General features: G+C 40.8%; 4 protein-coding genes and 1 pseudogene across 4 annotated transcripts in view; 2 read left to right on the forward strand and 3 right to left on the reverse strand.

Moving 5' to 3' along the window:
* Positions 1–2,249, reverse strand: part of LOC105046408 (magnesium transporter MRS2-11, chloroplastic) — an 11,102-nt gene extending 8,853 nt beyond the window's left edge. Inside the window, 2 exon segments of the mRNA XM_073259918.1 lie at positions 378–450; positions 1,563–2,249. Of these exon segments, the coding sequence (XP_073116019.1) occupies positions 378–450; positions 1,563–1,991 (502 nt within the window). The 5' untranslated portion in view covers positions 1,992–2,249.
* A 7,368-nt stretch (positions 2,250–9,617) lies between these two features.
* LOC105046407 (probable glycosyltransferase At5g03795) lies at positions 9,618–15,098 on the reverse strand. Its single transcript, XM_010924983.4, is given in 5 exon segments — positions 9,618–10,572; positions 10,976–11,040; positions 11,043–11,323; positions 11,488–11,687; positions 14,698–15,098. Coding segments are annotated over 5 exon segments (1,566 nt in total). The 5' UTR covers positions 15,055–15,098; the 3' UTR covers positions 9,618–9,909.
* A 15,398-nt stretch (positions 15,099–30,496) lies between these two features.
* Positions 30,497–34,463, reverse strand: LOC105046406 (probable glycosyltransferase At5g03795; annotated as a pseudogene).
* A 3,653-nt stretch (positions 34,464–38,116) lies between these two features.
* LOC105046405 (GATA transcription factor 18) lies at positions 38,117–45,030 on the forward strand. Its single transcript, XM_010924982.3, has 8 exons — positions 38,117–38,549; positions 40,544–40,630; positions 40,713–40,849; positions 43,026–43,145; positions 43,286–43,391; positions 44,414–44,479; positions 44,569–44,660; positions 44,745–45,030. Exons 1-8 carry the CDS (start codon positions 38,292–38,294, stop codon positions 44,809–44,811), a joined length of 933 nt encoding a protein of 310 aa, XP_010923284.1. The 5' UTR covers positions 38,117–38,291; the 3' UTR covers positions 44,812–45,030.
* Positions 45,031–46,292: 1,262 nt separating this feature from the next.
* LOC105046403 (protein RDM16) lies at positions 46,293–55,492 on the forward strand. The gene is given in 8 exon segments (XM_010924980.4): positions 46,293–46,795; positions 46,798–47,345; positions 52,786–53,070; positions 53,164–53,631; positions 53,713–53,788; positions 53,791–53,906; positions 53,993–54,150; positions 54,236–55,492. Coding segments are annotated over 8 exon segments (2,988 nt in total). The 5' UTR covers positions 46,293–46,317; the 3' UTR covers positions 55,095–55,492.
* The last annotated feature ends 5,456 nt before the right edge of the window (positions 55,493–60,948 follow it).

Raw genomic sequence — 60,948 nt, forward strand, 5'->3', positions numbered from 1 at the left:
ATTTTTGTAAAAGACCATATTAACATATAGCTTCCCATGAGACAATCATAAAGTAAAAATACCAAGCAAGTTCTTGCTTACAGATTGAGATAATAAAGTTGAATCAGCAAACAACTGGCAAAACTTTTTTTTTTTTAAATTTTCATAAAAAAGCATTATTCTTAAGCTCCCCTGGAAGAAGTGAAGTACGACCAAAAGTAGAAAAAGTCACAGATTAGAAGGGAATGCAATTGGATTGCTGTTTATATAGTGATGACTTGTTAACAAACTACACCATAAAGAAAGCATGTGTCATCTTCGGCCAAAAAAAAAAAAAAAAAAAAGGAAAACACAAAAAAAGTTGCTTAGGAAAGTCCTGGAATTCACTTGGTACATACCACTTGACTTCAACAATTGTCGCCTGTTAATCTTTTTTGTAGAGATTCTTCCATCAGATTTTACTTCTATCACCTGAAACATACCAGTCTCTTTAAATAAAAACTTAACTCTACATATGCAGGTTCGGAATAAAAGCAGCCTAAAAAGTTGCATCACCTATCGTGCAACCAACTTATGAGCTACACACAATGTCATGACCCAGTAAGATGGAATAAAGATTAAACGAAATTGCCACAACAATCTCACCTGTTAAGCGAACACAAAGAATCTAGACATATTCATTATCAACTTGGAGAAAGCATATGATATAGTATAATGAGCAATGCTTTTAAGGCCTATTAGAGGTTCATGCAGTCTAGTAAGAAGAGCTCAAATAATTGATAAAGGGTAAGAGAAGAAGACATAAGCTAAAATGGACAGATGTTGCAAGAGGATATAAAAGCTTGCAGTACCACCAGAGGCAGCCCTTAGGTTTGATGACTATGGTTATGGTTTATGATAGATACTGGCAAGCTACGATAGATAGAGATACCACTGGCATGAGTCTAAAAATTTCCAAACTTAATTAGAAAATGGTTCAAAATTGGTTATTTTCATTAAAAACAATCTGGATCATCTCTATAAGTGTTTTACAACATCCAGATTCCGCAGACCAGATCTTTAAAACATAATTTATTGTGGATTTTGATATTCAGAAAATATTAGAAACATGAAGAAAAGGATTAGTGCTTTCTTATTCTATGACTTGTAACTTGTGGGGATAAAAGATTTTTCCGTCAAAATACACAGAGACATGATAATCTACAGTTTAACAAAGAATCATAATTTTGTCTAATTAAAACATATATATCATCCAAGTGATTGAGAATTTGAGTTTAGTGTATAAAACATTTCTTCTATTTCGTCAGATGTTATCATTGACTGAAGGAGTAGAAATTCTAAGCTCATTAGTGAAAAGCACAACAAAAGCACTAATGAAAAATTACATATGGTACTTTATGGGATACTCTGTCCAGTATTCACGTCCTAGATCAATTGAATTTCATGTAGCCTCCCAAATATGAACTCATGTACACAGAATTCATAATATAAAAATGAAAATTTGGAAGCATACAAGTCATTTCGGCCAGAAATAGAGGAAAAGGAAAAAGAATGGTCCAAGTTGTCAGCTTTGAGTAGATCACCTCATAAACAGGTTCTCTGATGCCAAGAGAAATTGTCTCCGTAGAGACTGCGCTCCTCTGCTGCCAAGATCGGGCAGGAGAACTGTGAGTGGCTGCATCACTCGCACCATTCTCGAGGCCATCGGAGTGAAACCCCGTCTGCTCGGGTTCAACAAATTCCTCTTGGACAATAGCCTCTCCGTCACCCCCCTTCCCCTCCGCCAACGATCTCGACCTCGACCGCCCCGGGACGACAGCTATAGGGACGGGGATTGTTGTCTTCCTTCTTGATCTTTTGTTGCATTGGAAGGACGAAAACCGAGAGGAGTGAACAGCGTTTAAAGCGGGGAGGGAGAAGAAAGGAGGGCGGTGGTGGTGGACGATTGGAGGCAAATGAAGGAAGAGGAGGAGGAAAGAAGAAGAGGAGGAAGAAGCAGCAGCAGCCATCATCGCCAACAGGTGGCCAACGATTCAACGATCGAAGCATGTGATGATGAGGGAGGTAGAAGAGGCACTAAACCACCTGCTTCTTCGTTTCATCTCATGATAATCTTCTTCTCCTCTCATCTCCCTCTACCACCATTTATGATAGCAGCTGTTGTTGCTGCTGATCAAAGCAACTCACTCATCCTGATAGCTTCGTCCGGTGGGGGAGAGATTGGCCGGGGGTGGAGGTTGTTGGGAGAGATTGGGGGTGGGGTGGATTATTTTCGCCTCTTTCTTGGGTTCGTATGTGTTTGGTGGGAGTTTAATTAGTTTGTGGTGGATGGAGCCTTGGGCGACGATATCCACTTGTTTCGTTGTTTGGAGGCTCGGGTTGGCCGTTGGTGACGGGCCGCCAGCTGTGCGGATGCGGGTCGGACTATTGGTTTATTAATACAATATTTAATTTTAAATTTTAAGATTTTACAAATTTTATATTAAATATTTATTTAAACATAAATCTATTTAAATATATAATTTTATCTTAGCTTCTCAAATAATTTTATTTTCTAAATAAAAAAATAATATTTTAATCTTTATTTCTCTCTTCTCTCTTAAAATTCTATGGATACATTTTACTCTTTGAAAGACTTCCATAAATAAAGAGATATATTTTTTAATTTATTTATAAAATATTTAATTTAAAATTTTGAAATTTTGAAATTTTATATTAAATATTTATCTATATATAAATCTATTTATAATATAAAATTTTTTCTTAGACTTCCAAATAACTTATTTTCTAAATAAATAAAATTTAATATTTTTATCTTCATTTCTCTCATCTCCTTCTACTACAGTGATTGTTTCTAAACGGTATCTTAAAGAAGAAACAAAAAAAAAAAGATCTAGACACATTCTTCCTTCTCACAAGGCATCCTAAATAGATGCATCACAAGCTAACTCTTGGAAAACTTTAATAAATGAAGACATGCATTCTTATGAAGAGATGTACATTTCAATCTAATTGTGATTCTAAGGGATACAACCCGTTGCAATCCTTGATGGATGACTTATGTAAAAGAATGTATTGGGAGGATACCTAAACATCCAATCCTATTAATCCTTTCATATTTATAAATAGAAAAGAGATTATACTTTCCATCTATAAAACAACATCCTCTTGCATTTGAATAACACCAAATTAAAGAAGAGAATCAAGGGTGAGTGCACCAAAGTGCACATGCCAAGCATTTGAAAAAAAAATGATTATGTTCATATAAAAAAAATTGAGAGAAATTACTTTAATTAAATTAATCAATTTTCAACATATTTGAATTTAACTAGTTCGAATTCGACCTTTATCCTTTTGCACTTTGTTGGGTGGATGTCTGACCAGGACACCACCTCCCAAGATACTTTCAGTACCACGCGATGCAGCAGGAAGAAAGAAGAATCAAAACAAAAGGAAAAACAATCAAAATACATGGATCAGCCACAAAAAGGCTCGCCTCCACGGGGCATGCAAACTTCACTATGAAAAGAAAATTTTACAAGAGGAGACCTCATCCTCAACCATTGTACACCCAATTCTCTCTCACATGAAGTTCCCCTCACAAAAGCTCTCTCTCTCTTGGAGACCCCCTGAACCTCTGAAGAGCCTGGCGACCGCTGTCCAGGAGCCTCCTGCTCCTTCCCTCACAGCGCCCTCGCCCCACTCTCTCTCCTCTGGTTCGTACGACGACGAGAAACCGAACCCCACCCTCTTCTGTTCGTTCTCAGGGCCTTTTAAAGGCTTAAACATAGGTTAAAACACGATTAGAGACGGATTAGGAGTCCTAAACAAAGCCAAAAAACCCTCCAGACCGTCGGATCAAGACCGGGAGCCTCCTGGGCCGTCGGATCGCGCTCCGGTCCACGGAATAGTGCCGTGGACCGTGAGAAACGTGTGGGAAACGCCCACGCGGTCCACAGACCGCACCGTGGACCACCCGATCCACGGTGGACCGGGGCAAGGGGCCAGCAGGCCCGCTGGCCTGGGCCGCGCCTGCGCGCTGGCCTGTGCGCGCCTGGGCCGCGCGCCCGCCTGGGCCCCGGGCCCCCACCGCGCCGGCCTGGGTCGCGCGTCCCGCGCGCCACCGCCTGCGGCCGCGCCGCTGCCGCCCGCTGCCGGTCGCCGACGGTCCTCCGTCGCCTCGATTCTCGTGCCGACTTCATAAGCTCATATCTCCTCCATCCGAGCTCCGTTTCAGGTGATCTTGGTCTCGTTGGACTCCATTTTTCATCGCGAACCTCGCTGTGGGCTCAATGTGGGCTGAATCTCGAGGCATCAAATCCTAACAATCTCCACCTCGACTCGATATTCGGCCTCTCCAAACTCCGAGAGCTTCTGGATCTCCTCGCTCCCATGCCCTGGGGCAATCGCCTGCTGATCATGGATGGGCAAACATGGGAGTCGAGCCAGGCTGCTCGATCCCATCTCCGTCGTATGCTGTGCTCTTCCTGACCTGAGACCTGCTCGGGGCATCATCCTGCGGCAATAGGAATCTTACCTTGCAACGTCGCCTCTCGTCCTCCCGAGTCTCTTGTCTCGTGCCCGATCCGCCTCCTGGAGCTCCACCTCGCTCTGGGCTCCACCTGACTCCCGATGCTCCACCTCGCACTGGGCTCCCTGCCAGGTAATAATGTCCTCCGCTCTCCTTCTTCCCTCCAGCACAATCCTATCGCCGCGTAGCACCCTCAGGATTCCTCCACCAGCTACCGTCCTGTAGCCTCTCGAATCCAGTCTGCTAAGTGAGATAAGATTCTGCCTGAAATCGGGTATGTATCGGACCTCCCCCAATCTCCTCACTGCACCGTCATGTGTCCTCCAGCTGACCGTCCCAATGCCTCTGATCGCACAGCTCGATCCATCCGGCAGATATACAGTGCTCTCACTGTTTTTCAGGGAGTCAAACTGTTCCTCTCTGCAACACACATGATAGGGGCATGCAGAATCTAATATCCACTGCTGGGAAGAAGTAGATACCTTGTCAGATATCTCCAGGACATCTCCATCTGAATCGCTGCCGGCCGTCGCTACAGCAGCCACCGTCCGATTTTTCAGTTGAGGGCAATCTCTGGCTAGATGCCCCAACTCCTCACACCGGTAACACTTGGTTTTGCTCAAGTCCCTCCTGGACTTAGACCGCCCTCGTTGCGATCTCCTGTCGCTCCGTCTACCGCCTCCTGCACCTCCAGAAGCCACCAAAGCTGAGCTATCGACATCTGAGCTCGAAGCTGGGTTCTCCCTCCTGAGAACCTCGTTCTGGAGTATCGCCGCGGTGACCTCGTCCATCTTGATAGTGCTCTTCCCCACTAGAAGAGCAGTCACCAAGGACTCGTACGAAGAAGGAAGCGACGCCAGCAAAACCAGCGCCCTGGTCTTCTCCTCAACGTTCTCGCCAACGTTGAGAAGGTCGGTGAGGATCTTCTGGAAGTGGCTCAGATGCTCCTGCACGCTCTGTCCCTCAGTCATCCGCAGTTGGTAAAACTGCCTCCAGAGGAAAAGAGTGTTGGTGAGAGACTTCGCCATGTACAACTCCTCGAGCTTCGACCACAGCACCATCGGGGAAGTCTCGCTCAGCACATGGATCACCACCTCATCCGTCAGGTACATGCGGATGGTACTCACCGCCTGCATCTGTAGCCGTTTTCAATCCCGCACCTCCATGGTGGTCGGCTTCTCATCGCACAAGAGAGCTTCGATCAACCCCTGTTGGATGAGTACGTCCTTCACCCTTGCTTGCCACAAGGAGAAATTGCTCTTACCATCGAACTTGTTGATCTCCATCTTGATTGTTCTTGTTTTCTCCATCTTCAGTCTTGCTCACCACCACTGCAGTCTGCGTCCTTATACCGCCTTGCTCTGATACCACTTGTTGGGTGGATGTCTGGCCAGGACACCACCTCCCAAGATCCTTTCAGTACCACGCGATGCAGCAGGAAGAAAGAAGAACAAAAACAAAAGGAAAAACAATCAAAATACGTGGATCAGCCACAAAAGGGCTCGCCTCCATGGGGCATGCAAACTTCACTATGAAAAGAAAAATTTACAAGAGGAGACCTCACCCTCAACCCTTGTACACCCAATTCTCTCTCACATGAAGTTCCCCTCACAAAAGCTCTCTCTCTCTTGAAGACCCCCTGAACTCCTGAAGAGCCTGGCGACCGCTGTCCAGGAGCCTCCTGCTCCTTCCCTCACAGCGCCCTCGCCCCACTCTCTCTCCTCTGATTCATACGGCGGCGAGAAACCGAACCCCACCCTCTTCTGTTCGTTCTCAGGGCCTTTTAAAGGCTTAAACATAGGTTAAAACACGATTAGAGACGGATTAGGAGTCCTAAACAAAGCCAAAAAACCCTCCAGACCGTCGGATCAAGACCGGGAGTCTCCTGGGCCGTCGGATCGCGCTCCGGTCCACGGAATAGTGCCGTGGACCGTGAGAAACGCGTGGGAAACGCCCACGCGGTCCACAGACCGCGTTGTGGACCACCCGGTCCACGGTGGACCGGGGCAAGGGGCCAGCAGGCCCGCTGGCCTGGGCCGGCCCGCGCGCGTGGGTTTGGGCCGCGCCTGCGCGCGGGCCCGCGCGCGCCTGGGCCGCACGCCCCGCTGGGCCGCGCGCCCGCTTGGGCCGTGCGCCCGCCTGGGCCCCGGGCCCCCACTGCGCGGGCCTGGGGCGCGCGTCCTGCGCGCCACCGCCTGCGGCCGCGCCGCTGCCGCCCGCAGCCGGTCGCCGGCGGTCCTCCGCCGCCTCGATTCTCGTGCCGACTTCATAAGTTCGTATCTCTCCATCCGAGCTCCGTTTCAGGTGATCTTGGTCTCGTTGGACTCCGTTTTTCACCGCGAACCTCGCTGTGGGCTCAATATGGGCTGAATCTCGAGGCGTCAAATCCTAACACACTTTAAAGAAGATACAAATTTGTACATTGTATTTTAAGAATAAACTTAAAATCGGATAATATCAAAACTTAATTATTTACTTAATATATAAAGATTATTAATTAAAAAATTAAGAATTTTATGAAAAATTTTGGAAAAAAAACTATTCGTTACGGACACATGCAGTACCTCCAACCCATGCCGTCGGAAAGCGCTTATTATTTTAAAAAAATAAATTAAATTGTTGTAACCAAAAAAGAAAAAAAAATGATAAGAAAAAAATAATTTATTAGAGAATGGCAAGGAAGTCGGTTTGATAAAGTTATTGTGTTGGACTGAAATTCTATCTTTATTTTTATTCCTCCTATTGCAGTCAAAGATTTATGGTTGGGAAGGATAGTCCCTTTCTATATAAATTCGGGATCTGCATGGGCCACTAATATTATAGTCAAGGGTCTATGACTCGGCATATGAGGTATTGTTTGCTTTAGTCCATGAGCTTTCTAATTTTGTCCCTTTAGATTTCAATCCAAAAGTTACATCATATAGAAAAGATAATTTTTTTCTATATAAATTAAAATTTCTTTTGATTTATAACTATAGTAGAACTAATGGTGCCCTTCTTCCTTATCATTACTATCTCCTATCTTATTTCTTGAGATTTTTTTAAAAAAAAAAAAAAAAATTGTGGCAGTTCTTATCTTCAATAAGCTCATTGACGAAGTGCATAACCGTCTACTTTCCTATCTTCTTACAACTATTACTCCCTTTAGACCCGGACCATCTAGATCTGATATGCTTCTTCTACTTACCAGTGGACCTTTCTGGATAATGTAGTCCTTGCTTTGCAAAACTCACTTTTGACATCAGAAATAGTAGGCAAAGGCGATGACCAGATAACCATCATTCCTGCTCAGAACCTAAATTTTGACTTTTCGCGTATAAAGAGGGATATCAAGAAATACCGTGACCTCATACTCATCAAATTAAAGGTTTTTGGTACCATCAGAAAGAAATGAAGTATATACAACTCTTTTTTCAAAATTCTTAATGAGTAATATTCAGTTTCCCTATCCATTTTTGATATGCTAATACCTTCTATTTTTTGGCAGTTCATGGAGAAGTGAGACTCTTCCCCCAGTTTTATTGGGTGGTAGAACTTAATAAATACAAGCATGATGACGGTTCAAAAGGTGTAGATAGAGGACAAGGAAGGTCTGAAATAGGCTGCAATAAAGCCATTGAGGACCTATCAGCAGCAAAGGAGACAAAGGAACTCGGCAAGATTCCATGCTTGTCCAACACTTTGATAGAGCATAAATTTTCCCATGCTGTAACATTTGCGGAGTTTTGTGAAGAACTGTGGTGGTTGAAGATTTTTTCCGAAGGAAAATTCACGAATTCAGTTCGTGCGGCACCTGCCAGCGAAATACTATTCGGAGTTGATCCCAAGCTTTCTGAGAGACGGTAGGATTCTTGCGTCTCCATTGTCCAAAGGACCTGAAGATTAGGGGGCCAACCTATCAACTTCAGACATGATTTTGAAAGGGTTCAAATACTCCTTGTAAATGGGCACTTAATGAAAAGATGGGTTTCAGGAACTAAAAGCAAGAACAAGCACCACATAACTAGAATGTAGTACAAGTGTCTTGAGTGGATATGCTTGGCACAGACCTAATTCAATTTTATTGATATCTCTATATATTTATTTTTATGAGATATATTATGTTTGAGGTGTGAATATTTTTTTAAAATTTTTTGTCTTATATTCTGCAATCTCCAATATTGAAGATAGTATAAAAAATTTTTAATTATCTTAGCTCGTGATTTTTTTCTTTAGTTCAGAGGATTTTTTACATAAATCCTAAGTTTGCACTTTGTTTTTTTTAATTTCTCTTTTATTTGGCATCTTGCTACAACCAAGAATCCAATAGTGTATAGAGTTGAGCACGGGTCGGGTTCAATCGGATTGAAAGAAAAATTTCATCCGACCGAATCCAATCGAGTTGAAAAAAATTCAACCCGCTGCCGACCATTTATCATGTATAAAATGTTTGAAATCGAAGTGAATAGTTTGTAATTAGTTTGAGTGGGTTGTATTAGTTTGAACTTCAATGTTGACTCAATATTGATTTTAAGTCCAATGTTGGCTCATTTAAGTTTATTTATTTTTTTTTATCAATTTAATGTAAAAAGACCTAAACTTTATAAGTTATAAATTTTAGACTTATTTTTAAACTAGTACAAAATAAAATAAAAAAAAAAAAGATTTACTTATCTAAAAGCAACTACATCTGAAAACTTTTATTTCAGAATTGTCTCAAATTAATGTGCTACCATCAACAATTTAACATTAATATTTTCATGAATCCAAATGGGTGATGCGGTATTTTTTAGAATGAAGTATTGAAGTCTAAACGACGTTGTCTTAAAATGAAAGTGAGTTTGTAAAATACTGTATATATCGGTTGGGATTGGTTTCATAAGGTTTAAAAACGTAGAAATCGAATTCGACCGTAAATAATTTATTTTTTATAAATCCTAATCCAATTCTATCCGATTTATGTTTTTCAACCGATCAAAATCGATATTTATTGGATCGGATTAGATGGGTTTCTTCGGATTAGATGTCCAAGAACTTGAATTAGTGACCCAACGAGAAGAATAAATTGTTAACCTGCAGCCTTGAAGTTAGATTAGAGTAACAGACTGATAACTTAGAATTCAAATCATTGACAATCATCTGCAAAGAATGACACTGAAGTTTGTTCCAACATTTATACCTCAGATACCTATTGAACACTCATCCGTTGCAAAGAATAGCATTCATTGAACCACGATTAAATTTTTTTTTTTTAAAAAAAAATCTACAAAATAATACAACAAAAAAATCAGTAAATATGAGAGACTATAGTACATTTAACAAAATAGCAATAAGTTTATTTTCTTTTGAATTTGCATCTATCTACCTTTTCCAATGCCACCGATATTCCAAATTATTAGAAGCTTGGGCTTTCGCATGGATCAATCCTGGGGATGAATGTGAACATTTAGTCTCCTCAGCCACACCGAGTGCAGGAGCATATGATACAGGTCGAACCTCTTTGGAGGGCTATTCAACATGAAATGCCTCTGCACTATCTTCACTCTCCTCTGCATTCGTATATACTGCCTCGGTGATATGCTCATCAGAATGTTCTTAAGGTTGGGGATGTCCTCGACGGAGACCTGGACCGAAAAGGCCTTCCAATTAAGAACATCACTAAGTGGCAGCACATAATGGTCGTTAATCGTGACGGGCACGCACTCGAGATAGATTGCCTCCATGATTCTTGGGCTCGCCACTTCATATCCACTCGGGCAGAGGCAGAACTTGCTCTTCTTCATCAAGTCAATGTAGGAAACCCCTTGGGGGAGATACTCATGGACTTGTATATCCTTGTCTTTGTCCTTCCAGTGCTTTATTAGCACAGGCCGAACAGGCCCATGATTTCCTCCGGCGAAGAATGCAAGGATCGGACGACCTGAAGCAGATGGTCCACCAACATTAACGACAGCAGATCTCATGTTCATCTCCGGAAGAGAAACATCTTTCAAAGGGTTGAACCCCTCCGACGTGTTTGCATTGCACAAGACGCGAATGGAGTTGAAAAATAGATGAGAATGGCCACCAGAAGCATAAGGCCCCTGCCGGAGTCCAAAATGCAGTGATTATTAAGAATTCGAAAGCTCCATCAGATTGATATATAGTGGAGTTGAACAATCTCCTACGACATTAGTTGAGATCAAGAGCATGGATGAAAGATGCACATGCTTGCATGCATGCAGAACAGATTAATTACATACCGACATAATGACCAAATTATCACGGATGTTTTAAAGCCCAATTACTTTTTTATTTGGATATATTTATCCAGTAGAACGCACCTAATCATGCACAAGAAAGAGGAAAAAGTGCATTACCACCTTGAGGCAATAACCTTAGCTTGGTTGAGAATTTCTCTGACTAATAAATGTGCTGGGAAGTAACAGAAGATTGACATGAAATAATTACTGGATATTAACCCAAGGAATGAGATGTTTATCTTACCCAGTCATGGCAGGAAAGCATGAAATGATCTGCACCAAGACTTCTATTCCAGTATGGGTATTTCTAGAAATGACATCAATATAATCTCGGACTGTTCGTCTCAAGGGACTCATATCACGGCGATCGCGCTGGTAAATGTGTTGAACCATCCTTACGACACTGAATGGAAGGAAGAACACATGAGCTCGGTCAGGATCTCTGGTTCTCAGCCTGTTTTCCATATCCATGCTATTTATGAACAATCCCTCTGTAGAATATATGCTCAAGCAGGGGCCATCATGGAATATTGGTGGCTCACCTTCTCCATAAACATACACCTTGAGCAACTTCTCCATTTCCAAATAACTCCTGCAATTCCTCCAAGGATAAGGAATTGTTAGGGAAAAAAAAATAAATTATGAAGGCCAGTTTATAAGGATTGCATTATTTTATTATTGTATTCCTTCAGCTAGAAAGCAAGCAATCTGTTTAATGAAAGTTGTGAAGATTCACCAAAGATCATCTATTATTACCTATGAAATGCATACGCATTCCTGTATGCTGGGCCTATCGGAACATAATCTTTGTCCGCTAATGCTGGACGGTTTGAATTTTGAACATCTTCTCTGATCGCAGCGCGAGCTCTTGCGAGACCAAGTTCGAGCCTCTCCAGCTTTATATCTTTTCTCCTTTCTCTTCTAGTATTGCTTATATTATGGAGGACTACTGCTGCCTATCAGATCAACAGCATTAACTCAATGTGGTCAACTACTCATTAATTCCATCTAAACATTCTAACTGTATAAACATTTTACATATAAACAACTTGCAACAGTAAATAAATGATTACAAGAAGAAAGATTTTTTTTTGAGTTTTTTTTTTTTTTTTTTCGGAGGATAAGGAGAAGAAAGAAGAAAGATGAAGCAATGAACCAGAACCAAATTTTTTATGCCAGCTAGAATATAAAGCTGAAAGCAAAGCAAACGGATATAGAGGGCCACAAAGCTTTAGTCCTTTAAAATATGTTTCCTGCTCTCTGTTGTCCGTCAGGACCTTGCAAGATTGCCTTATCTAAGAGCAGTAGAAGAAAACACGAGTTGGACCACGTTGTCATTGGTTGTCCGCGGGCTGAGACATTTAATGCATACCGAAACATGACTTGTGGTTAGGATATAACTTTGTTCCGTCCAGACTCGTGTGCATCTTTAAGCTAAAATATTTATACTTACATGACAGTTCCCAAACTTTGCGGCCAATCAACTCATGAAGGATACAAACAAGAAAATTTCTCCACCGGATCTGAAATCTATGTAATGTCCCGAATGCAAATTCCTATACATTGAAACGAGCCACATTCAGGTGTCCCCATTACTACAATAGAGTGGCTCCACGAGCAAAAATGAAAAAGATCAATTGCATGTAATAAGTTCCTATTGATGTACACTTGGGTTACCACATCAAGACTTGTAACACGTGTTGTTTTGATAGCCTTGTCCTTAGGGCAGCACATATGACATTTTAACCATGGAAAGCACAAGCAACAACCACATTAACGGTGACTTTTTTAAAATGACACATCAATTGCACGGATAACTGCATGAATGTATTCGATCAAGTAGGAATCTTGCAGTAAAATTTTAATATTAACTTAATATAACATGTCCTCATCGTTATAGCGTTGCTGTTGGACCCAAATTGGAATAATGTAGGATGCACCAGGCATCAGTCCATTTCAAGGCCTTATTGATTGGATGAGATGGTTTTGGCGACAAAGAGACCAATGTAGCAAATAAGCTAGACGCAGAAGAGCTAGCTTTGCCGGACGGTAACTTTCCCACACTTCGCCTGTGTATCCTAAATCATACAAGGGGCCCTAAACAGCGGGCACTTGCTCATCTGACGTGGTAAACAAACATCAGGTGATAGCATCCATCCAGTTACAACTGCAATTATCGAGAAACTCTTTAGAACTACATGCATATCAGTCTTCAACCTGTCGCATTGTAGTGCGTTGTGGGACCAAATGATCAATTAATATTAACCATGCATCATTATATATGGTTCTATTTAACAAAATAAGTTAAGACCCGATTGGATCCAACAAGTCTTTATTGTACAGTGTGTCTAGATGGTACCATGCTTGAGAGGTTGGTATCATGCATGGGGCGGATAAAGACAAAAAGAGAACAACTGTAATTCTACTTCACACTCCGAGTTTGATCCTTCAGTCTCTTATTTGTATCGTTTTCTTTTTGTCTTTGGCCCGTTGGCCCATTGTACCTTATAAAAAAATAAAGAAACGAAAAAGGAAAAATACGACAACTGTAATTCTCATTAGCACGTCCCTCCTCGACCATGTGTAACATTGCGTACCAGCATGTATTCTATTTGCGCAATGCTGGTACTCCCAAGTCCCCATTGCACAATAATGGATGCATAGAGTTTGGTACCCATTTAATGCACCGCTAGATCCTTTGTCATTCTCCTTCTTACTTCTGCGTTCATCCATGCCAAAAGTAAAACACGCATGCGAAACATGCGTGGTCGACCCTATTCCCTACCTTGGGGGCATGCTAATGAATCTAACTCTAGTTATCTATTACTGAAAGATCACACAAACTAAACATGAACCAGTGGATGGAAAAAGGGATTTGGTTGGATTCGACATTACACACGACCCAAACCAGACATAGATGGTTCCAAGCACAAGACAAAGTTTCAGATTAAACTCAGACAGGACTTAACTAATCTAATTGAGTGAGCAAGATGTCAGGCAGCCGTTGGCGTAAAGTCTTTTCAAGCTTCTACCAGAGACCTAGATTAATAAAATACTGTCTTCATCAAAATTATGGGGTCTGGAAACTTTATGGTATTAGTTGAATGGCGCCACTTCATGTTGTGGCAAAAAGATCTAAGCCAGTGACCCACCAAAGGAAGATCACCACACTAGCTTCCAAACTTCCAATTTCACCTCACTCCGCCGTTGCATAGAACACCAAATTTGGTCACCGATCTTGTAAGCAGTGGTCCCTTCTCCATGAATGACGATGAAATCAAAATCATCATAGACATCTTCAGCCATTCATATCATTCACTCGGACCACGCAGGCAAAAGAGATTCCATTTTTGTTTTCGGTAAAGATGCATCCAAAAGGGTTCGATTGATGGTCACAGAAAGGCACCATAATAATCTACTTGGTCTCCATATGGGATCCTTTGCCCAAAGGGAGGACACAAAAGAATAGGGATGAGATATTGCACTAGTTCTCCAGGTAATCTCGAGTATCCCAAACCCTTAATGTCTCGATCCAAGGGTTCAGAAATCGTCATATCTTTGCTTAAAAAATTGAAGGTAACTACAGATACATGAGTGTACGTACATGTACCTACATCTCTAAATGCATGCCTCACATCAATTCGCAAAAAAAATAAAAAAAATAAAAAAAATCCTATAAATAGAACCATAAAAAATAAAATCAGATTCACAGTAAATGGATTCCACTCAGGGCTTTGCCGTTCATCAGAGAACATGTCAATCTTTTTTGAAAAAATCGTTGAAGAGATGGTTCACACACAGATGCCATGCAAAGAAAAATAAGAACAAAGGGGAGAAGAAAAGGAGAGACATCGTGGAGTAGCAAAGAAGGACCCAGAGGGGGAACATAAATCAAAAATCATGAAGAAAAGGGATAAAGAGAGACAGAAAGAAAGAAGAGGCTGAGAAAGGATGAAAAAGACCTACCGGCTCCGGCGCTGGGCTCAGAGCTCCCATGGGCGGAAGAGAAGAGTAAAAACCGTGCTCAGAAGTATTAACTTCCTCCTGGAATTCGACGAGCTCCTCATCACTTCCATTAGAACCACCTCCGAAAGAGGTAGACGAAGAAGCCAAGAGAACACCACCACTTCCCCTTGCTTCCACAGTCGAGGAAGGAGGATAAGAGGAGAACCAAGAGGCATAATCCCTAGAATCCAAGGCAAAAAGCCCCAGAGAAACCAACACCAAAGGAACTAATATACACAATACCACAGACTTTGTGCTATACCCATGGAAACATGATGGGGGAGGAGGAGGAGGAGGATGAGAAGAAAGGTTTCTCATACCGACAACCGATATTTTGCAGACCAGCCTAGACTCTTCTTGTACATAGTAGAGTACTTAATACATATATCCTCAATGTTCTGCGCGAATATCGGATAGTTAATTATCTTGAATAACTTTTATCTTTGTTATTTACTCTCCCGTGAATAATTTTATTCACCGTCCCATAAAATTATGGAATAAACGAAAAAAAAAAAAAAAACAGACAGAGAAAGAAAGAGCTTAATTGGGATGGTTAAAATTATTTCATTCTACTCTAAAAACAAATTAATTTGACCGAATATCTTTTTCATTCTTGACTAAACTTATTTATCGATTTTTAAATGATCTCTGACTGGTTGATTGGATAATTTTATATCAGCCATCCTTTAACCATGATCCTAATACAATCTAAAAGATACATTAAAGATAGAATTTCTCCCCTAAATTAATACATCGAGAGATATTTTATGCCATGAATGTGACATAGATAACAAGAACAGTTATTTTCTTTCATACACCAATTAATCTCATCACACAAGGTACATCTAAATTGGTATTGCACGATAGAAATTATATAATACGTGTTGTCGTATCAATAATCTTTAGGTGGTTTTATATAATTTTTTTTGCTTGATGTTGACCAACAACAGCACCTCCATTATCGGACGGTATATTCCTCTTATTTTTTTTTAAAAATAAAAAAAATATGTGCGTATTAATATGAATAAGAAAAGCTTCTTATCCTTGCAAACAAACATTGGATGCTCCAGTAAGGCGAGAATTGCAATAATTAAATAACTTTAAAATTAAATTTTAATTTTACAATAAGTATTTTTTTTTTTAATATCATGACAATCTACATGAATTATAAATATTAAAATTATATAAACCGTAGATTTAGCGGTGACTCCACATTGGCGCTCTTCTCAACTTGGAGGAGGTCACTGGGGTTTGCATGGTGATTGGTTGGAACGCAGGGTGGTGGGTGTGGTCCTACTTTCTCCATCAACATCGTCTTGTCCCATAATTTTTAAAAATTTATAAAGAGATAAGGTACAATGTTATTCCTGGGTCCCATCATTGTAATCCCTTCGATTAGTCTGACAAATTCTTTTTTATATAAAATTAGTCGCTAAATTCGCTACGCCATTCCTTTTTATCTAACCACCTGTTCATCACCTCAGGGGTTTTGACTACAACCACACGTGTCTCCATGCCATCGGCAGAAAGACATGTAGGTACGGACAATCATGAAATTCCCAAACTCTACACCCAGTGGCGCAATTTATTAGTTCCACACGCTGCTCTTGAGCTTCTGTGACGAACGCTTCGACAGGACGACACGTGCGAACCCTCGGACGAAAGCTAGCATTGCTTCCTTCCAATTCGTGGTTGGAGGTTGGCTTCAAGTAGCTATCATCAGCCACATAAACTTCGCATGATATGCTGCCGTCTTATTCATCAACAAATATTAATATTATTATTAAAACAAAGCAGCATCTTGTGTTCGGCCTGAATTTTAGTTCGATAGATGCTTGTTTAGATAGAACAACATCTTTTTTTTTTTTTGGTATACAGAAAAAGAAAAAAAAAAAGGCCTATTACCGAACATCCATGTTCAATACTTGGATTGGCTTGAGTTGTTTCTGGAAGTGGTCCTGTGCTCCTATGGCATCTGTCAGTCCATTGGTATCATTATCCATTTTAATTTGTTGAGAGAAGTAATACTTTTGGAGGGTTTAGTATTTCTCGCTACAAACCTAAGCTCCAATACCTTAATTCCTTATCAACCAAACCCAGTACTCTCAACTAAAACCTTGCTTGCTATCCCCATGTCCATGAAACAAAGTTCTTCCAAGGCATCGATCATTTTATAGCAAATATAGTGGAGTTGCCTCCACTACTAATATTTGAATCGTGGACCCCTTTTAATAAGACAGGATGCTAGTCGATCAAGCTAAAATTAGTTGGCAAGATCTTGATAAGATATTAGAAGCAAATGCTCAATGCTGATACTGGACAGGATTATAAAGACAAAAACTCTAATAATTTGATCTTTTAAGGAAGTTATCTCATATACAATGTTGCTAAATATTGTACATTATTAATTAATAGGATGGTAGGTCAAAATGATCATTTCATTGATTTCAAAAATGTTGCGGTATGGATTTAGAGCATTTGTTTTTCAAGGTTTTTAGCATGAAATTTTATTTTTAATATATTTGTTGACAAACAGAAGTATAAACAGAAGAAGAATAGAAAAGAGGGTGAAGACGAAGATTTCAGAGGAAGAAGGGATACTTCTCTAGGACCAAACGGACCTTTTTATTAATTTTCATGGGCTCAATTTAGGAATTATACAAATATATTTTCCTCTAATTAGACGATTGCATTCCTAATCAGAGGGATTCAATTAGAAATTATACAAACATATTTTCCTCTAATTAGAGGATTGCATTCCTAATCAGAGGGATCTACAGCTCATTTCAACACTCCCCCTCAAGATGGGTTATAGATATCATAAAGACCCATCTTGTCACGAATAAATGAAAAAGAAGGCATACTAAGATCTTTGGTCAAAATGTCTGCTAGTTGACTAGCAGATCGCACATAAGGCATACAAATGATTCTGGCATCAAGCTTTTCTTTGATAAAATATCGATCGATCTCGATGTGCTTCGTCCGATCATGCTGTACTGGATTATTAGCAATATTGATTGCTGACTTGTTGTCACAATATAGCATAAGGGGCGATGACTGATAAAGGCCTAGATCCAATAACAAGATCCGCAACCATAAAATTTCGCACACGCCATGTGCCATAGCTCGATACTCTGCTTCAGCAGTAGATCGAGCAACTACATTCTGTTTCTTGCTTCGCCAAGTGACTAGATTACCTCCAACAAAAGTACAGTAACCTGAGGTAGAGCGACGGTCATCAAGTGATCCAGTCCAATCAGCATCTGTATAACACTCCACCCGTAGGTTGCCATGATTAGAATAAAGTAAACCACGACCAGGACAGCTTTTAAGGTAACGAAGTATCCGTGTCACAGCATCCATATGAACTGAACGTGGATCATGCATAAACTGACTTACCACACTAACGGCGAATGTAATATCACGCCGTGTATGAGATAGATAAATCAAACGTCCTACCAATCGTTGATAACGTTCTCGATCAATAGGGACACCGGTATCAGCTACTAGTCGATGATTTTGTTCAATAGGAGTAGCAATAGGTTAACATCCCAACATACCGACTTCTGTAAGAAGATCTAGAATATATTTTCTTTGGGAGAGAAAATTTTTTTTGAAGAACGAGCAACTTCTATCCCAAGAAAATATCGAAGATGTCCAAGATCCTTCACCTCAAATGCCTGTGCCAGTTGAGCCTTCAAATGAGCTATCTCCTCAGAATCATCTCCTGTGACCACAATATCATCAACATAGACAATCAAAACAGCAATCTTACCCTTATTGTGCCGAAAGAAGAGTGTGTGATCTGCATTGCTCTATTTATACCCCATCTGAATGATTGCTTGCCGGAAGCGATCGAACCAAGCACGAGGTGACTGCTTTAAACCATAAAGAGATCGTCGTAACTGTCATACTTTGCCCACTGTTTGAGCAGTAGCAAATCCTGGAGGAATATCCATATATACTTCCTCCTGAAGTTCTCCATGAAGAAAAGCGTTCTTTACATCGAGCTGGAACAAATCCCATCCGAAATTAGCAGCACATGATATAAGGGTTCTAACAGAGTTCATTTTTGCAACAGGTGCAAAAGTTTCATCATAGTCGATGCAATAAGTCTGTGTATATCCTTTTGCTACCAAGCGAGCTTTGTACCGTTCAACAGTACCCTCAGGTGTCTGTTTAACTGTAAAAATCTATTTACATCCCATAGTTTATTTACCGGCTGGCAAAGGTACAAGTTTTCATGTATTATTTTTTTCTAGTGCTTGCATTTCTTCAAGCATGGCGGCTTTCCACTTGGGATTTTCCTTAGCAACCTTCCAGTTCTCGGGTATAGAGACAGAGGACAAAGAAGCTATAAAACTCTGATAAGATGGAGAGAGAGACTCATAGGATACAAAGTTAGTGATGTCATGTTTGTACCCTACTCCATCCTTAAGTCGAGTAGGAATACCAGCATGACGAGTAGGTTTCCGTAAAGCAATAGGAACATTTAGATCATCATTATCTAATGTAAAATGGATGGGAGGTATAGGAGAATTATCATTGATCGTAGAAGATGAAACCGTTGGGACAGGAGAGGAAGACCTGGAGACTGGAGAATGCGTAATAGACTCTGAGAGAGGAGATGAATCAGATAAAACAAGCTGTGGGAGAGTCTCAGATGCAGTTTCAGATGCTTCTCCTTGAGTGTCAGATGCATCATTTGTACCAACATCCACAGTAATAGGACTCCTTCCAGAGGACTCCCCCTCTCGACCAGTTCCAGAGATAACGGGAGAGGAAGAGGACACAGAAGATATATAGAATGGTTCAGACTCCTGAAATATTACATCAATGCTGATAAACATCTTCCGCTCAGTCGGACACCAACATTTGTATCCTTTTTGAGTAGCTGAATATCCTACAAAAATGCACTTGAGGCACGAGCGTCAAGCTTGCCAACCGAAGGTCGATGATCCTGAATAAAACAAACACAACCAAATACCTTGGGGGGAATTATAAAAGAATTAGTTCCTTGCAGGCATTCAAGAGGAGTCTTGTAGTCCAAAGTTCGAAGTGGCATTCGGTTAATCAGATATGCTGCAGTTAACACTGCTTCTCCCCATAAGAACTTAGGAACATTCATAGAAAACATCAAACATCTTGTCACTTCAAGAAGGTGTCTATTTTTTCTTTCAGCAACTCCATTTTGAGCCGGTGTGTCAACACACGTCATTTGATGTATAATTCCATTATTATGTATATACTCCTCAAATTCTTTATTAAGATATTCTATCCCATTGTCAGAGCGAAAAATTTTAAGAGTTGCTCCATATTGAGTACCAATCATTTTATGAAAATCTTTAAATGACTGAAATACTTCATTCTTATTTTTCAATAGATAAACCCAAGTGCAACGACTAAAACAATCAATAAAAGTGACAAACCACCAATGACCAGAAATAGCGGTGGTCCCACAGGGTCCCCATACATCATAATGAACTACCTCAAACATTGCTTTACTACGTCGGCCTGAGTTTGGATAAGTACTTCTAGTGTGTTTAGCTAGTTCACAGGCATCACATACAAGCTTCTCTTTATATGTTTCAAAAATAGTTGGAAATATACGAGCTAAGAGAGTAAATGAAAGATGACCAAGCCTGCAGTGTTGGAGCAACAGATCTTCCTTTTGTAAAGATGAAACAGTCAAACTGGTTTTTGAGTAGCCTTCAGACACTCCTCTCTCCAAATAGTAGAGCCCATTATGCATTATGCCAGTCCCAATTTTCTCCCTGTCTTTGGTTCCTGAAAGACACAATGTGTTTTGAAAAAAGTTACGGCACAATAAAGATCATTTGTAATAGCACTAATGGATAGGAGATTTATAGGAAATCTTGGGACATGTAGAACAGATGATAAGGGTAATTCGAAGTGTATTTGATAGATCTTTTCCAGAAATAGGGTAAAGGAGCCATCAGCAAGACGAACTTTATCACGACCAGAACAGGAAATATAAGACACAAAATCTCTAAAGGATCCAGTCATATGATTGGATGCTCCAGAATCAACAACCCATGGAGAAAAATTACTACAGTTAAGAGCATGAATTTGATCACTGATACCTATTTGGGCAAAATTACCCTGAGAACTGGCTGGTTGATTTGAAGAATCTTCTGTGAAAGTGCTGCTTTCAGAAATATTTACACCAGATCTGAATTTTTCCAAAAGTTGCATTTCTTCAACTGATAAATCTCCCATAGAAAAAAATGAGTCTGATTATACTAACCTCGGCCTCTACCAAAACGACCACCTCCACGACCACGGCCTCTATTTGGATGACCATGTAGCTCATAGCAGTAAGCTTTGATGTGGCTCGGCTTATGACAGTGGTCACAAATTTTAACCCCACGAGGTCGAGGCTGAGTTTCTTGAGCAGAATTAGGAGAAGAGCTTCCAAGAGTATTAGACTGTACCATAATGCAGATCGTATAGCTGTGTTCGTAGAAGAAGACATAGTGGTTAATCGAGTTTCTTCACTAAAAACCAAAGAAATAGTTTCATCAAGAGTTGGCCACTTCTGTGTACTAAGAATAGAAGAGCGTCGATACTCAAACTCTGGGTTTAGTCCATCCAAAAAATCCACAAGTCGCTGTCGCTCTATCCATTTGCGAAACACATCAACATCACCAGAATGAGTAGGGGTAAATGGACTATAAAAATCAAAATCATTCCACAACCTTTTTAATTCTCCAACATACTCTGTTACAGATTGGGAACCCTGATTAAGTCCTCGAAGCTCTCGCTGGATCTTATGGGCATGCATATTATTGCCTTTATAAGAATAAGTTGTGGCTACAGCCTGCCATAACTCATAAGCATTCGTTAGTGCCTCAACCGTATGAGCAACACTTGGTACCATAGAGGCAAGGAGCCATCTACCACCCGAGAGTTATTAGAATTCCACTGTCTAACAGCTATCCCATCTCCTTCTAGCTTTTTTGCAGTACCACTTATAAACCCCTCAAGATTGTGAGAATCCAAAATTAGACGAACATATCCGTCCAACTTAAGTAGGTACCGGCCCATCCAATTTGACCGGGTTAGTTTCTAGGGTGATCTTTGAAAACTCACTATCCGAGATACGAGATTCCATCATCCTAACCATTAACTTTTCTAAATCCTCCATGGTTAAAGGAGTTTTATCACCATAAGAAAAAAAACTTAAATGATCAAGTAAACAAGAACAATCTTGAGTGAGGAAATTGAAGTTTTCTCACCAGATAAAACTCAGATGACGAAAAAATATCGAATCTCTGCTTCTATGAAAGGTGCCTTGATAATATTCAGAAACTCCAAAACAGGATGCTCCATTGTTGCTCCAGAAAAAACAGCATCTAATAAGGGATGAGAACCGTTTTCAACCCCATGGTTCTTGGGTGGAAATGGTGGTGGCGTCGATGGCAGCGGCGGTAGCAACGACAGCGGTGGCGATTACAGTGGCGATGACAGAAGCAGCGACAGCAGTGGCGGCGGCGACGATGGCCACGGCAGCGGAGGCGGCGATCATAGTGGAGAAGGCTCAGGCAACGGCGGCGGCGACGATGGCCGCAGCAGCGGAGGCGGCGACGATGGCCGCAGCAGCAGAGGCGGTGATGAAGATGACGGTTCCGGGGAAGAGGCGCCGATGATTTGAAGGGATGCGAGAGAGAGAGGAGAGATTTAATGAAAATGGAGAATGGCTTTCAAGGTTTGCAGGGATCCACAGAGAGAGCAGCGGCGATGGTTTGAAGGGGGAACAGATCCCACTCTGTTTGAGAGGAGAGATTTGAGTTGTGGACGATCGACGGTTGAAGAGGCGGAACAGAGCACTCTGTTCCCTAAATAGGCTCTGATACCATGTTGACAAACAGAAGTATAAACAGAAGAAGAATAGAAAAGAGGGTGAAGACGAAGATTTCAGAGGAAGAAGGGATACTTCTCTAGGACCAAACGGGCCATTTTTATTAATTTTTATGGGCTCAATTTAGGAATTATACAAATATATTTCTCTCTAATTAGATGATTGCATTCCTAATCAGAGGATTTAATTTAGGAATTATACAAATATATTTCCCTCTAATTAGACGATTGTATTCCTAATCAGAGGGATTCAATTTAGGAATTATACAAACATATTTTCCTCTAATTAGATGATTGTATTCCTAATCAGAGAGATCTACAGCTCATTTCAACAATATTTATCATCTTTGAAGTTGATAATTGAGATTCTAAAATAAATATTTGGTCAAAAAGGTCCATATTTTTTATTTTCCAAGAAGAAGACACCATAAAACAAGAGCAACATTAATTTGCTAAATCTTACTAGAAATAAAATTTTAATCAGAAGTTTTATAAAATTTTGTTATCCAATTAAACATTTGGTGTGACAAACTATATATTCTATTTTTAAAAACAAGTAAAATAAAATATATAAATTCATATAAGAGATTATGTTTTTTGCTTATGTCCTGACACAACTTATAAAGAGGGTCATTTTGTATGATAGGTCATGGCCTTACCATCAAAGGTCTATACTGTTACCAAAAAAAAGAAAAAGGTCTATACAAAATTTCTTACCAGAAAAAAAATGTCTATACAAAATTATCCATCTCTCTTTTATTATATTTTAGTACCTTCTCAATTTTTTTTACAATATCTTACTCTTGATAATTTTTTATTTTATCAACCTTCTTGGTTAATCTAAAATTTATCTCCTTTAATTGCAGTGACATCTTTTAACATTAAAATATGAACAATTTGTACTCTAATAGGACTAGCTCCTAGACTAGCTCGATAATGCCTTGTGCAAGCTTCTGTAGATACTTGTATTCTCTGGATCAGCATTTTGTTTATACTGATCAACCTTCTGTAAATATTTCAGACTTCAAGTCAGATGGCACCTTTCTGCTGCCTCCCTTATCATTTTAAAAAAAGAAGATAATACCAAGTGCAAGCATGAACCATATATCCTTGCTTCACATGACACTTCGCAATCACGTGGGACCTAATGCATCACCGCATGATGCGTTTCTATCCAGATAAAGCCGCATTTCTTTTTTTGGTAAATAATAATGCTACATTGTTTAACAGTAGAAAAATCATGAGAGAATCCTCCAACTCGTAATGTAAGAGGATGAAATTAACGCAGTTGCCATATATGGTGTCGGGATGCATACCTGTAAGTCAATGGTCCCTTTTTAAATTTTTTTTTTCCTGATTGGAGAACCTAATAAACGGCCAATCTAAGATAGAAGATATTTTGTTTTTAAATGCACATGAAACAAGAATTCCACGTCAGACTTCTTCACACGCGCCTACATTTTCACGTGAACTCATAGGAATCGCATGATCTCATTTTTGGTCCCCATATTAATTTGAGGTATTACTCCTTTATTTTGGCCGCCAAGGTTCTTTAACTCCATGGGAAAATGTGAATACCAGTGATGTCGGAATGTATATTGCCGCTGTGGCCCCAACATAGTTTCATTTCTAAGCTTTGCACCACAACAGAATCCATCCAATAATTGAACCGGTACAATCGATGGGCCCACACTAACGTTTCAAAACCGGTTCTTGAGGTCCAATTCTACCTTAAACATACATACAAACCGGACGACGGCCACGATTGTCCAACTCTTGGGGACGGGTGTGGTCCAGAATTGGGCCTCATCCCAGTTCACTTGAAGCTATGCAACGCGGAGGTCCGGGCCCAGCCTATGATCAAGACTGGGCTATATTCTAGGTGCAGACAGTGGGATGACAGAAAGGCCGAAGGACGATGACAGATGGATTTTGCCCCAAAATTGTAACATTATGATCCACTGAAAAATTGGGATTAAAGTAGCCTGATTTAGTGGCTGTCTGATAGTTTAATTTGATGCCATGTCGAACCACTGTGACCCCTTCCTCTCCATAAACAGAGTCTAAAAATCTCTACCATTATGATCAAACGTTCTTCCGGTCCATCTCTAAATCCATGAAGATTATAGGAGAAAAAAAAAAAGTACTTTAATCAAAGATAACAATGGTTTTGTCCATCCTTATTGTACTTGTACAACAACCAAGTGTATCTAATTGATACTGACTGAGGGTCAAATAACTCTTATATCATGAAATGCCGAATCACCTCGAACCATCTGGCAAATTCAATTTTGGCTATCTACCAGCCATGGTAGCTATTCGACAATCTTTCGGTAGTCTCGCCGCTGCATTTCTTTCCTATTATTATTTTTTTTTTCTTTTTTTTCTCTCTAATCTCCTCTCATAGAGGGTCTCGATGGCCCTGAGGACCTCCACAACCTTCCGATTGATACCATCAGCTTTTTCACCAACTTTCCTTTCCTTCCTTCTTTCCTTCTTTTTTTCTTCAGGATTCTCTCCTATTTTTGTGTGGTTCAGGTCTGATGTGAAGGCATACCAACTTGTACCTCTAGTAGGTCGATATAGGGACCAGTTCTAAGATAGTTGTACATAAATTTATATATATACATGGTATCACAAATTCATCCATTCAAGTAGAACTTCGACCCCTATGTACCTTTTAAAACAGTTCTTCAAAAGCATACGGCTTTCTGCTAAACAGTTTTCGCCTAATTTGAGTAAATTGTAAAGAGTGGTGAACAAGGTGGTCAACATTCATATTTCCATGCAAACAAGAAACAGCACAAAAAAATAGAAAGAAAAAAGAAAAAAGAAAAAAAAAAAAAAACAAGCTGAAGCAACCAACACGTATGCATAAAGGAAAAAAATAGAGATAGGAGAGGAGATTAGAGGTGAAGAAAACTCACAGGTTCCGGTGCGGGGCTTGGTGCACTAAGAGGAGGTAGAGAAATATGAGAAGCAAGGGGATTAAAGAGTACTTCTTCGTCTCCCTCTTCTCCTCCCTTTTCTCCGCCACCATCAAGAACAAGAGCGGAGGAACCCGGTGGAGGATGACCACCTTCCGACGAAGGGCTGGAAGAAGAAGGGTACCAGAGGGAAGATACCTTGGAGTCCGATGTGAACAGCACCACGGACACCAAAACCAAAGGAACCAGTATGCACACTACCACCAGAGAGGAAGACCTTGTGCTCCAACAAGTACAGAAATTGGGAGGAGAGGTTGATAAGTCCCTCATAGCCACCCCCTATCCTTAATTCACACTTGTTGGAGAATGATAGCCTTATCGCTTCCTATCATTAATTATCAGCACCAATAAAGGTTCCTTCCTTGCCGAGGTGTTATTCCATAGGATTTAGTTTACACAAAGATGGAAGCGTGGAACAAGAAATGGTAGGAAGAAGAGGAAGGGAAGGGATAACCAGGGAAAGGAACCTAGCTAACTTGACGCACGTAATGCCATCTCTCTCTCTCACACACACATTATAAAATTGTGCAACTGTACCAAGTTTTGTAGAGCTTTGGATTTGCTTGGTCTGGACTTTTAGCTTCGTGTTTGCTTGTGCCCCGGCCAAGGCATCAGCGAATCTTCGTTCGTATCGGCACGAGGCACCCCGAGACGATATGTAGGACATTTTGATCTCGAATTTGGAAGCCGATAAAAGCCGCAGTCAATAGACCACCAAACGTTGATGCAGAATAAAAAAATTTCCCAATATCTTTAGTCAACTTTTTGTTTTATAAATATTTTTTAAATTTTTTTTAAGAAATAAAATTTAAAAATCAATTGCTTAACATAATTGTTAATACTGAAGTTATCATTCTCGAAAAATTTTAATAAAAATCATTGTCTATATTGGATTGACCATATACCTACAGATTTCAATATTTTGATCGTAAAACATTGACCGGTGTATTAAAATATTTTAAATTTTTTTAAAATAATTTTTTGGATATTAGACACGTTAAATCAAAATTTTGATCAACCAAAACATAAGATTTCACTACCAAATCTCTTGTTGTGTTACAAATGAATCAAGTGTTAAAAATTTATAAAAAAATAACCAACTTAAGCTATATGTTTTCCCGAAAGGAATCAAGTGCTAAAAACTCATAAGAAAATAACTAATTTAAGATATATGTTTTCCTGATAAACAATGGCTGAAGGGCTATTGTAAAAGAGACGTCCAAAAGGCTCAAATAGGCTTTTGGCTACGTACGTTATAAGATTAACATGATTTATAGAAAAAAAAATATAATTTAATTAAAAAATAATGTTACAATAAAGTTAGATAAGTATGATTTCTTAATTGTTTGATCACTGCAACTTGTATAGCAAATAGCATGGTTAAAAAGATAAATATACTTTTGATCCTACAGAATGCTGATTTCTTAAACTACTCTCAAATTAGAATGATATGATCGCTCGTTTGTATTAAAATAAATAAATAAATTTTTTTACTATACGATTTATATATGTAGAAACATTGCTCATTAAAAATTCGGACAAATTAGGCTGACAAAATTGTCAACATCATAGCAAATCATATAAGATTGCTCATTGAATCGTATATTTTCTAAGTCACTATTATATACATTGAACACATCTATATATAAACATCATCCATGCAACCTTTTTTAGAGTACAGGGATGATGACGGATGTAAATTGCAAAAGCTCAAAAAAAAAGTGCCTGAGCTTTTGCAATTTACATCCATCGTTATCCTTGCATGCCACTGCAACGAAGCGGAACCTTCCCTATTACTTTTTCGGTGACCAACTTGTCTTGTTATTTTTGAAGGTGTCCTTTGTTTTTATTTATAAATTTTTGAGATACGAACTTTTTGGAGGATTTCCAGACTGACCCAGTCTCCCATTTCTTCGTGTTTGATTACTGTATCTATACCGACCCAACTTTCCATCTCTCTTTGAAGGATTCCCAGACTGACCCAGCCTTACATCTCTTCTTCTTTCCTTATTGCATCTAGTGGGCTATTAGCATTATGTGCTACTGCTGATCTTCTTTGTAGTAAATCGATGGAGGTAAATGTAATTAATATACTTCTTGTTGGGTGGATGTCTGACCAAAATACCACTTTCGGACCGTTGGATCAAGACTGGGAATCATCTGGGCCCTCCGATCGTGCTCCGGTCCACGGAATAGTGCCGTGGACCGCGAGAATCGCGTGGGAAACACCACGCGGTCCACAGACCGCGCCGTGGACCACCCGGTCCACGGTGGACCGGGCAAGGGCCAGCAGGCCCGCTGGCCTGGGCCGGCCCGCGCGCGGGCCTGGGCCGCGCCTGCGCGCGCCTGGGCCGCGCGCCCGCATGCGCCGCCGCCTGCGGCCGCGCCGCTGCCGTCCGCCGCCGGTCGCCGGCAATCCTCCGCCGCCTCGATTTTCGTGCCAACTTCGAAAGCTCGTATCTCCTCCATCCGAGCTCCGTTTCAGGTGATCTTGGTCTCGTTGGACTCCGTTTTTCGCCGCGAACCTCGCTGTGGGCTCAATGTGGGCTGAATCTCGAGGCGTCAAATCCTAACAATCTCCACCTCGACTCGATATTCGGCCACCTCCAAACTCCGAGAGCTTCTGGATCTCCTCGCCCCCATACCCTGGGGCAATCGCCTGCTGATCATGGATGGGCAAACATGGGAGTCGAGCCAGGCTGCTCGATCCCATCTCCGTCGTATGCTGTGCTCCTCCTGACCTGAGACCTGCTCGGGGCATCATCTTGCGGCAATAGGAATCTTACCTTGCGACGTCGCCTCTCGTCCTCCCGAGTCTCCTGTCTCGTGCCCGATCCGCCTCCTGGAGCTCCACCTCGCTCTGGGCTCCACCTGGCTCCCGATGCTCCACCTCGCACTGGGCTCCCTGCCAGGTAATAATGTCCTCTGCTCCCCTTCTTCCCCTCCAGCACAATCCTATCACCGCGTAGCACCCTCAGGATTCCTCCACCAGCTACCGTCCTGTAGCCTCTCGAATCCAGTCTGCTAAGTGAGATAAGATTCCGCCTGAAATTGGGTATGTATCGGACCTCCCCCAATCTCCTCACTGCACCGTCATGTGTCCTCCAGCTGACCGTCCCAATGCCTCTGATCGCACAGCTCGATCCATTCGGCAGATATACAGTGCTCTCACTGTTCTCCAGGAAGTCAAACTGCTCCTCTCTGCAACACACATGATAGGGACATGCAGAATCTAATATCCACTGCTGGGAAGAAGTAGATACCTCGTCAGATATCTCCAGGACATCTCCATCTGAATCGCTACCGGCCGTCGCTACAGCAGCCACCGTCCGATTTTTCAGTTGAGGGCAATCTCTGGCTAGATGCCCCAACTCCTCACACCGGTAACACCTGGTTTTGCTCAAGTCCCTCCTGGACTTAGACCGCCCTCGATGCGATCTCCTGTCGCTCCGTCTACCGCCTCCTACACCTCCAGAAGCCACCAAAGCTGAGCTATCGACACCTGAGCTCGAAGCTGGGTTCTCCCTCCTGAGAACATCGTTCTGGAGTATCGCCGCGGTGACCTCGTCCATCTTGATAGTGCTCTTCCCCACTAGAAGAGCAGTCACCAAGGACTCGTACGAAGGGGGAAGCGACGCCAGCAAAACCAGCGCCCTGGTCTTCTCCTCAACGTTCTCGCCAACACTGAGAAGGTCGGTGAGGATCTTCTGAAAGTGGCTCAGATGCTCCTGCACGCTCTGTCCCTCAGTCATCCGCAGTTGGTAAAACTGCCTCCAGAGGAAAAGAGTGTTGGTGAGAGACTTTGCCATGTACAACTCCTCGAGCTTCGACCACACACCGTCGGGGAAGTCTCGCTCAGCACATGGATCACCACCTCATCCGCCAGGTACATGCGGATGGTACTCACCGCCTGCATCTGTAGCCGTTTCCAATCCCGCACCTCCATGGTGGTCGGCTTCTCATCGCACAAGAGAGCTTCGATCAACCCCTGTTGGATGAGCACGTCCTTCACCCTTGCCTGCCACAAGGAGAAATTGCTCTTACCATCAAACTTGTTGATCTCCATCCTGATTGTTCCTGTTTTCTCCATCTTCAGTCTTGCTCACCACCACTGCAATCTGCGTCCTTGTACCGCCTTGCTCTGATACCACTTGTTGGGTGGATGTCTGGCCAAAACACCACCTCCGGACCGTTGGATCAAGACCGGAAATCACCTGGGCCCTCCGATCGCGCTCCGGTCCACGGAATAGTGCCGTGGACCGCGAGAATCGCGTGGGAAACGCCCACGCGGTCCACAGACCGCGCCGTGGACCACCCGGTCCACGGTGGACCGGGGCAAGGGCCAGCAGGCCCGCTGGCCTGGGTCGGCCCGCGCGCGCGGGCCTGGGCCGCGCCTGCGCGCGCCTGGGCAGCGCGCCCGCGTGCGCCGCCGCCTGCGGCCGTGCCGCTGCCGTCCGCCGCCGGTCGCCGGCAATCTTCCGCCGCCTCGATTTTCGTGCCAACTTCGAAAGCTCGTATCTCCTTCATCCGAGCTCCGTTTCAGGTGATCTTGGTCTCGTTGGACTCCGTTTTTCGCCGCGAACCTCGCTGTGGGCTCAATATGGGCTGAATCTCGAGGCATCAAATCCTAACACTTCCACCCTTCATTAGAAGTAAAACTTACACCTTATACAGGCGAGGTGGTCAAGAGTTCTTTTTTTTTTTTTTTTTTTTTTTTGAGAATAAAGAGGGGTCAGGAGTGAACAGAGTCTAACTTAGGAGAATTACAAGGGCAGGGGTTGGGAGGGCGAGTATGGAGTAAAGGAGCTAATTTACGAGAATTACATTCATTGAACCTTGTTCCAACATTTATGTCTAAGATACCCAATGAGCACTCATCTGTTGCCAAGAATAGCTTTCATTGAACCATGATAAAAATATACAAAATTGTCCAACAAAAGAATCAGCAAATATATAGTACATTTAACAAAACAGCATTCAGTTTATTTTCCTTTGAATTTGCGTGCATCAAGCTTTTCCAATGCACCGATATTCTAAATTATTAGAAGCTTCGGCTTTCGCATGAATTAATCCTGGGGATGAATGTGAATATTTAGTCTTCTCAGCCATACCGAGTGAAGGAGCATATGATACAAGTCAAATCTCTTTGGAGGGCTATTCAACATGAAATGCCTCTGCACTATCTTCACTCTCCTCTGCATTCTTATATACTGCCTTGGTGATACGCTCATCAGAATGTTCTTAAGGTTGGGGATGTCCTCAACTGAGACCTGGACGGAAAAGGCTTGCCAATTAAGAACATCACCAAATGGCAGCACATAATGGTCATTTATTGTGACTGGCACGCACTCGAGAAAGATCGCCTCCATGATTCTTGGGCTCGCCACTTCATATCCACTCGGACAAAGGCAGAACTTGCTCTTCCTCATCAAGTCATGTAGGAAACCCCTTGGGGGAGATACTCATGGACTTGTATATCCTTGTCTTTGTCCTTCCAGTGCTTCATTAGCGCAGGCCGAACAGGCCCATGAATTCCTCCGGCAAAGAATGCAAGGATAGGACGATCTGAAGCAGATGGCCCTCCAACGTTAAAGACAGCAGATCTCATGTTCATCTCTGGAAGTGAAACATCTTTCAAGGGTTGAACCCTTCCGATGTGTTTGCATTGCATAAGACGCGAATGGAGTTGAAAAATAGATGAGAATGGCCACCAGAAACATAAGGCCCCTGCGAGAGAGTCGAAAATGCAGTGATTGTTAAGAATTGGAGAGCTCCATCAGAGTGATAATACAGTTGAACAATCTCAATCCCTACTACATTAGTTGGGGTCAAGAGCATGGATGAAAAATGCACAATGTTGCATGCATGCAGAAGACATTAATTACACACAGACATGACCAAATTATTACGATTGTTTTAAAGCAAAACAATATTAGAGTTATTTATCTAGTACAATGCACCTAAATCATACACAAAAAAAAGAGGAAAAAGTGCATTACCACCTTGAGGCAATAACCTTGGTTGACTAAGTTAAGTTGTGTGCAATACATAAATCGTAATAAATCTGCTAGGAAGTAACAGAAGACACACACAAAATAATTGCTGGATATTACTACCCTGAGATGTTTATCTTACCCAGTCATGGCATGAAAGCATGAAATGATCTGCACCAAGACTCCTGTTCCAGTATGGGTATTTTCCAGAAATGACATCGATATAATCCCGGACTGTTTGTCTCAAGGGACTCATATCATGGCTATCACGCTGGTAAATGTGTTTTACCATCCTCGCAACACTGAATGGAAGGAAGAACACGTGAGCTCGGTCAGGATCTCTGGTTCTCAGCCTGTTTTCCATATCCATGTTGTTTATAAACAAACCCTCTGTAGAATATATACTCAAGCAGGGGCCATCATGGAATATTGGTGGTTCACCTTCTTCATAAATATATACCTTGAGCAACTTCTCCATTTCCAAGTAACTCCTGCAATTTCGCCAAGGATAAGGAATTGTTAGGCGAAAAAAAAAAAAAACTATGAAGGCCACTTCATAAAGATTGCATTATTTTATTGTAGTTCTTTAGCTAGCAAGCAAGTAAATGATCTAGTGAAGGTCGTCAATTATTACCTATGAAATGCATGGCGTTCCTGTATGCTGGACCTATTGGAACATAATCTTTGTCCGGTAATGCTGGATGGTTTGAATTTTGAATAGCTTCTCTGATGGCAGCTCGAGCTCTTGAGAGACCAAGTTCAAGCCTCTCTAGCTTTATATCTTTTCTCCTTTCTCCTCTAGTATTGTTTACACTGGAGTCCTCAAAGACTGCTGCTGCCTATCAGATCAACAGCATTAACTCAGTGCGGTCACTACTCTTTCCAATTAAATATTCTAACTGTATAAACATTTATATATCACAATTTGCAAGAGTAAATAAATGATATGGAGGGACGGAAAGCTCTAGTGCTTTAAAATGTGTTTCCTGCTATCTAGTGTCCATCAAGACCTTGTAAGAAGACTGCCTTATCTAAGACAAGTGGAAGAAACCATGGGTTGGACCACATCGTCATGTAAGATATTTATCCACAGAGTGAGAATGAAAAAGATCAAACGCATGCAATAAAAGAAGTTCCTATTGAAGACAGCCTTGGGTCACCGCATCAAGACTTGTAACACGTGCTCTTTTGTTAGCCTTGTCCTTAGGACACCACTTTATGGCATTTTAACCATTGGAAAGCACAAAGCAAGAACTGCATTAACAATTAACTTTTTAAATGACACATCAATTGCAAGGATATATCGTATGAATGTATTTAATTAAGTAGGACTCTTACATTAAGGGTGGGTTTGGCTAGTCATTAAAAAGATATTTTTTTTTATTTTTTAATTTTTAAAAATAAAAATAAAAAAGAAATATTTCATAACATCATGAAAAATAAAAATCAAAAATTAAAAAATTTAAAATAATTATTTCATGTGGAAAGTAATTTTTTTTTATTTTTTAAAATTTATTTTTGCTTCTTACCAATTTATCCACGATGGCCACCTCCACCTCCCCTTCCCTTTGACTCTCTCCTGCCGGACAAGTATACATGCGACGTGTTGGTACGCCGTTAAGGCAATTCAGTGTCTAAATTGGCCTCTGTGCAGGACTAATGTAGTGGTCCCTGCTCCTTGAATGATGATGAAATCAAAATCATCATAGACATCTTCAGCCATTCACATCATTCACTCAGACCATGCAGGGAAAAGAAATTTCATTTTTCTTGTCCGTGAAGGTGCATCCAAAAGAGATCGAGCGATGGTCACAGAAAGGCACCATAATAATTTGCTCGGTCTCTACACGGGATCCGTGGCCTGGAGGGAGGACAAAAGTATAGGGATGAAATATTACACTCCTCGCAATCTCGAGCATCCCAAACCCTGATGTCTATATCCAAGGGTTCAGAAATCATCCTAGCTTTCCTTAAAACGAATTAAAGGCAACTATAGATATATACATGTACATCCATGTACCTACATCTGGAAACGCATGCATCACCTGAATTCGTAAGGTATGTTATTACATAATTCTTTGGTGTGTGTCCAAAAATTTAGATTTTTTTTTTCTTTTTTTACATAAAATCGGATTCACAGTAGATGGATTCTTCATTGAGTGCCAATCTTTATTTATTTATTTATTTTTAACAAAAATCGGGGTGCTGAAGAGGTAGCACAGACACAGATGTCATGCAAAGAAGAATTAGTACAAATAAGGGGAGAAGAAAAGAAGTAATAATATTGTAGAACAGCAAAGAAGGTCTGAGGGAAACAAAAATCAAAAATCATAAAGAAAAAGGATATATATAGAGATACAGAAAGAAAGAAGAGGCTGAGAAAGGGTATTGAAGAAGACTTACCGGATCCGGCGCCGGGCTCAGCGCTCCCATGGGCGGAAGAGAAAAGTAAGAACCCAGATCGGAAGTATTAACTTCATTCTGGAATTCGACGAGCCCCTCATTACTTCCATTAGAACCACCTCCAAAAGAGGTAGACGAAGCAGCCAAGAGAACGCCACCACTTCCCCTTGACTCCACACTCGAGGAGGGAGCATGAGGGGAGAGCCAAGAGGCATAACCCTAGAATCCAAGGCAAACATCCCCAGAGAAACCAACACCAAAGGAACTAATATACAAAACACCACAGACTTTGTGCTGTACCCATAGAAGCATGATGGAGGAGGAGGAGGAGCAGAAAGATTTCTCATAGCGACAACCGACAACCAGCGCTTTCCAGACCAGCCCAGCCTCCTCTTACATATAGTAGAGTAATCAATGCATATATAATTAACGCTGTTGTGCGGATACCTTTGGTAACTCTTTTTTATTTTGAATAACTTGTTATCTTTGGTAACTCTTCAGGGGGCTGTGCTGTACCTGTGCAGCTGCCACTCTAATCTGCTCTCGTAATTTTCTTCCTTTCTAAATAAAAGCCGGGTTGTATCACCTTCCTTCCTCTCGAGAAAGAAACGAGACAAAACTAAAAATAAAAACTTTTATCGTCGATATTTATTCTCCAACGAGTAATTTTGGAGAAAACGAAAAAATAAACGGGGAGAGAAACAGCTTTGGATAGTTAGAATTATTTTATTCTCCTCTAAAATAATTTTAATTAATTAATTTGATTACATACCTTTCTAATCCATGATCGAAATTTATTTATCAATTTTTAAATGATCTCTGAGTGATTAACGCGAAGTGGACAAGTGGCACAACCCGGGCGACGATGTACGGCGGCGGGGCATGGAGAGACGTGTTGTTGAGTCTCGGGCCCGAGAAACGAGCCCAAATGCTTTCCTGCTTCTGCATTTATGGGGGGTCGCAGGCAGATTCCCATGAGAGTCCGACCGATCCGAAAGGTCGTAACGACTTCCCACGTTTCCCCCCTGGCTTCTGCGGCACCGGCACCTTTCGCTCTTTTGGCTCTCAACCTTTGGCATTTGGATTTTGGATCGTGGTTTCATCAGATCAGTTGGAGGCTGGGGAGGATCCAACGTCCTTTAGTACAAAAACACAGTACCATCATATTGGTTGATACAGCTTGTTCATCTAAGCATATATGTTGGATTCTTGACGGAATTGTCACTAATCTTGCCCATTGGTCCTCCATGATCTCTAACAAAGTAATCTATAGAATGTAACCGGATTGCGATGAGATTGGATTTGAGTCTAATATATTCCTGGCAATTCATTTCATTTACATGTTTAATGCCATGAAATTAGCATTCATTTTTTGTTTTGTGGAGCACCATTACAGGGCAATGTAGTTGTCTATTTTCCATCTTTGTTGTCGAAACTTAGAGCAACTTAACGAACATATTGTTCCATGCTAAATTGCATATATCTACTCATTTGGCATTTTATTGCCTAAGGTCCGCATATAATCACCATGAGGACATGAACTTCAACTATGTTAAATAATCCAAAAATGTGCGGACGGCCTACCAATCCCTTGTTATCAAATATATGTTTGTTGTTTATAGAATTTTTTTTCCTCAAATCAATACGTGGATAGATATTTATACTATGAATATGGCATGCATGAAAAGAATATTAAAAACAAATAAATGTCTGTCATAATTTTTTGGGTGTTATTATCTCTTGCTTAAGCCAAATTGTAGAAAGCTCCTACATGTACATGAAAGAAAATACCATTAATTCCAATCATGATACACCTAAATTGCTGTTGCCGAATGGAAATTATATAATAAGTGGTGTCAGATAAACAATCTATAAATGATGTTAGATAATTTATTCTTTATGTTGACTAACCATACCACCAGCATTCTTGGACGATATATTTCTTGCTTTTTTCTCTTTAAGTTTGAATATTGTTTTTTTTTTTTTTTTTTTTTTTTTTATGAAAAATGTAGGCGAGAAGCCAGCTGACTTTTATTGAATGAGACAGAGTCCATTCACGGAATATATTTACAAAAGGTAGAGAAATTGCTACTACCTAAGGCTGAATACAAGATGCCGTTTTTAGGAACTGTGACAGAAAAAATAGAAGAGAAACAGAATCAGCAGGGTTTGAAGATAAAATTTCGAACTGGTACAACAGAAGTGGCCCAACACTATTGAAACAATGATCTAAAGCTCAAGCTTAGAGACTACAATCTTCAGAGTGCCTGATCCAAAAGATGAGGGGAGCTAACAAAGTAAGGGCAGCGAACCAGGGTTGATATCCAACAACTTGAGTTTCAGCTAGCAGCTATGATTGATGTAAGGAGGGAACTTGATGATTGAGAATTGGTAGTTTGGAATATATGACAGCAGAAGAGCATTATGGAGGGTCTTTCTCTTGGTTCTAAACTTTTAGTTAGAATACAATTCAGTCTAGAAGTGCTTTAGATTGGAACAGAGGAGTAATATTTCAGTCTTCAGGGGAGGACGAGACAAGCTTATGAGTTTTGACCTTGGCCCAAATAGACGCGAAAGCAGCAACTCACTATCTTTATACAGCATGGACCGCTGTTGAAAAGGCTGATTGCTAATAACATAAAAATTGAAGAAGAAGCTACTCTGCTAAGAAAAATTCTGAAGTTTCTTTCTTTTCAAAGACTCCACGATATCGCTGCTATAAGGAACTAGAAAGCTAAATGCCTCATTTGAATGGTTTGTTCCATCAACTCTATAGAGAAGATGCACTTGTCAATAAAATTTGGGTGGCATTTGCCTCCCTTCTCATCAAAAGAAAAAAAAAAAAGGAACTATATAGAGAAGAAATTCGAGAACACCACAGGTTGCTGCCAATCATCTAATCTTTGAAACACACTTCTCCATATTTCCACAGCATACGGGCATGTTAAAAGGGTATGATCAATGTTGTCAAGCAGGTCATTACATTACAGAACACAGATCCTCCAATGTATTGGCCGATTTTCTTTGAAGATTTTCCCTTATGTTGATGTTGTTCAACAGATATAACCAAAAGAAACATTTGATTTTTTTTGGTATCCTCAGCTTCCACAGATATTTTTTATACGTTCACTTAATTCCTCTAAAACATAAGAATCTATAAAAAAGAGGCTGTTCATAAAGGAAAAAAACCTTCCTTGTTCAAGCTTTAAACTGATTGATCTCGTTCTGAATTTAAGTGGCAGTCTCCCAGGAGGGCTGAAATCTTCTGGAATTCAACGTGTGCCGGCCCAAATAATGAGCTGAGCAGTCCAAGTCTCCCCACACAATTTTCTTGCTGTAGAACTTGGCAACACAACCTGCTTTTTATTGGCTGGTTTGAAGGTTGAACACTTTCAAAAGGGATCCAGATTTCTACTAATATCCTTCCATGATTAATGGAATCATGTTAACCAATTTTGATTTTTCATGAGTTTTAATTTAAGGATCCCAACGCACACATGAGTTTCAAAATTTTGTACATCATAAGAATAAAGTCTAAACTAGGACAAGAATCCATTGTCAGCAACAATCTTGTGGAGCATCAGGTTAATGATTAATCTATAGGTGTTTATTTTTGGGATTGAAGAGATCATGATATATTGCCCACTGGACCAGAAGTTTTTACTCTCAAAAAAAAAAAAAAAAAAAAAAAGCAGAACAAGATTAAAGTCCTGAGGAATGCCATCAGTTCAAAATTTAAATCTTAAACCTTTTGTTTGGAAGTGAGATCAATATGTGCTTTTGGGCCAATGCTGGGCACAATCCCAGGGCGTTTAGGTTGGAAGAGAGCCTAGCAAACATGATGCGACATGAGAAAGGCTGGATTCTGTGGGAGACTGGACAGCTGATCCACATCCCCCATCCCCTGTTGGTCATGTAACGGCCGATACGTGGGCTACCCATCACTGACAACGGTCACGTGATGCGAGATGCCCGGTGGCTCATGATGCCCCACGTGTCCACTGTGGTCCTTTCCAATATATCGCCCAATCCGACGGTCCTCGTGCCATCACCCATCATAGCGCCCGCCCAGTGGGTCCCACGTTAGTGCAGCGGGGGACGGTCCCCACGGGCTTCCCGTGTTTCGCAACATCAAACCACAATCCAGCGGCTGTGATTCCCACATCACGCCATCCTCCCCCACCCCCTCGCGGACTCCCGGCTCGGGTTAGGGTTAGGGTTAGGGTTAGGGTCTCGTCGCTGTCAACGGCCGCATCGCCGGCAGCCGTGCCCCTCTCCCCTGATCGCGAGGATGTCTGATGCGAACCCACCGGAGAGCCACATGTACGATCACGACGGCGCAGCCGGCGACGGGGTCGCCGGCGACGGTGGCCTTGAGGGCGGGTCCGGGATAGAGAAGATGGATGCCGCTGCAGCGCAGGCATCGGATCAAGACCACCTCGCCGACGCCGTCGACGCGGCCATGCCGCTCATCAACGCCACCTCGAACCAGCTCACGCTCTTGTTCCAGGGCGAGGTGTATGTCTTCGACTCGGTAACGCCCGAAAAGGTGTACGCTTTTTCTTCCTCTGGATCTATTTTACCTTTCGAGTCCTTTTTGTAGTGTTCGCTTTGGGAGTTTTGCTTCTTTCGGTTTAAATTTGGGTAAAGGTGGTGTCTTTTTGTTCGATTGCGATACTGTTGTGTTATACAACAGTGCTCTATCACTTCATTGGATTGTGTAAAGTTCTTTGATTTAGTGTTTGCTTCATCTAACTGATGGTTGCAATGCTATCTAATTTGTACGAAAATTACATCCTTTTTCTGATCATCAATGTGATGTTTGTAATGATTGATGCATCGCTTAATTGATCCACACCGTCGAATTGATGACTGATTTGCGATGATAGCATCATTGTGCTCATTCCGAACTGTTTGATTAGAACACTAATGACTATGAATGTTACTTTGAAATGAAGGTGCTGGTACTGATCGAGTGATTCAGGTAGTTGGATATATGTAGTAGATGATGGACGTCATATCAAATTGGTAATGATTCTGCTAAATGAAAGTTTTTTTTTTTACTGTGTTTATGACTATTACTAAAGTCAGCTAAGAATTTTTTTCTAAGAGGAGGATAAGAGAAGGATTCTTCTTATAGTTCAAATTGATCTGTCACAAGCACTAAATATATTCTTTAATCCATGGGAAACCATCACAGGTCAACTACTCTTGTCCTTATCTCGAGATCAAAATCCTACAGGAATCCAATTTAGATTTTAAAGTTTTCATTTTAATGAATGCAGTCTCCATTCTATCAGGAAGGTTCCTAGCATTGCACTGTCTTCTTAACTGTTGGAAAAGCTGTGGGTGTTGTTTTCCAAGAAAAATATGCTAGTGTCTGCATTCTGGTTAGGATCTCTTAAGTGGATTTTTGCTGTCATTCAAATCTATTGTATTTGATCCAACTTCATCTATCATTTACGGTTGATTCTTTATTTGATCAACATTATATGTCTGTCTTGGCAATGCACACATCTTTCTTCTCTGTCTATGGTGTTGTTCTTCAAGCTTACCCTTTTTTTACTGAAATATGTTATATATTAGAGCTACTGCTATGTCACTAGTTCATTTGCTAATTTTCTTCATGCTAATTTGATTCACTATTTTATGTTTATTCCAAGGAATGTATATGGTGTGCAGGCATTATCAATCTATATGGAAGGAAATGTCGGTGCACTAGCTGATATTTTGCTCATGTCAATCTGATATATTGCGAGCTATGTCTTGATTTGGCTCTATTGCATGTAACTTATGCATAAGATGGCTGTAGTTTCCTTGATCAGATGTTGTCTTTTCCCTCTTTATGCATACTCTTATGAAAACTGGAAAGGTATTCCTGGGCTAATATATAGTGAATGGATCTGGCAGTCTTTGTTACTGCTTGATGCAAATGTGGGAGGCAGACAATCTTTCACCATTCCCTTGCTAAATAAATGGGCAGTGGTTCAGAAAATTCAAGGTGCTTGAATGATATAGGTATATGAAGTCAGAAGTTAAGTAACTGGTCGTGATGAGTGCTTCAAATTTCAGGGCCAGTTTCATGATTGGGAAATCATCAAACATCATAGCACATAGACTTAAATGATCAAAACCCCAACTCAAGAGAACTATTTTTGCAGAAAATTATCATTACTTCAATTGACTAGATGATTTGACCTGAATCTTTGCATATTTTACAGGGTACTATTTCCGGTAGTTCCATTGACTTTATCATGCATGCTTTTACGTTGCTACCAGAATATGAATCTTTTCATACCACTTTCCTAAAATGTTTTTCGAAGGATTTCACATTGCTGTTAGAAAGTAGACTAAATGGGCCATTAGTGTAGACAATAGAACTTGTTTAATGTATTATTATTTTTCAGAAACTTGGTGCCTTCCATGGCAAATATCTTCCGAGTGCAGAAGTTGTTGTTCTGTCAAGTCATTGTGGACTTCTGACTACACTTGCTGCTGGCCTATTCAGAAGTAATTCTCTTTAATGGGACTCTTTTGCTGCAGGTGCAAGCTGTGTTGTTACTATTAGGAGGGTGCGAGGTACCAACTGGTATAGCGGGGATGGCGTTACCCTGTCACCAGGATGACAGGGTACTCCCACATCATTCAATTGCCTCATCAGAATGTTAAATTTTTTTTCCTGTTCACTCTTTTTAATTGCATTCTGCAATAGGGTTATGATGATATACTACGACGAACAAATATTCCTGCGAAAAGGATTGCTTCACTGATTAGGTTCCGTGAAAAGCGCAAGGAAAGAAATTTTGATAAGAAAATCCGTTATAATGTCCGCAAGGAGGTTGCTCTCAGGTATGCAAAGAATGCTATTTTATGTCATTTTGACTAGTTAATAATGAGGCCTGTTAAGTGGACTTAGATCTCAGACAAAGTTCTGTTAAAATATCACCCATGCATTATTGTTAAATGGAAGTGCTATGGTCCTTTTGGACTCTCTTGGAATCTGTAGAGCTTATGGGTGATTTTTGACAAGACATGTCTAGCTAAAGAATGATTGAGATAATGGCAGCAAAGTGGCCATGTAGCCTACTGCATTCAATGTATAATAGTTTTAAGGCATGGGTGGGTTTAAAGCAGTCTTTCTTAATTAGTGGATTTATAGGTAAAACTAATAAGATAAAGCACAGTTGCTGATAATTTTGAGAGTAATGCCATATATCAAATTCACTTGATCTCCTTTTCTTTCAAACCATTATTTTTTTTTTTGTTTTCCCTTTTTGTTTCTTTCTTTCTTTCTCAATTAGAATCCAAATCTCAAAATATTACATCATCATGTCAACCTTAAACCTTATTCTTTGTGTCTTTATGTGCCTGTATATTGATTATTGAGTGTGCATGGGCACGGAAAAGGTCCTTGCTAGCTACTTGAAAAATCCATGACTTGACGCTTCCTCTATCTTCGGAAGTAGAATCTTAAGTTTTGGCCAAATTTAAATGTTATTGCCCTAATTAAGTCTTATGTGACTCCATTTTGATACTCAAATAGGAGAAACTGCCATTGCCCCCTTGTTGAATAGTGTACAGCTTGTGTGTCTGGCTAGACTAGTTCCACATAAAAACATTTGAGCAATATAAGTTATTGACGTTATATGATGTTTTTGTTCACGGTTTATTTATACAAAGGTGGAAAACAAGGAATGTTATCTCAAAAGTCTTCATGTAGTGGTAGTTCATTTTTATATTTGTTATAGTGAAAGGTGGCAAATGTGGTTGTTCCTGACTGTTTAAACATTCTAAGTCTGTTGATATAGCCACAATCCATGTACTAGGAAAGTGATCTCATGCAGTTCAACAGGATCTTCGCTTGCAATGATGTAGTACAAGGTCATGGCTGGTTAGAAGTGGAGGAAATAGGGATTCTTTGTTTTGTATTTCAAAAAGTCTTAGAGTGATTATATTTAATCTGGTAAATGTTATATTATAATTCAAGGATATTTTATTTATTTTTGTCCGGTGACCATGGGTCCAAAGAGACTTAAAAACCAAGCTGAATTCAGTGTTATATTTTTGTGTGGAGGCTGCTTATCACCAGCCCCTGTGAACTTAGCTCATACAATGAGACAACTTATTAAATATCAGATGTGTTAAATATGTTCCTGGTTGGTATTGGAAACATTGTTGAACAGCTGAACAATTTACATAAATCCATTGTTTTACCCAACAAAATAAATGGAAGTTGATCAGATCAAAGAAGGGAAAAGATGGAAAACAGGAAGTTACAAAATTTTGAATTATTTCTTTTAATTTCTCTTTTTTGTTTTGATTTGATTATGGTTTGCTTTTGATGTCAGTTAGGAATGTGCATTTAGCACTCTCTCTCTCTTTTTCTTTTCTTTTTTTTTTTTTTTTTTTTTTTTTTGTGGTTGGTAGGGGGTGGGGTGGGGGGCAGGGGTGCAGCCAGGGTGGGTGCAGTGGCAAAATTAGGTTTCTACGTAGTGATTCTATTGCTTCAATAAGGTGATCTAGGTTAAATAGTTTTATGTACTCAATAAGCTCTATTTGACAGGTCAATTGCAAAATACATTGTCCTAATTTACATGAGTGTACAGAGAGGTGAATTTACAAAATCATTCTATATTGCTAGTTTATATAGAATAATGATAAGTCAAGCAGCGAGATAGGTAATATCCCGCATTGCTAATCTTTACTGCATCCAGGAAGAAACCATTTTTCAGGAAATCTTTGTTCATGTTAAATATATGGACAATATTGTCGTTGCCTGGATAGCAACTTCTTTATTCTCTTTTCTATTTCCTCACTTATCCTAAAATGAGATTGATTTTATTGGAAAGCAATGATTCAGCCACAATATATGAATCGTGGATGATAAACCAATTTCATTTTTTATAATGACTGACTTTGATTTTTCTTGGAAATTCCTTGTGTCTCTGTTCATTAGTTCCTTGTTGTTTGTTCTCGTCATAGCAAATTCAAATTCATGTTCCATTTATGTAAATGGCTTTGGTAGAATGCAGCGTCGGAAAGGGCAATTTGCTGGGAAGGCAAATCCCCAGGAAGGGGTGTCTGCCTCATCAAGTGTAAATCCTGCTCGGAACTCAACCCAAGATGAGCCTCCTCGAGAATCAAAGTGAGGCTTGTGCCATGCTTCCATTTTGGCAGATATTGTCACTCTTGCTAGGTTTTATGAAACTTTTTGTTTCTCTTACTCCCTGTCCCTTCATGTCTCCCCCATCCATTAATATCCTCTAATATTCATGTGCCTGCCAGATGTCAGAATTGTGGCATTAGTGAAAAGATGACGCCGGCAATGCGTCGTGGGCCAGCTGGTCCAAGGTCTCTTTGCAATGCTTGTGGACTAATGTGGGCAAACAAGGTCTATACCATTTTCTACATTTATTGGTATCATCTTTGCATGATTTCTTCATGATTGCCATTCAATCTTGTCTGACTGCCATCCTAGGTTGTTTATTTATGTATTTTGAGAACTTACTATCTTTTTAGCTGGTATTTGTGTAGGACATTCACTTAGAGGAAATGTTTTTGAAAAATATAAAGATGTCAAAATGTTTAATCTAAACTGCATGCTACAGTAAGTCCTAGAAACTCGTTAGTAATCATGGGATATGCCAATAGAATGATGATACCATGCAATCTCTCAAGAAGTGTATCATGTGCATTAGGTGAGACTGTGATGACAAGGCATCCATGCACACGCATGTGTATAGACATGTTTGTGTGTGTGTGTGTGTGTAGTGTGTGTGTGTGTGTGTGTAATGTATGTATGTATGTGTGTACAGAGATGTATGTACCCACTAGGAGTGGGCCAACAATACACGTAACTGAATCTGAATATTTGATGGGCAACAGTCACTCAGTGAAAGCATGAAATTCCATTGTGATGGGATTAGGGGGGAACACAAATTCCACACATGAACGGGGAAAAAAAAAAATCTTGTTTTCTAAATTTCAAAGGTGGGAAGGTGGAGAGTTCTTATCCTCTCCTTTCACAACCAAAGTCAGCAAAAGAGGTCTCCAGATATATCTTGCTGTAGGTTGTAGGTAAGTTGCACGTCATCCCTATATATCACGCGCATAATTTTATCTTCATATTTCTGTTCTGAGCCCAGAGCTCAGATTATTGACTAGAAAAATTGCAGCTTTGCGGGTGCAAGATCAAACCTAGCTGTCCATAGAAGGAAGCAGGGAGGGTTATCTGCGTCAGCATGTGTTTATGCATGCATTGTTGATGACACCTAATTGAAAATTACTTTTATGCACAGCTCTATGGCTTGGTATCTCCATTGTCAATTTGTTGATGCGCTAAAGGAACCATGATTGGATTTTATGAAGTAAGCTCTTTCTGTTATAGTAATGCTTGACCTTTGTAATCCTCAGGGTACGTTGAGGAGCCCTTCTAAGGTGAAAATGAGTACTCAGAGCCCTACCAATCCAATTGAACATGTATGGTCTCCTTGCGGCAACTAAGAGAAACATAAGAAGCTGCTTAACCATACATGATCGATTGTACTGCTCCTTGTTTTTTCCTACAGGGTGAAGCCATCGATTCAGAATTGAGGGGCGACAACAAAGCTCTTGTTCATACATCAAACAATCATGACTTAGTTGTAACTACTGCTGAGATGTGAGTATAAAGTGTCAGTATGTTTTCAAAACTCTGATATAATAAGACTTGCAGCTGATCTTCTTTCTGGATAACCATGTTCAGAGTGGCGGAGGGTATACCAGCAGGTGGGAGGCAAGAGATGGAGGAAGACTGCAAGACCGAATTGTAAGAAGTATAAAAATGTATTTCTACATTAATAGAAGATTTGGGCTTTTCTGGCTTAATTTATAGGGATTGCTTGATCGAACGAGTGACGGTATAGGAAACTGCAGCACTCATGTGAGAGCATGCTCATATCACTGTGCGTGTGAGATGTACATCGTGTTACCAGTATTTTCTGTACTGGAACCTTGCTGATCTGACAGAAAATGACCTGCATTATCTGCAACCTTTGTTTCTCTTCCCCTTCTTTCGATACCCTGAGAATGTTAATAATGCGTTGAAGCTCAGAATTTCGTTCGATGTCAAAGATGTTAGATTGATGAAAGAGTTGGCTTTGTTGCTTTTTTTTTTTCCAGAGATCGTTTTGCTAATTAATTCATGTTTGTATGTCTGCATTCATTTCTAGGTTCAACGTTTCTTTTCTTTGTTGTTTTTTTAGGTAGTTGTAGAATTTCAGTTTTGCAAAAGCAATAGCTTGGGTTGGTACTGATAGTCCAGTGCTTGAAGTTGTTCTTGATTTGTAGTCAAACCGCAAACCTCTTTGAAACTGCCAATGTACTTCATATTAGGGGGCAATCCAGTGGCTTATGGACATGCATGTCTGGAAATAGGCTTGTGGTGCAATCCCCCCTATCGTGGTTAAATTATTGCCCATTTTGGCCAGAAGCCATTAAAGTACCTCTTGATATGAATAAGCCAGCGATCTTAAATCAGATCTGATTTCCAGTGGAGAAATGACTTCAACAACTGGACCATCAACCGAATCTATTAGCTTAGCAGGACTGGAGTTCTGCAGGTACCTTTTTTCTTTAATAAAAAGCATGAAACCTGGAAATAAATGCAGATATATATTTGGACGGATGAGGTGGAACTTCCCTTCCATGGGTGGCAACCGTTCCCATCTATATCATGGATGATGGCATGCACCCAAGTGGGGAACGGAGAAAGAGACAACCTTACACAAGGGGGGTAGGGGTAGTTTTATATCAATTACAACGAGCCTATCCCAGCACTAAACTAATGTCTATTCACCATTCTATCTTAGCTAGTTAAAAGTTGGTATGTTTTATTATACAAATGGGCAGAACGTTAAAAGTTGGCAGAATGTGTATTTAGTATTTACCCCAAGAAACTTGGAGCTGATCAAACACCGGGCCGGGCCGGGCCAGACTAAGATCATATATTACAATGGATCTTGGGCCTGATATCTATACCTTGGCCTGGCCCGGCCTGAATATCGAGCTTACCCTTTCGGCCAGGCCCGGCCTAATCTTGAAGAGCCAATCCAAGGCCCGCCCACCGTACCCGATGACCTTTTTCCCGCCAGACTAAGTGCCATGTAATATATTATTATTTTATTATAATATAGAATTAGTTAATTTGATTAATATATAAAATATATATAATCCTGGGAAGGATTCTTTTTTAATTTTTGCAGATCCGGCCCGATTTTTTGATCGGGCCATTTTTCTGCCCAAGCCCACTAAATTTCAGGCTGGGCTGGACGGTGCCCATGGTCATCTCTGCTAGACACTCCCAAGTCAGAACGATGGGAACACCCCTTTACCAATTGTTCCCAATTTCCCAATTTATAGGCGGGGGCTGTGTGGCACCGTCCTCTGGACCCTCCTCGAAACCCTACCGCATGGACAAGGATCGATCCAACCGGAAATCCCGAGACGATCGCGAGAAGGATCGAGATTCCGGCAAGGATCACCACCGCCGCGACCGCGACAGCGACCGTCACCGTGACCACGACCGGGATCACAAGCATCGGCACCACCACGTCGAGGAGAAGCGCCACAGATCGAGGGACGACCGCCATGGCCGCTTTCGGGACGACTCCCCTTCTGATCTCGAGCCGAGGCGGGAGGAGAAGCGCCACGGCTCCTGGGACGAGCGGCACCGCGACGATGACCGCCGCCACCGGTCACGTGAAGACTCCCCCGCCGATCCTGAGAGGAGGCGCGAGCGGTCATCGAGTAGGGCTAGGATTCTGTCGAGCGGGATAGGGTTTCCCGCGAGCAGTCCGTGGAGAGGCACCACCACTTGTCTTCCTCGAGGAAAAGGAAGGATCACGAAGGAGATCCGGAGGAGTTGGACAAGAACGGCAAGCGGGTCAGGATTTCTGATGGTTCGAGAGAGGAGAAGAGGGAAAGGCGGCGTTTTGAGGATTCGAGCGAACTTAATGGGGTTTACAAAGAAGAGAGGATTTCGAAGGATGGAAGGAAGGAAGGAGGGTTGAGGGCTATGGAAGAGGATAGGGAGGAGAACAGGCCGCGGAAAGAAGGGAGGAGGTTTAGTGATAGTGTCAAGGCAGGGGAGAAGGAATACGAAGATGAACCTAAAGTAGTTGATAATAAAGAAGTGAGAGAGGAGCGGGGATTTAAGGATAGGTTTCAGGAAGAAAATTTGGGTACTGTGGATGAGGCAAAAACGTCTCTTTCATCTGTTGATTCAAAACATGAATCGGGCAACACGCAAGTGGTTAATGGTGATCAGAGCAGCATGGCGATGGAGAAGAGCGGTTCCACAGCTAATGTGAGTTTCAGCTATTATGTTTCCTCTTCTCTTTTGTTGTCTCTATATACAATTGTGGCTTTTACTTGTCATATTATATGTAGATAAATCTCATATTGGCAGAATAACATTCAGGATCGAATTAGTTTGCAATAGACTATTATATGTTACATAAACAAGGCCATCATGCAACCAGTGATTCCCAAGTCATTTGTATATGAATCATATTGGCCTTTATTCATCTTTCTCTAATCATCGTTACTTGTCACGGACATTTTAATTGTAAGAAGCAATGAGACCATGCATCGAAAATCACAATGTGGAAGCAAAGAAGTACAAAATAGCTTGCACTTCTACCAATATTCTCATCAGGTTGATAAATAGTCCTGAAAAGGTAACCAGGAGAAAAGCTGTATACAAAAGCTAAAAGCTATATGTTTCCTGTATAAGTTTTATTGGCTAGCAAATACAGAATATGAAGGTGTCTTCTCTCTAATTACAATAGATATATCCTCATAATTTGTGCATACTATAAATCATAAATCCCCATAACCAGAATGACCAATTAATTATCTAACCTCATTTTCATTGGTATTCTGTATACAGCCTCATTTGGTTCTAAAGTTAGATCACCTTTAGGCTTTGAAGTTTTTCTTCTTACCTTTTATTTAGAATGAGGAGATGTTACAGTAATAGCTGAGAAGATTTTTAAAATTCCACATCTAAAATTGTTTCATTGTTGTGTTTTTGCGCACCTTGATTCTGAGCCATAATTCTATGTTGGGGCTGCATGTAAGGGACAGAATTGATTGGTGATTGTGTTGCTCTTTCAGTTAATTTGATTGGTGATTGTGTTCCACTTGCATGCATATTTGATCCACTAGGGTTTGGGAAATCTTAGGGCAACTTTGTGTCCTCCAAACATCCACTTGCACCTCCATTTTGTGTTTTTTTTTCTTAGAAATATAATGAAAATAGATTCTTTTCAGAGGAGATCTCTTGTAGGGAGCACTAAAGTATTAAGAAAATTTTCTGTTTATGTCTCTTCCTCTCACTCTCAAGTTGTTCCAATCTACATACTTCATATGGATTAATTGCATATAAAACCCATTTTTTACATTTTTGCAGATTAATACCTCCCTTATCTAAAAACTTTCCCAGTAGGACCTGAAGTCATTTTTTTCTTTATGCACAATAGGATTTTTACCAAATATTTCTGTTTGGAAATATCCTTAAAACTAATGGACGAGATTTTCCTCATTTTATCTATTGTTACAGGTGACTATATTTATGGCTCATCTTTCTCATTTATTTTATGCACCTCTTTGTTGGGTCCTTAGGAGCTTGTAGCTACTGGCCTATTCATTCTTCTAGATGCTGCCATTGTTGGCTTCATACTTTTTATAACCATACTTACCTGTGTTGAGATCCCTTGGTTAAGACCTTTAAGTCTCCATAAAGGAAGTAAAGGGACAAGGCTATTGGGAATTTTCTTAGATAAAGGAGGCATCCATCTGCACAATTAAAATGGGGATCTTTTTAGTGTAATTAATATGTAAAGAGAGGGTTGTCTGCTGAAACTTCCGCAAAAGAGAGCATAAAAGAGAAGATTGTACAAGAAAGACAAAAATGGAGGTTAAGGCAGATGCAAGGAAGTGAATAGTTTAAAATGATTGAACGTGAGGAAGCGCTTAAGATGTGGATGCATTTTCGAAATTCTAAGATTCCAAAGCAGGTGCATTGTCTTGCATGGAAGATTGTTGCTAATAAGTTAAAGCCATATTAATGAAGACAATTCAAGAGGCCTATTGGAATCAACAAAAGGGAAAAGTGAAGTCCAAAATCCAAAATTTGAACTATCCTCAAAATGTACATGAATCATCAGATGTTAAGTTCTCTAAGCATCTAGTAATTTAGATTCAAGATCCTATTCTTATTTGTTCATTGAGGAATCTTTATTTATTCTCTTCTCATAATTTTATCCATTACATTTAGAATTTGGAGTGGAGTGGCCAGGTGCCCTTTCCAGGTTTTAATCAAAAGATTAGTGTAACTTACTAGCCTCCATCAAAGTAAACAATTTAAGGTGCTAAGCCTACAGCCCACAGATATATCACCATGAAGTCCAAATCCCTTCTATTTATCATATATTCTTCAGGTATTCTCCATTGTCATTGTTAAGAAACTATTGGATCTTTTATTGATTCTTATTTCTAAAGGATTCTTTCAAATACGATATGCATCATATTTCTTCATCAGGTCATAATAGATATTCATGGATTCTTGATAATCTTCCTTTCTTTGATTCAAGTTATTTGTCCATTCCTATCCAAATATGCTTACAAAAAGGATCATCAATGTCATGGTCATTGCGATCTCGTTTAGGAAGGCCAAGACCATAGTGTCATCTCATTACTTTATCATGTCTCTTTTCAATCTATATGTTCGTTGCCTTTTAAATTTGAATTATGATTTTCTGTACTCCAGGTATATATATTAATGTTTTTTTTAATTCTTTATGGAATCATCAAAGCTGCATCACTTCCTTCTTTCCTCATAAGAAATAAATATTCCATTCTGTGACAGTTTGGATCAAATTCATTTAATGTTATGCAGAGGTTTCATGTTGCTCTTAGCAGGACGTGCTGGGCTATTCTAACTTGTCTTTTGAAATGGGCCTTGGTGCATGATTGGGCATGTGATTGGTATCTTTCAGCATGTCACCTGTTTGAGTGAAATCATATTCACTATTCTAGTTAACAAACTCCACCTGTACCGTGGAGGATCATGTTGCATATGCGGTTTTTGCATTAGTATTTTCTTGGGCCTATCATTTTATGTGCACCATTTTTTTTATTGAATCAGGTGTTCTAAGCTCTTATTGGGGTATTGAACTTTGGTAATGAACTTTTTATGTGTAACTTTATAAGACTTTCTGTATGCAATAACCAATGGATCCAAGTAGTGCATTTTGATTTCTTGTATGTGCACTTACACAGTCTTGCTTGATATAATATTAGTGTTTGTGCTCTTATAAGAAGATTTTCTTATTGCTATAACTCTTTAGGTTGGTGGTTTAATACATGAATCTTTAGATGTTTACTTTTCACGAATCCAAATATATAAAATTATAAAGAAGATTAAATATTCCAAAAAATCTAAATTTTGGTGTTGCAAGATCTGTTTAAAGTGTTGAGGTCTCTTGTTAGACTTGGTCAAAATGGTGGTTCTTTATAGAATTTTAAAAATTTCTTGGTTTGAATTTCCAGCTGTAGATTGGAATTTCCTATTTGTGATGTATATTTGAAGGACAGGATTATCTTTATGGTAGTCATAGAAATTTAGTGTTTCTTCCTTTCCATTTGAATTAAAGGAGATATACCTTTTGGAATTCAAACTTAATTTGGAATGTTGGATAAAAAATAACCACCGACATCTCAATTATTAGAGAAGGTGGGAATCCTTTAACAGGTGAAATTTCGGACCTCCTTAATGAAGGAACAAACTGCTAGAACTCTTCTAAACAACTGGTCTTATTTTCTTGATCCTTCAACCAAGCACCATATATTTTTTCTTTAGAGGAAAATAATGAGATGACTCCATGTGCTCTGATTCATCATTTGTATTTTGATGTAGGAGAAATACTAAAGTATTTCAAAGAAGGGTTATCTTGACTTAGGTATGCCTTTTAACTTGTGACTTTTGTCCAAGATTTTAAATACCGGTGCTGAAGCCTGTATTTTTCCATCGAAATGTTATGGTATCAGTACAATTCTGGAAGGGGTAGTATGTACCAAAATTGACAGCATCAAAAATGAAAAACCATTAGTACTAACTGGTATGCTTGGTAGGTACCATTGGTGCACATTGGTATAGCCAATACATTCTGTTTCAACATCCTGGTATCCATACCAGTGTCAGTTTCACATTGGAAATGTATGATACTGTATTGACCCACTAGTTTTTAAATCCTTGTTTTTTTTGCTACTTGTTGTTTGTTTTCTTTGCTTCTTGTCTAGTTTTCTTCTCATATTGTTTTCCTTTTGATTTTCTTCTAGTACCTGCTTCTCATTCTTCCTCGTTGCCGCTATTCTTTATTAAATTTTAAACTTTTGATTTTTATTTTTACATTTTTTTCTAGGAGAATTTTTTCCCTTAGTGCTCAATTTTATTTTTATTTCTTCCTAATTATTTCACTAGAAAACAATAAGACTTGCTAACTTACTTTTCTGCTACTGTGTCACTTAAAACATGATTATTTTGATGTGGTCATAGTCATTCAGGTGTTAACTAGAGGTTGTTTGCTTGCTTTTGAGCTTTATGGCAACATATAATTATCAAACCTGATTTCTAGTTCTTTGAAATTCAAAAGAGGGGGCAGCTCTTTTGCCTGTAACTCTTTTGTTAGATACAAGGGTGCATCTACACATAAATAGTGCTTGAAGTGTTGACATGAAGCTACCATGTTACCATGGCCTGTGAAGTCTCGTGAATAAATTATGTTTTCTAGTAAATAAATTTCTAATGATCCTTTCACTCTCTATTTGTAGGGATACACCCAAAGCCGGAGTTTATCATAACAAGTAAAAAGGATACGTGATGAGTACACAGCAAATGCAAGTATTTCATTGGTTGATGAAATCACACCCATCCGTTGGGTATGATGATTTCTAAATGTGATATGGTTTGCATGATTTGGGGAATAAAACTCTGAAAGCAAGAATTAAAAATAATCCTAAACATTTATTACTCTGTGATGGTATCATGGCCATTCATCAATGCTCCTGCTTGATTTGATGGTTGTGGATTGCATGGATCAACTATCCTTTCTCTTGACACAGTCATATGCATCTTAAGGCCGACTAATTTAGATAAAAAGGATTCTAATGGCTAAAATACCCTTGGCTGGGGATGTCATTATTTGGTAGGATTATAACCATCCATCAAATATTCTTGTACCCTGATTGGTCTGATTAATAAGTGTTCATGTCATTGCTCTGTTCATTCTGCCTTGACTTCTGATTTGCCATTATTATCTGTTCTTTGGGTCTGTGTAATGACTATAAATTGATTGGTGGTTCTTGTTATGTAAAATGTGAATGAAGCATAGTAATATGCTTCTAAGAATATCTGAAATATAATAATAATTCACAAGATGCTTTGAAAGAACAATCTAACCATCAAGCTTTATTCCATCTATCCTTTCAATATAATAATATTCACAAGATGCTTTAGATATAGTACTTAATTTGGAAGATTTTGTCGAAGTTTTTCTGGTGTCCAATTCTTGTGTTGTTTCTAGATGGATTGCTTGATAATGTTGTTATGACATTGGGTACCATGAGTTTTCCTTTTATGCTGCCGTATTTCTAAATCTATAATGTCGTAATGGTTAACAATATATCCATGGCTCTTGTGGTTTTTATTTATTAACTCCTGCATATCCTTATGGTTTCTACAGGCCATTACTCAGGAACCGTTTTCTGTGGCATCAAGGGTTTCTATTGGCTCTGCCGCTTCTTGTCCCCTTCCTACCAAGGTATCTTCAATTACTACCACCAATGAAAATGAGGGAGTTAGTATTAGATCTGATGAGGTTCCTGGAAAATACAGTACAGATGGGACAGCAACTTCAGTCGCTGGCAAAAGTGGCAGCCTATCTCTTGATGCTTTAGCGAAAGCTAAGAAGGCTTTACAAATGCAGAAGGAACTAGCAGAAAAGCTGAAGAAGATTCCTACAGTAATGGTACACTAGGCAACTGCCTCTTTGGTTTGGTATTAGTTTATTACATGTATTTTTTCTGCAATTGATTTAAATCTTCCTCTTTTTTCTCCACAGCTAAATAAAGTTGCTGGTACGAGCACTGAGAACTCCAAGGTAGTATCTAACAAGGACGGACCTAACATTCTTCCATCAGGTTTAGGAGAACAGGCTGGTTCTTCTGGTTCTTCGACTTCTGCCTCCACAACCCCAGTTCAGGCAATGCCAAGATTACCTGTTGGGGTAACACCATCTGAAAAGCCTTCTGCTGCAGGTGGCATCAGCATTCTTCCCGGGCTCACTACAATACCTAATATTGAAGCTGTAAAGCGAGCACAAGAGCTTGCTGCTAAGATGGGATTTCGCCAGGATCCAGCCTTTGCGCCTCTCATAAATATGTTTCCTGGACCATCATCAACTGATGTAGCTACACCTCAGAGACCTGCCAAGGCTCCTGTTCTGCACTTAGATGCCCAGGGTAGAGAAATTGATGAACATGGAAATGTCATTAATATGCCTAAGTTGACAAACCTCAGTACTCTGAAGGTGATTGTAGTGACTTCTCTTTCCTTTTATGATAGGTGCTTCCCTGTCGTTGACCATTTATTATTTGTTTTTGTGTTACAGGTCAACATCAACAAACAGAAAAAAGAGGCATTTCAAATAATCAAACCAGATTTAGATGCCATTGCAGAATCAAATCCTTTTTTGATGATAGGATGGGTATTAATAAAACAAAGCTCTTGAGGCCCAAAAGAATGGCATTTCAGTTTGTAGAGGAAGGCAAATGGTCAAAACAAGCAGAAATGATAAAATTTAAGGTCTCATTTGTGCTACATGATCCTCTGTTTGTATGGTAAGATCCTTCTCATGTTAATTTTCCTTATACGAAAGCCTTTCTTCGCAGAGCCAATTTGGAGAAGCGCAAGCAAAAGAATTGAAGATGAAGCAGTCACAGCTTGCGAAGGCAAAAGCTGAGCCCGACAGTAACCCAAATTTGATAGCAGTAGGGGTGAGAGTTACTAAAGAGAAGAAGAAGGAAGAGATCCCTGAAATAGAGTGGTGGTAAGTTGGTAGTGCTCCTTGTTATTATTTGTGATTTTGATGCATAGTCGCCAAACAATAATCTTATTTCTGTATTTGCAATCAGGGACAAGCCAATTTTACGTTCAGGTGTCAATGGTGATGTCGCTGATGAGAAACTGAACATGGACAAGATCACAATGTACATAGAGCACCCACTTCCAATTGAGCCCCCAGCAGAGCCTGCCCCACCACCACCGCAGCCGCTGAAGCTTACAAAGAAGGAGCAGAAGAAATTAAGGACACAGAGGCGCCTGGCAAAGGAAAGAGACAGGCAAGAAATGATCAGGCAGGGCCTGATAGAGCCTCCCAAGCCCAAGATCAAGATGAGCAATCTCATGAAAGTCTTTGCCTCCGAAGCAACTCAAGACCCCACGAAGCTTGAAATGGAAATTCGGAGTGCTGCTGCTGAGCGTGAACAAGCTCATGTTGATAGAAACATTGCTCGCAAGCTTACCCCTGCAGAACGTCGTGAGAAAAAAGAAAGGAAACTCTTTGATGATCCAAACGCACTTGAGACTCTTGCTTCTGTATACAAGATTAAAGACCTTTCACACCCACAAGCACGCTTCAAAGTTGATGTGAATGCCCAAGAAAACCGATTGACAGGATGTGCTGTGATATCAGATGGCATCAGTGTTGTGGTTGTGGAAGGGGGTAGAAAACCAATTAAAAGATATGGCAAGCTGATGCTGAAACGGATAAACTGGGCTGCTGCTGTTAGCAACGAGGAAGAAGCTGAGGACTTAGATGCCCTTACCAACAGTTGTGTTTTAGTGTGGCAGGGTAGCGTTGCAAAACCTAGCTTCCATAGGTTTCTTGTTCACCAGTGCAGAAGCGAGGCTGCTGCCAGGAAGGTGTTTGCAGATGCTGGGGTTCCACACTATTGGGATCTGGCTGTCAATTACTCTGAAGAACTGTTGTAAGCGCATAGTGACTGGGGGATCTGTGAACAATCCATGGACCCTTGGACAATAGGCTTTCCGAATCTATTTTTCAGACATTAGTTATTTGTGATGAATGCTGGGCGTACTGCTCCTGTTCTGAAGCTTCTTTTTGACCTGAATTCCTGAGTGGGTTCTTACTTTATGGGATTGAAGCTTCATCATCCTATGTGCGCTTCCAGCAAGCAAGCATCATCATTTTTGGGTGCATGGCATGTCACGTGACGCATCTGCCCACCTTTTGATGAATTGAGTTCTTGTGCTGACTGAGATGATCAAAATTACTAGATGTGGTGACTGGGATGGTTATAATACTTAAATGTATCCTTAGTTTCACGGATTGATTTTTTTTGAAAAAAAAAAGTTATTTTCACGGATCAGTCCAAAACTTTCTGCACTTGTAAGGTTGCATTGTGGTCTTGTCATTTCTTCTGAGTGCGATAAGTTCTTTGTACAGATACATTGGTGACCATAAGTGAGTTCGTAAGCTCATTTAGTTTTAAGAGTTCTCCGGATCAAACAGGGAACGTGCATAGAACCGCCAGCTCGATGGCAAGAATAAATGGTTGGCAGATGCTAATGCCATCTTAATTTATTGTTGCCTGTTGATCATCAGGACCCTGATGAAAGTCTGATTCATGCCCAGGTTAATTGCTGTTATAATGGAACTCTGGAGAACCTTAAAGCAAAGTGCCATCATATTTGATACTCGAAATACTATTGTTGTGATTCTGAAACAAAATCTCCAATGTCATTAGCTGGGGAAATTTGTAGACTTGGCTACAGACTTCCTTAAGGGAGTGCGGTTTGTTGTTTTATATTAGTTTCCACCTCTCTTTTTCCGCAAGACGCTGGCAAGCAACCTTGAATTTCATTGATAAAATAAATGGAACTCTGTGAAGCTAGTCTCTGTTGTTACCGGCAACACGCTTACAAACCACCGCTCCCCCATCATTGGCCATCCCTGGCACGTTGAGCTCCACCTCTCCAACCAATAGGTTATCCCAGGTCCCTTCCTCTCCCTCTTCTCAACCTCCCTATTTGTTGCCTGTCACAACAATTTCACAGCCCTGTCCTCTTCATTTTCCCACCGCTCTTATCCTACTTATGTACGTTCAAGCCCCATGTCGGTCAATTATCTCCACCCGATGGGGCCAATATTTCCACCCCTTAGCTCAGCTTCTTGATTTTTCAAATGACCCTAACTTGGCTCTATCCAACCTCCCCGCCACCACACTTAGTGTCACACGGCTGATTCTTAGATCAAAAATTTTCGCAAGACCGCAACCTTGTGTGGCACTGGACGTCCTGTCTAGTCAGCTTTCTCACAATCCCAATCCCAAAGATTGAAACATTAAGCCAAACAAAGACAAACACTCAAAGCACATAAGAAAATCTCATATATTTATTTTATTACAATTTTCACATAATCTGGATATAAGACACCTACCCAAAGTCTCTGAATCTCACCAAGAGATACTTCAATGGTTTGCTACCAAGAGCCGGCATACATAGAGATTATATAAAGGTGGTGGACAACTCCCCCAATCGCTAGGAATTTTTCAAAACCACCGCCAACTATTGTCAACTGCTCCAGGAAGTTTGGACAACTCCTCCAAGGAGTTTGGAATTGCTGAAAACCGTCCAACACTTGGACTCTAGTCCCAACGCCTGGGTCCTGCATCCCATGGCTCGATCTAGCCGCACATCCTACAGCATGTGCCTGTGCATCCCACCGCTGCCAGGCCACGCATCCAACCATGCGCACCCACATCTCCTGCCGCACTATTGGCCATGCATCCTGCTGCGCGTCCCACTGTTGGCGCCCATGTAATCGGCCAAGTGCCTGTATGCCTCATAGCGTTGTGCCTGTGGCTGCGTTCGTTAGGTCAGGCATGCGTTTGCTCATGCCCAATCTTGCATGCACCTTTATCAATGTCTCTGCATGCTTTATCTCGTCCGGTCATCTGCACATCGGACCAATTGTTGGTGCCTTATTGTGGCAAAGTCCTAGCCATGCTCCTACCCATCTTAAGTTGGCACGGCAAAGGCACCAGCCTGTTTCAATCCTTGTAAGCTGCTAGCAAGGGTTTAACAAACCACCCCCATCTGAAGAGCCCGACATCTTCAGAGGGAAGTGTGATAGGTACTCTTGGATCTTCTTTCTAAACAGCTATAATGCTATCTCCTTCTCCCAGCTAGTGAAGGGCATTGGGTCATGCCAGGCACGGCCCGGCCTAGGCCCACTGGGCCTGAGGCTAAACTGGCCGTGTCTGGCACGGCATGATTAGCATCAAGCCCCAGCCCGGTATGGCCCTGGGCTTGGTGGGTGGCGGGCCGTGCCTGGCATAGCTCGTTGGCCCGTAGGCCTCTTTTTTTTTAAAAAAAAAATTACAAATGGGTCGTGCCAGGCACGATCCATTTCTGGCTGTTACGGACTATGCTAGGCATGGCCCGTTTCGGTCCGTTACAGATGTAGAGTGCGGGTACAGCGGCCGAGAGAGGACGGACGGGGTTCTGGGATGGGGGGCGGCTTTGGCGCAAACGAACGCCAGGGCCCGAGGGGAGAGCAGGGAGGGTGGTGGTCGTATAGAGTCGGAGGCAGACAGTGGGTGCGATGCGGACGGCAGCAGGGCGGGGCCGCAATGGGTGCGGCACAAACAGCCACGATAGGTGCCTCGCAAGGGGAGAGGGAGGGGAGGGTGGAGGGGGTTCTAAGGGGCAGCTTTGGCATGGATGGATGTCGAGGCCCAAGGGGAGGGGAGGCGAGGGAAGGTGGTGGTCGCATGGAGCCGAAGACAGATGGTGGGTGTGGTGCAGACAATCGGTCCTCCCAGAACCGGAGACAGATGGTGGGCCACGAGCCAAAAAACCTCAGCCCCGGCCCCCTTCTTATGGGTCGTGCCAGGCACGGCACGGCATTGTGGCTGACAGGCCGTGCTTGGCATGGCCCGTCTCGTGTCGGGCTGGATTGTGTCATGGGCAGCCCGACCTGTTGCCTATCTCTACTCCCAACTAGCCTCATTTTCTAGCTCCCTTTTTCATTAAACCAGATATTCAGTTCTTTTATTTCTTTTGCTTTGTTCCACCGTTCGGTGATCCAGACTCTTTTTTACCTCCTTATTAAACTACTATCTTATAGTAGGTGGGGCATGTTGCACTTGCTTTCTTGAAGGATTTGCATCTCCATGGTAAGGTTTTAAGAAACTAACATGAAAAGTTGGATGTACCTTCAGTCTTTCCGATAATTACATTTGATAAGCCACATTCTCTATTTTTTTTCACCTCTTCAAAAGGGCCATCATACCTTGGGATCAAACCTCAATAGACTCTTTTGCTACTGATCTTCTTCTATATTTGAGGAGTCAGTTTCAGTATGGCTTAATCTCCTTAATTAAATTTTAAGGGCCTATGACCTTTGTTTGTATACTTTTTCATCCTCCTTGCTGCCTTGTGAAGGCTATCTTGCGCCTCCTTAAGTATCTCTTGGTGTTCTGGCAAATTGATAGGTTGTTGGGCAAATGTCCTTTTTTCTGCAAGGCAACTTCTTAGGGAGTAAGAAGTTGTCACTCAGTAGCCAATTCAAATAATTGAACCCAGACACAAAAGATTGATGAAGATTGTAGCAGAATTGGGCCATATCTAGCAATTTTAGCTAATTCCGTTGGCTCTGTAACATAATGCCTGAGATACTCCTCCTGCAATGCATTCATCTATTCGGTCTGACCATCCATTTGAGGATGATTTGCTATAGAAAACTTCAATTTGGATCCCATAAGTTGGAAGAGATATGTCCAAAACCTTCCAGTAAATCAAGCATCCCAATCATTGATAATATCAAAAGGCAATTCAAAATGTTTCACTATATTTTGATAAAATAGGCCAGCAGTCGTCTCCACTGGATATGCTTCTAGGTTGGGACAAAAATAGCATACTGGGAGAAGCGATCGACCACCACCATGATGGATGATAATCCATCAACTTTTGAAAAGCCGCTGATGAAGTCCATCAAAACTGAAATCTATGGCTTATCTAAAAGGCAGGGTTGCAGTAATTTTACTTTTTTGTGCCTCTTTACCTTGTCTTGCTGGCACACTAAACAAAATTTGATATTGATCTCGATATCATCCTCCATCTTCAGCCATATGAATGTGCGGGATAAAAGAGCCATCATGTGCTCTCTTCTTAGGTGACCAGCCCATTGAAAGTCATAAGACTCCCTCATCAATTATCTTTTGAGTCCTCTGCCATTAAGGACATATTGTCTGTTACCTTTTGCCATCAGCAAACCATCTTCAATCTAGTATCATCGAGCCACACCATCCTAGACTTATTGAAGCAATTTTTGATACCCATGGTCTATCTGGCGACATCCCGAATTCTATTAGTGAAGTCTATGTCAACATTGGAAACAGTAGCAATAGTCTCCATGATGCCTTTTCGACTCAGGGCATCAGCTAGTTGTGCCTACTAGGTTTGTGCTCTCACTCGAAATCATATTTGGCCAAAAATTTCTACCAACGTGTCTGTCTAGGCAAAAGTTTTTTCTATGTCAGAAAGAAAATATTAGCCATATTATCAGTCTTCACTACGAACTTGATATCCAGCAAGTAAACTCATCAAGTCCGTAGGTGATGCATCACCGTCGGTATCTCTTTTTCACGGGTAGAATACTTCTATTCTGCCTTCTTCAACTTCCAACTTTTAAAGGCAATCGGATGTCCTTCTTGCACCAGCATGCATCTGATAGCCTTGTCAGAAGCATCGGTATGCATCTTAAAAGATTTCTTAAAATTAGGCAACTTCAGCATTGATTCTGAAGAAACAACAGCCTTTAGTCCTCAAAAGTTTCTTGGCACATTTCCATCTATGTCCAAGGTTGATTGTTCTTCAAAAGGCCTGTCAAAGGAGCAATTTTCTTAGAGTAGCCAACTATAAACTTGTGATAGTAATTGGCTAACCCCAAAAAACTCCTCAATTCAACCTCTTTTGTTGGTGCAGTCCACTCTAAGATTGCCTGCATCTTCTTTTGGTCCATTTTTAATATGTCGTTGCCCACCACATGCCCAAAGAACTTAATTTTCTTTCAGCAGAACCCATGCTTCTTTTTTTTTTGACAGATAAAGTGTATTCCTCAACCGAGTAAGCACAAGTTTAAGGTGCTTTAAGTATTTCCCAAATAAACCACTATATATAATTATATCATCTGAGTAAACAACTACAAATGGATCGATATAGTCATAAAATATATCATTCATCAGTTGCAAAAAGTAGTAGGTACAATTACTAAGCTGAATGGCATAATTGAGAACTCAAATGAACCACACCTCGCGACCATAGTAGTCTTTGATTCGTCCCCCTCCACAATCCTAACTTGCCAATATCTCGATCACAAATCCAACTTGGTGAAGTATACAACTTTGGATAATCGATTGAACAAGTCTGAAATCAGATGCACCGGATACTTATTCTTGATAGTGACTTTATTCAGGCCTCCGTCGTCCACATATAGCCTGAGAGAACCATCTTTTTTCTCCGATGTATGGGCCTTGGATGGTTGGATCTTTCTTGATTCTAACAGTTCCCCCAACTCTTCTTCAACTCCACCAACTCTTTCGGCACGTTCTGTAAGGAGCTTTGGCAGGAGGCTTTGTGCCAAGCACAAGTTCAATCTTGTGATCCACAGTATGTTGCAGGAGTAATCCCTTTGGCAACTTTAGGGGCATGATATTTTTGAAGTTTCGTAGAATTAATGCCATCTCCATAGGTGCCTCTGCTATCTCCTCCAGGCCTAACTCAATGAGAGCAGCAAGATAAGTTATTTGGCCCTTCTTCC

This window comes from Elaeis guineensis, chromosome 6 (genome assembly GCF_000442705.2).
Source record: "Elaeis guineensis isolate ETL-2024a chromosome 6, EG11, whole genome shotgun sequence".
In the NCBI taxonomy this organism is placed as follows: domain Eukaryota; kingdom Viridiplantae; phylum Streptophyta; class Magnoliopsida; order Arecales; family Arecaceae; genus Elaeis; species Elaeis guineensis.

Excerpts from the sequence above, each read along its gene's own strand:
- LOC105046405 (XM_010924982.3), top strand. The coding sequence starts at position 38,292 with ATGTCTGATGCGAACCCACCGGAGAGCCACATGTACGATCACGACGGC. Across the intron at positions 40,850-43,025 it reads CGCAAGGAGGTTGCTCTCAG|AATGCAGCGTCGGAAAGGGC; the intron begins GTATGCAAAGAA and ends TGGCTTTGGTAG. Across the intron at positions 44,480-44,568 it reads CTACCAATCCAATTGAACAT|GGTGAAGCCATCGATTCAGA; the intron begins GTATGGTCTCCT and ends TTTTTCCTACAG.